The 71564-nt window shown below is 41.6% G+C and overlaps 6 protein-coding genes across 6 annotated transcripts; 3 read left to right on the plus strand and 3 right to left on the minus strand.

Annotated features, from left to right (window-relative positions):
• The first annotated feature begins 1297 nt into the window (after positions 1-1297).
• Positions 1298-8417, plus strand: LOC135465880 (probable nuclear transport factor 2). The gene is made up of 4 exons (XM_064743246.1): positions 1298-1587; positions 3731-3799; positions 5539-5637; positions 7581-8417. The coding sequence occupies exons 1-4, from the start codon at positions 1459-1461 to the stop codon at positions 7689-7691; spliced, it is 408 nt and encodes a 135-aa protein (XP_064599316.1). The 5' UTR covers positions 1298-1458; the 3' UTR covers positions 7692-8417.
• A 989-nt stretch (positions 8418-9406) lies between these two features.
• LOC135465632 (proteasome subunit alpha type-7-like) lies at positions 9407-19222 on the minus strand. Its single transcript, XM_064742913.1, has 6 exons — positions 19085-19222; positions 16889-17015; positions 14349-14473; positions 13884-14006; positions 12642-12824; positions 9407-9853 (listed from the first exon to the last, which is right to left on the minus strand). Exons 1-6 carry the CDS (start codon positions 19187-19189, stop codon positions 9764-9766), a joined length of 753 nt encoding a protein of 250 aa, XP_064598983.1. The 5' UTR covers positions 19190-19222; the 3' UTR covers positions 9407-9763.
• A 125-nt stretch (positions 19223-19347) lies between these two features.
• Positions 19348-23548, plus strand: LOC135465752 (nuclear envelope phosphatase-regulatory subunit 1-like). The gene is made up of 6 exons (XM_064743079.1): positions 19348-19521; positions 20258-20329; positions 20643-20716; positions 20995-21104; positions 21600-21654; positions 22046-23548. Exons 1-6 carry the CDS (start codon positions 19497-19499, stop codon positions 22082-22084), a joined length of 375 nt encoding a protein of 124 aa, XP_064599149.1. The 5' UTR covers positions 19348-19496; the 3' UTR covers positions 22085-23548.
• A 3461-nt stretch (positions 23549-27009) lies between these two features.
• Positions 27010-32441, minus strand: LOC135465886 (mediator of RNA polymerase II transcription subunit 10-like). Its single transcript, XM_064743254.1, has 4 exons — positions 32314-32441; positions 28658-28741; positions 28035-28137; positions 27010-27818 (listed from the first exon to the last, which is right to left on the minus strand). Exons 1-4 carry the CDS (start codon positions 32433-32435, stop codon positions 27723-27725), a joined length of 405 nt encoding a protein of 134 aa, XP_064599324.1. The 5' UTR covers positions 32436-32441; the 3' UTR covers positions 27010-27722.
• A 411-nt stretch (positions 32442-32852) lies between these two features.
• LOC135465539 (uncharacterized) lies at positions 32853-37715 on the plus strand. Its single transcript, XM_064742777.1, has 5 exons — positions 32853-32939; positions 34687-34892; positions 36175-36247; positions 36638-36767; positions 37088-37715. The coding sequence occupies exons 3-5, from the start codon at positions 36178-36180 to the stop codon at positions 37713-37715; spliced, it is 828 nt and encodes a 275-aa protein (XP_064598847.1). The 5' UTR covers positions 32853-32939; positions 34687-34892; positions 36175-36177.
• A 3665-nt stretch (positions 37716-41380) lies between these two features.
• LOC135465540 (atrial natriuretic peptide receptor 2-like) lies at positions 41381-50176 on the minus strand. Its single transcript, XM_064742778.1, has 3 exons — positions 49833-50176; positions 42034-44569; positions 41381-41428 (listed from the first exon to the last, which is right to left on the minus strand). Exons 1-3 carry the CDS (start codon positions 50174-50176, stop codon positions 41381-41383), a joined length of 2928 nt encoding a protein of 975 aa, XP_064598848.1.
• Positions 50177-71564: the final 21388 nt, after the last annotated feature.

The following is a 71564-nucleotide window of genomic DNA, read 5'->3' on the forward strand; positions in this document are numbered from 1 at the left end:
GGTCAAATTATCCACGAGCACAACTGTGCGTGACAAATCGTCCAAGACAGTTGGTCAACTCGACCAAGATATATAACATAGTAAAATGGAGTCCTCTTTCACGATAAGGTTGTATTTATTAGCATGCAGGTGTGTAATACAGCTCGATGAACTCAAAGATGTAGCGTATATATTCAATTGTTTTACAAAACAGGACGTCTCTCCAGAATGTAATATAGGTCATCATCCATGACATTGAGCCTCCCTATCTATTACAGGGTCAACCCTAACACAAACCTCTCCTGAGGTACGTGGGAAGCTCTTCAGCCTCCTGCGGATGGTCTTGGCTTTCCCCCGTGTTCTGCCCGGTTTCCTCCCACCATAATTCTGGCCGCCATCAAAAAGGTGAAATATTCTTGAGCACGGCGTAAAACACCAATCAAATAAATAAATAAATAAATTAACACGAACTTTTTCAGCAGGTATATATATTGAGAAGATCATAAACATTGTTATATATACATACGTAGCGCTTTTCCGAATGTATGTTTAATAACATATAACTGCCTCCGATGAAATAAAAATCTCTACATGGACGATGATAGTGTAAGGAAGACAAACACATATATACATGAGTCCTTGCGAATTCCATGCCTCAAAAGGCAATTGTGGGAAGGTCTAAGGGTATTTCTGATACTAGTAGTTTAAACGTTGAGTCGAATCACAACTTATCAAGTAAAGGTCTGGACAGTATATAGGCTTAATTCATTAAAAATATATAGGCCCTATATTTAATTTAAATAAATCCCTGTAACTTTATTTTTTAGAAGTTTGCTGACGCGATAACGGAAGGCCAGATATGCAAATTGAAAAACGCGTAAGTGCTTTCACATCGGCATTATTATGAATGCAGTTTTGCGCATCCTTTATATCTATTGCCTACAGGGACTGGATTTCATGTCTGCTTTTACAGTGGGCGACATGCCGTCCCACATTGACAACAAATCTTTGTATTTTTTTTTCTATTGGCAATGAAAGACTGCATGCGATATAAATTATATAGTGGTCGTATTTTATCTTGTCCCTATCCCTTTGTTTATACATATGATAGCTGAAGATAAGAGGAAGGTATATGTGTTTTTTATCTTCTTGAAACAAGCATATATGTATACACCTTACCCGTAAGACGTAGAAACCAAAGTATGCCTGTATGAAGCGCCTCACTAGTCCGTGTTCGTTTATAATGAAACCATTCGACACCTCACTGTTCCTTATTTTATATATTCGAGAATCTCGTGGAAGGCGAGTATTTTGTCCCGCCATATTGTCGGCGTTATTCAGACTCTGAAGCGCATTGAGAACTCATATAGATTTCTCTGTTGTTCTCAGCAGATTTTCTCAGTCGTTTTTATTCCGTATTTGTGTCCTTTTCTGTACATCTGTAGTTTGTCGTGAACGTGTCTCGGCGGTGCTGTCAGAATGAATGGCCTTAACCCCCAGTTCGCTGTGATCGGTACCACCTTCGTGGAGTCCTTCTACCCAATGTTCGACAGCCTAACTTTCAAAACAGACGAAAATGCTAAGAGACAGTTGCTCTCGTTCTATCATGTAAGTGAGGAATGCTGACTTCTGTAAATTCGCCATTTACCTTCATATTTGTTGTGAGTCATACACATCATAAGGCCTGTAGTTATCAGTGAATTGTTGTCATTATCATATTGGGCTGATAATCTTCTTTCTTTCTTTCTCTTTTTTTATTTTGCGATTTTTGATTGGAAAGTGGCATTGTGCATTGTCTGACACCATGTAATCTCGTGTAGGTGTGGTTGACAGTTACGCCAGCATGATGTCAGCCATCCCAGCATGATGTCAGAAGATGAACAAGCGATGTCACACTCCTCACAGTGCATGGGTTGCTCCCTACTTTCACTTACTTCACCGAGTCAGCGTTCCAGGAGTCCTGCATGTTCATGCAAATGTGGATGAAGCAGGGTGGGGGCATTGGCAAACTAACGCAGATTTTATGGTACTTTCTAGACTGAATACATATGGTGTATAGCCGGGCCTGTTGGCTCAACGGCACTGTGATCAGCTGCCATGAAATCACACTTTTAGCAGTGTTAGTTTGCAAGAGCCCCAACTCTGTGTCGTCTTAACATGTGTGAACTCAGTGAGATTCCTGAAATGCTGACTAGGCTTATAGACAAGCTTGACCTTTAGATTCTGTGCAATATTCAACATTTGTGAGGAAAATTGTTTCAGTTGTATGTTAAAATAATGTTGGGCATACTTCAGTTAAAGAGAATGAATATGTATCAAGTATAAAGGCAGACAGAAATTGAGAAAGTGCTCATGTCTTATGGAATCACTTTCTGCCTCATCACCCTAGTGACCTCTGCTTTGTTCTAGAGTTTGTCAGTTGTAAAGGCTAGGTTTGTATGTACATGTAGCTTTCCACGCCACTACTTACTTCACTCATTCAAACTTCCCTGAATGAGTCCGGCCAAATATGAAGGAGATGTAGTACACGTGACAAAATCATATGAAGCATGAACACATGCATTCAAGCCTTTCAATGTTCATCTGTCTTTAACACGTCTAAGTAACTTATTCTGTGACAACAACTCAAATGGTCTAGTGCTGTAAACTTCAGGCTATGGACCCAACATGCTGTCTGGCAAGTTCAAATCCAGAGCTTTCCAGAGCGACAAATGGGAACGGGTAATACAATGAAGCTTACATGTTAGCTGAACACTCATGGATTACAGTATCAGGTGACAGAGAAAAGTGTAAAAAAACATTGTACTTACGCTGTATTTTTGTTATTATTCAAGCATTTCCCCGTCTTGGGTTGAGTCTTGAATACTATCTTGATAATTCACAACCTTCATCTATAAAACTAATTAACATGCTGTATAGTGGTTACATTTACCACAAGAAATGCTCGCTGTTGACAGCCATTTTGAAAAGTTCTGTGACCTATTAGTATACGTGGTTTCTGAAATGTAACTGAACTTTTGAAAGTTTGCGTGATCTTAGCTCTGTAGAGCTGTGCACAGCTTACATACTGTCACAGCCCTGTCTTGTTCCATCTGATTGCCTTGAACACCTCAGTATTTCACGTGTTGCCCTCAATATAGTGTCTGCCCCAAATGTGGGTGCCGTACATGGGAAGGGCTGGTTTTATAAGTGAAATATTTTTGAGTACGGTGTAAAACACCAATCAAATAAATAAAGGAATAAATCTGGTTGTATTTCCGTGTAGTTCTTCTGGGTGGCGACATTTTGAGTCCTGTTGGATGGAGTTGGGTTGTCTTTGACCCCTTTGAATCCCTAGGCGTCCGCATCTCTCCAAGGGAAACAAATGGGGCCAAAGTGAACCGCATGTGATCTGACGAGACCCAAAATATTAGTTCCCAGAAGCCTTGTATGTGGTAGAGCTGAGCCATACCAAGGTGGATGGGAACTTTTTGAAACATCAGAATCATTTTGACACTATAGGAACAAGACGGGTATGAGTCTCACAATTACTGAATGGTAATGATTTGAGCTTTTCTTGGTAAATAGAGAAAGTTTGATTTGATCATTGAAAATTGATTTTTTGTCAAAAATCCAGCATTGAGAGGCATAGGCAAGATCATACATGTCCACAAAATTTCATAAATTGGACAGTTTCCCCATGTTAACGCCTCAGAATCATGGCTTACAACATCAACTGCACACATATTATTGTGTTGTATTTATCTTTCAGGAAAATGCTATGCTGTCTTTTGAGGGCTCACAAATACAAGGAAATGAAAATATTGTCGCCAAATTTATTGTAAGTAATTGTTACTTTTAGTCCATCTGTTAACAGAAGAGCAGAAAGCGAATGGCAGGGTTTTCTCTCTTTTACTGTGCTTGTGGAATTTTTGAGGTTATAAATTATGAATACAGTTTATGCACATTACAAAAGAGGTGTCCAATGAAATAATACTCGTGTAGATGTGGTTGGGCTTAAATCCCAGGCTAAGATAGGGAAATAGGTGCACCCACTGGCACTTACTGTGGGGCCTTCGTAGCTGCTCTCTAACATTCGTTTTTTCCACGAATGTCTATATCACACTGGGATAGCCCATCAGTAACATGCCCAGCGTCGGTGGGTTATCATGGCACTCCAGTTTCCTCTGTTTGTTCACACTGTGGGGTTTTTGTGACCGCTCTCTAGCATTCGTTTTTTCCACGAATGTCTATATCACACTGGGATAGCCCATCAGTAACATGCCCAGTGTCGGTGGGTTATCATGGCACTCCAGTTTCCTCTATTTGTTCTCACTGTGGGGTTTTTGTGACCGCTCTCTAACATTCGTTTTTTCCACGAATGTCTATATCACACTGGGATAGCCCATCAGTAACGTGCCCAGCGTCGGTGGGTTATCATGGCACTCCAGTTTCCTCTATTTGTTCACACTGTGGGGTTTTTGTGACCGCTCTCTAACATTCGTTTTTTCCACGAATGTCTATATCACACTGGGGGCCTCCGTGGCTCAGTCGGTTAAAGCGCTAGCGCAGCGTAATGACCCAGGAGTCTCTCACCAATGCGGTCGCTGTGAGTTCAAGTCCAGCTGCTGGCGGCCGTACGTGAGAAGGTCTCCCAGCAACCTGCGGATGGTCGTGGGTTTCCCCCAGGCTCTGCCCGGTTTCCACCCACCATAATGCTGGCTGCTGTCGTATAAGTGAAATATTCTTGAGTACGGCGTAAAACACCAATCAAAAAAAAAAAAAAAAATCTATATCACACTGGGATAGCCCATCAGTAACATGCCCAGCGTCGGTGGGTTATCATGGCACTCCAGTTTCCTCTATTTGTTCACACTGTGGGTTTTTTGTGGCCGCTCTCTAACATTCGTTTTTTCCACGAATGTCTATATCACACGGGGATAGCCCATCAGTAACATGCCCAGCGTCGGTGGGTTATCATGGCACTCCAGTTTCCTCTATTTGTTCTCACTGTGGGTTTTTTGTGACCGCTCTCTAACATTCGTTTTTTCCACGAATGTCTATATCACACTGGGATAGCCCATCAGTAACATGTCCAAGGTCGGTGGGTTATCATGGCACCCCAGTTTCCTCCATTCGTTCTCACTGTGGGTTTTTTGTGACCGCTCTCTAACATTTGTTTTTTTCACGAATGTCTATATCACACTGGGATAGCCCATCAGTAACATGCCCAGCGTCCGTGGGTTATCATGGCTTTCCAGTTTCCTCCATTCGTTCTCACTGTGGGTTTTTTGTGACCGCTCTCTAACATTCGTTTTTTCCACGAATGTCTATATCACACTGGGATAGCCCATCAGTAACATGCTCAGCATCGATGGGTTACCATGGCTCTCCAACATCCTCCATGTGTAAAACTGTCTTCATCATAAATGATAAGTTTTCTCAATCAGTCAACCCTCGATGATAGAGTTCATCTCATGTTGAGCCAGGTCATTGATGTACCATTAATAAAATTTCCCAAGTTTGATTGCAGTAATCTATTCAGTCTGTGATTTGCCTGTGCAATGCTTTGGTTTGCAGAGTTTACCATTCAAGTCATTAACAAGAGTAGTGACAACAGTCGACTCGCAGCCAATTGCAGATGGTGGAGTGGCAATCATGGTTGTTGGACAACTCAAGGTAAGATCGTGTACAAAAACATGTTGCTGTTTCCATTAAATGTTCTCATCACTGCCACTCACAATCCACTGGCCCAACTGCATGGATCTGCCTGTTGCAGATCCTCCATGCTATCACCCAGTCGCCATACTGTACATGCCATCACCCAGTCGCCATACTGTACGTGCCATCACCCAGTCCCTATACTGTACGTGCCATCACCCAGTCCCTATACTGTACGTGCCATCACCCAGTCGCCATACTGTACGTCCCATCACCCAGTCCCTATACTGTACGTGCCATCACCCAGTCCCTATACTGTACGTGCTATCACCCAGTCGCCATACTGTACGTGCCATCACCCAGTCGCCATACTGTACGTGCCATCACCCAGTCCCTATACTGTACCTGCCATCACCCAGTCGCCATACTGTACGTGCCATCACCCAGTCGCCATACTGTACGTGCCATCACCCAGTCGCTATACTGTACCTGCCATCACCCAGTCGCTATACTGTACGTGCCATCACCCAGTCGCTATACTGTACGTGCCATCACCCAGTCGCTATACTGTACATGCCATCACCAAGTCGCTATACTGTACATGCCATCACCAAGTTGCTATACTGTACATGCCATCACCCAGTCGCTATACTGTACATGCCGTCATCCAGTGTACATGCCATCATTCAGTGTACGTGCCATCACCCAGTCGCTATACTGTACGTGCCATCACCCAGTTGCTATACTGTACGTGCCATCACCCAGTCGCTATACTGTACGTGCCATCACCAAGTCGCTATACTGTACATGCCATCACCCAGTTGCTATACTGTACATGCCATCACCAAGTCGCAATACTGTACATGCCATCATCCAGTGTACATGCCATCATCCAGTGTACATGCCATCATCCAGTGTACATGCCATCATCCAGTTGCTATACTGTACATGCCATCACGCAGTCGCTATACTGTACATGCCATCACCCAGTCGCTATACTGTACATGCCATTATCCAGTCACTATACTGTACATGCCATCATCCAGTCGCTATACTGTACATGCCATCATCCAGTCGCTGTACTGTACATGCCATCACCCATTCGCTATACTGTACATGCCATCGTCCAGTGGCTATACTGTACATGCCTTTTAAGGTTCTAATGCAATTACATTATGCTTAAAAATATTTTTGCTGTTAAACTGTTTTACTTTATAGTACAAGTAAATGATTTTCAGGGTGCTGATTATTATATAAGGTGTACACGTCGGGTAATTATAGATTGGATCATTGATTTGCTGGGCGTGTCAAAGATACCTTTTCCTGGCCCAAAATTCAACATTTTCCACTTTGATTTAGATTGATTTTATACACCGTACTCAAGAATATTTCCCTTACATGACGGTGACCAACATTGTGGTGGGAGGAAACCGGGCAGAGTCCTAAAGAACCCCACAACCATCCCCGTACAGCCAGAGAGGAAGCCAGCCTGAGCTGGACTAGAACTCACATCAAATGCACTGGTGATGAGAGAATCTAGGATCGTTCTTCTTCACTGGCTAGCTAACCACCGTGATGAAATACAGGAAGTGAAAATTGGGTTGGTCATATCAAACACGTAAAAATGCTGCCTTGCTTCATGCTCAGCAATGAGAGGTTAGAGTATTTCACACCAGAACTGATTGGCCCGGTGTCAGTAGAGTGCGACTGGTTGGATTGTCATATCTGGTGTCTTTGGCATGATACTTCATTGGTGGCATGGACTCTGCCACAAGAAGACACAGCATGTGTACACACACTTAATGACTCATTGTCGTCACCACTGAAAAATTGTTAATTGTTTTGATAATGTAAAAAACCCAGGCATACATGGCAAGATACAGTGAGGAATTCTTGGACAGGGTGTGAAACCAAAAACCAACCCAAGTCAATGAGCTGAGAACTCTACTTTTGTGTTTCAGACTGATGATGACTCACCTCACCCGTTCAGCCACGTGTTCATTCTGCGACCCAATTCAGGATCATTTCACATTTGTCACGAGTTTTTCAGACTGGGCTTACACAACATCTAGGCTGACCAGCAGAGTAAAGAACTGTCATGAGCGTCACACACGGAGCTGATCAAATGAGGTGTGAAGTGGACTGTTTCTGCACAGTGCTAAAAATCGTGTAAGGCGGCGGACTACTTCAGTCATGTCTTTGTAGAGAGCTACTGTCTATTACGCCCCAGGAGAAATGTTTGTTGTTGACCACAGCTGCCCCACCGGGCTCAATTTGTTCAGTCACTAGTCTGATCAACATCCTGCTGCTGTGGGAACTCAGACATGATGCCAGAATTGTTTTGTCTTCATTTTTTTTTTTTTTTTTTTTTTTGCACTGCACCGAAATTGTTTAGCTGTTATTAAATATTACAAGATCAGCACGTTCTGTCAGGTGTAATTATGAATTTGTGATCTGTAGCCCTTCTTTCCTTAAATGTGTATGGTACATAAGTGTTTTGTATGGTTTTAAAAAAAAGATTCTATGAACAGCCGTGTCCTTTCCAGAGGCTTGTTAGCCCAGTATTACTGTAACTTGTAACAACTGTAGATGTTGGCCACATGCTTTGTGATACTCGACTGTTACGGCAGTCTTTAACCAATCGCCCAGTTTATTAGATTTTGATATGAGAATATGGGTAACTGGGGGCACTTCTCGCCGAAATCACCACGCTGAAGAAACTGATAAAATATCTGCTGCTTAAAATGGAAGCAGGTACTTGTATGGTCTTCTGTGAATAAAATGAGTTTTTAACGAAATAGCATTGTTTGAAGTCCAGCAAATTTTTTTGATCGTAAGTGTCTGGCTGTCAGTGAGAAAAACATGAAACTTCGCCAACCAAAATCCCACGGCTGATCACATTAGGCTTCCCTACTTACAACTGACACAAATATTGGGCACTTTATTGCCAATCCTGCATTTTTGAAGACACTGTGAATCACACAAGCTGAAGACCTGATCATGAAAGTAGTTCAAAGAGGAGTCAACTTATCCTATCAGGCCTTTGGCTATATGTTTGCGAGTTAAAATCCAGCTCTTGCTGCTGTTTTTCTTTCAGGTGTTCGTCGTCATATGGCTGAAAAATTGTTGAGTACGACGTTAAACCCCAAGCACTCGCTCTTTCAGGTGAATGAGCGCTGTGCTCTTAGCCCTCAGTGCTCCAACAACTGAATTACTCTGGATTAATCAAATCTTTCCGTGCTTTGCCTCGCTACTAAATACAGCACAATACAAGATCAGAACATGAACATGATCCCAAACAGGTGGCCGGAATGCAGGTCAATAGTCAAAGGCTTGAACACCAATGGTTGTCTGCCTTTTGAAGCTGGATGTGTGTGTGAACAACCTTTTCAATTTGTGATATTGAGCATTCTTAAGCATACCTCGTAAAACACCAATCAAATAAATTCAAACAGCAGCGGGTCATGAACTTACTTGTGGATGAAGTGTTGAATTGCCCTGTTCTATATGATAATCCTGGTAGCTGAATCTTTTACATTGTTATTTTGATGTCCTCTAACACAGCTACATGTATTATTCTGATGGCTCAAACTGGTAAAAGTCCACAAAAGAACAAAAATGACCATAATTTTGTTGAACATGGACGACACAGCCCAACGCTTGTACCCGTAACACAATGTGTTCAGGTGTATTTGACACAATAAACCATTCTGAAACAAAATCTACAAAACTCCTAGAACCGCCATAAATTTTGGACATAAGTGTCCAAACTCAAGATTTATCTATGATTTATTGTAGTCAAACCATTTACATGTACCATGTACTTATTCTATACACTGAAAAAGTCCAAAATGGCCATTATTTTGTCTAAACTGTTCATGTTTATTAAATACAGAATGTGAGAGGACAAACAAGGATGATGCTGTCTTTATAGTGATGATGGCTGACGTGATGGTCCGCTTCATGAGTGATAACAAAAGCATGAAAACCATCCATGAAAATCTGATGTACACAATCACTGGACCACGTCATCCTACGGCCTAGTCAGACCTGTACCAGTACTGATACAGGACAACTGACAGATCACTGCGCTGTACAGTACATAATCTAACCCTGTCCTTCATGGACTACCAATACAATGTTATCATTTCTTCTGCTTCTTCTTCTCAGCCTCCTCTTCCTTCTCTTTCTCAATAATGGCGATGAACTTCTCGATCTCATCAGGTTCCATCATCTACAAAAACACCAAAGATTATGTAACGGAAATATTTGGATACCAGTATTCAACAACTATCCCCAGAGCAGTCAATGAGTTCCTGACCAGTCCCATGCTCAAATTCAGGTTTGGTGTATAGTTAAGATGTGGTGGTGAATCAGGTGCTGAAGAGCTCAGGGTAGGGTTGTAGGGATCCTCCACCTATAACCCTTAACATTTTTGGAGAGTTCTTGACTATGGTGCTAACCACCAATCAAAAAATTTAACAGTAAAGATATGAGGCTACATGTATACCAAGAAACATGTACTTGTTTGTTGATAACCTGGCAATGTCTGCCAGAGACCAAACAATCATCGCCCAGTACTTCTCACACCATTCTGCTGCCAGAGACCAAACAATCATCCCCCCGTACTTCTCACACCAATCTACTGCCACAGACCAAACAATCATCCCCCAGTACTTCTCACACCATTCTACTGCCAGAGACCACACAATCATCCCCCAGTACTTCTCACACCATTCTACTGCCAGAGACCAAACAATCATCCCCCAGTACTTCTCACACCATTCTACTGCCACAGACCAAACAATCATCCCCCAGTACTTCTCACACCATTCTGCTGCCACAGACCAAACAATCATCGCCCAGTACTTCTCACACCATTCTGCTGCCACAGACCAAACAATCATCCCCCAGTACTTCTCACACCATTCTACTGCCAGAGACCAAACAATCATCCCCCAGTACTTCTCACACCATTCTACTGCCACAGACCAAACAATCATCGCCCAGTACTTCACACACCATTCTGCTGCCAGAGCAATCATCGCCCAGTACTTCACACACCATTCTGCTGCCAGAGACCAAACAATCGTCCCCCAGTACTTCTCACACCATTCTGCTGTCACAGACCAATCATCGCCCAGTACTTCACACACCATCCTACTGCCACAGACCAAACAATCATCCCCCAGTACTTCACACACCATTCTACTGCCAGAGACCAAACAATCATCCCCCAGTACTTCACACACCATTCTGCTGCCACAGACCAAACAATCGTCCCCCAGTACTTCTCACACCATTCTGCTGTCACAGACCAATCATCGCCCAGTACTTCACACACCATCCTACTGCCACAGACCAAACAATCATCCCCCAGTACTTCACACACCATTCTACTGCCAGAGACCAAACAATCATCCCCCAGTACTTCACACACCATTCTGCTGCCACAGACCACACAATCATCCCCCAGTACTTCTCACACCATTCTGCTGCCACAGACCAAACAATCATCGCCCAGTACTTCTCACACCATTCTGCTGCCAAAGACCAAACAATCATCCCCCAGTACTTCACAAACCATTCTACTGCCAGAGACCAAACAATCATCCCCCAGTACTTCTCACACCATTCTACTGCCAGAGACCAAACAATCATCCCCCAGTACTTCTCACACCATTCTACTGCCAGAGACCAAACAATCATCCCCCAGTACTTCTCACACCATTCTACTAGTACTGCCAGAGACCAAACAATCATCCCCCAGTACTTCACACACCATTCTGCTGCCAGAGACCAAACAATCATCCCCCAGTACTTCTCACACCATTCTACTGCCAGATACCAAACAATCATCCCCCAGTACTTCTCACACCATTCTACTGCCAGAGACCAAACAATCATCCCCCAGTACTTCTCACACCATTCTACTGCCACAGACCAAACAATCATCCCCCAGTACTTTTCACACCATTCTGCTGCCACAGACCAAACAATCATCCCCCAGTACTTCACACACCATTCTACTGCCAGAGACCAAACAATCATCCCCCAGTACTTCTCACACCATTCTACTAGTACTGCCAGAGACCAAACAATCATCCCCCAGTACTTCACACACCATTCTGCTGCCAGAGACCAAACAATCATCCCCCAGTACTTCTCACACCATTCTACTGCCAGAGACCAAACAATCATCCCCCAGTACTTCTCACACCATTCTACTGCCAGAGGCCAAACAATCATCCCCCAGTACTTCATACACCATTCTGCTGCCAGAGACCAAACAATCATCCCCTAGTACTTCTCACACCATTCTGCTGCCAGAGGCCAAACAATCATCCCCCAGTACTTCACACACCATTCTACTCTTTACATAATTCTGTACAATAATACAACCTGTATCTTCAGGAAACACCCGAGCACTGCCAATGTACTGTTATATTCACCATTCACTGTTAGATGCAAATAAAGAATTTTTATTTCTGTTCCCGGACCAATGCTGGATGAATGGCTTCACGGCTTTAGCGAAAAGCCGTTTTACTTCCCAAGGTTTGTTGGTGAGTGTGACAAGAGTAACCTCCCTTGATCAGCTCATGCCCTTTTACTGAAGACGAATAATTACCAAACTGTGACCAGTTGGTGTACATCAGTTCTGATTTTCGTCTCATGAAGCATATGATGACTAAAACACTGAGAGCTGGAGAAACTGCAAGACGTCTTTATACAGAAAGGTGACAAGATAAACTCAGAGGGCGTGGTTGAATCACTGTTCTCACGATCCCACAACAGAAAGAGATCTTGAGATGCTGAAATTTAACATATAACTGTTCCCAAACAAGATTTTTACGCCTCATTTTTGGGCTGTCAGAACAGGGTGCAACAAGAATGATATTGAAAAAAAGCACCCTCTGTACTCTTCTTGCACTTACACATATATGTCAGCTGACACAAGAATACTGCAATCTGGTTCCACACTAATGTGGATTCAAACAGAGAGCATCCTTGAGAAAGTTTACCTTGAGAGGTTCATTTCTCCTCATGATGGCTAACTCCATGTTCTTGCCGCCAGACTGGACTACCTCTAGCAGAGCCTTCAGGGCTAGTTTAATACACTCTTCTACATTGGTCTTGATTTCATCAGTGTAATGTTTCTCCAGGTACTCTCTGACCGTCTTAGCACTACGTCCAATAGCATTGGCCTGTCAAAAAGCAGAAATCAAAACTAAATTAAATTGAGATTTGTAATTTGAATTTTCATTTTTGTGGGAACTTTCATTATTTCAAAATAACACATTTATACGAAATAGCATTCCATTTAGACCAGCAGCTGATAAAATATACATCCATTTTAATAATTAAAATCAGATTGTACATGTATGTTGAATTCTGTATCTATAACAAAACTATTAGCAATTCCAAGCTAGTTCAGTCACTGTTGCCCACACACAAACATGTGAATTTCTTGTTAGTAATGAGGCAAGTGTCAGTCTTTTTCACCATTTATACAATAGCATTTTACACATGACATCATTATAATTGCTATGACTTATTTATTTATTTGATCGGTGTTTTACGCCGTTAAAGAATATTTCAATAATATGATAGCCAGCATTATGGTTGGAGGGAACTGGGCAAAGGCCGGGCCACACCCACGACCATCCGCAGGTTGCTGACAAATCTTCCCACCTATGTCCCGAGAGGAAGTCAGCATGAGCTGGACTGTAAGGGTGAGAGGTTTCTGAGTCATGATGTTGCACTAACAGCTATGAAATCACAGATATCTTCTGAAAAGATGTTTGCAACAATACATTAAACCTTGCATAAGAGATCTGAAAATTGTGTACTCACTTAATGTCTCATGCTAGAAATATGAATGATCATCAGGTCAAATTTGAATCAACACCAAAACTGGTAATTATAGATAAATGAAATCGGAGCTGTCCTGTATATAATGGACAACAAGTGTGTCTTTCTTATACTGAACAATGTAGTTTTCATTTTAAGTATTGTTCACACTGAAAACACAAAATTATCACATCCACGTGTTAAACGCTCTAAGATACTGATACTGAAAAGAAGCTCAGCTGTATGAATTCAGCATGCAATCCCTGAAACATTAAGGGGGCGTAACTCCACAAATTAGAAAACTCCTTTAACACACTCAGCACATCTTGTGTATGTGTACATCTAAATGATGGTGCGTTAATTCACTTTTGCTGTTTACTGTCATAAAACCTACACTCCATTTCAGTGCTTACCTTCCACTCATGATAGGTGCCTGAAGGATCTGTCTGGTAGAGGTGGGGAGTGCCGTCGTAGTCAAATCCTACCAACAACGCTGACAAGCCAAACGGGCGTCGACCATTACTCTGTGTGTATTTCTGTCAACACAACATCCCATTACCATGGCGACCACTCATATATACCTGGTCAACAAACTTCACAATACTCTTGTCTTTGACAAACAGATTTTGCTAACTGCAAAACTTTAAAACACAAATCCCAGACTGTTGAAGAATTCTTCAGCTAAAAATCTAAATCTCAAGCTGTGTTTATAGCATGGGAACTTTTCCACTGCAATTGTTAACAATGTCTTATTCCGATGATGAATAGTGTAGAAAAGTATCCTCTGAAAATGAAGAGAATTTCACTGAAATATCTCAAATTATAACTATTTTTCAGCATAAATATACACCTGTTAATAATAAAGTCAGCACATTTACCTGTTTTAATTGGGCAATATATCTTGTTATGTACTCCAGGGTAACAGGATCCTCCACTGTTAACTTATGACTTTGACATTCTATTCGCGCTCGATTTATTAGAATTCTAGCATCTGCTGTAAGACCTGGAAAACATAATAATTTCACATCTAAGAATCAAAGCACATTGAATATGCTGTGTTTCCACACACATAACATTGCTTTTGTAACTTGCTCATCATGTGGTAGTTTTCAGAGAATGGAAATTACATGTTCATAAATAGGCTGGAGTGTTTCCAAAGACTTGGAGCACTGGTTACAGCAGATCACCAGCACTGGGCCTTCTACACGGCAGATGGATAATTTGGTGTCCCCGAATCCATTCTGATTGTTTAAAATGGAAGAAAAACATCAGAAAAATGGTCATCGAACATCAGAAAATCTACTCCGCTATGATTGAGCCACCTCGGACCTTGTGACGTCACAGCAGTACATTCCCTGAAGACATGTGAGGCTTCTCTATGTGTACAGCCCAGACCACAGGAAACAATCACTATACTTCTACAGATAATTCTGAGAATATCCCATGCTCAGGTGTGGCTTGTGACTGCACTAACACAACACAGGACACTGTAAATATACATAGCCTGAAAATGGCACAAATTTACAAAATATGGACCAGATCTCGTCAGAAACACCCTCAGATTATGGGGAACTTGAATGTTGATGTATGAGACTTGCTAACTCAGCCATAACTTCTACGAGAAAAGGCCCAAGGACAAGCCTTATAATTCTTGAGAAGATTCGAGTATGGATAGGTTTCACAATGCTAGTGTTGAACAATACGCCAAAAATCATTTTGTACATAATGACTTATTCAGAAGTTTTTGGAAGAGACTTCTCCCATCATCAGGTGTAGTGGCAAAAATGTGTCATGGTATATACAAGGCTTGGAAGTGACAAAAAACACATAAAAGTATGCAACTGAGCTGTAGTCATGCGGATTCATAAAAATATGTGTTGATTTCTTTGCGTAAGCGTTGTCAAGCAAGCTGGAAAGTCAGTCAGTATGGCAAATGTTAGTGTTCTTTGATGTTTATTGTCGTGGTACGGGTTAGTGGCAAGTGAAAATGCAAAACTTTCCGGCCATGGTGATTTCCAAACATTTCAGCTACAATAGTATTTTAAGGATGACAGCAAGCCAGTCCAGCTTATGTAGTAATGATCATTAACATGATTAATGAGAGTTAATGAGAGTTAATGAGAGAATAAGGTATAAACAGAATACTGTGGGACATTAGTGAACTGGTGTTAGAATCCATCACTGCATCATCCATGTTTACTGCATTAACACACTGCTTTTAGGAACAGTTGCATGCGAATTGCAACTGAGATAGCTGTATAAAGGTTTCACTCAAGTGACCTAAGCTCAGTTGCAAGCTTTTATGTAATTTTTGTCATTTCCAACCTGTATACATGTAAATAAAATGTCACATTATTGCCACTTTGCAATTTGCCACTAAACCTAATGATGGGAGAAGTCTCTTCCGAAAGCTTATGAATAAGTCATTACGTACAAAGTGTTTTTCATTTTGTTCACTGCTAGCATTGAGCCTTATGATATCTCCCCAAAAAGCCAAGCAAAAAAAAAAGACGTCCAGATTTTCTTCCTTTCTTCCAGAAGTTGTTTAGCTTCTTGCTTGTTTGATGCAGCAGCCTGTGGCACGAGCTGTAGGGAGCACAAGTTAGACTTAGCCCTGCAATGGCCATGCGTCTACAAGGCGGCCCTCCAGCTCAGTTCACATCTCGCCTACAGGTCGCTGTCCATAGCATGCCGTACCCTGAAGCCCGCAACGGGAACCTAGACAAATTTTAAATTAGCATTTCTATATGTTAACAATCGTTGTTTCCATTCAATATAATTCAAGCCTTATTTTTGCATGAACTAACGCAAGCGCAACTGCATGAACAACTGCATGAACTAGTGCACATGCTATCGCATGTCCGTAGAAACACACTCACAGCTTTACACGAAAACATTACAAACCTCATAAAACTTCATAAATGGTCATAACAGACACAAGCATGATAAAACTACGTCAACAATGTCCCTACCTGCTTGGTAATTGGTACCAACTGTAATTCTTCAACCTCTTCGCAGGTTTGCACGGTGTTTATTCAAGTATATTCTGAAGGTATTATTCCGTGTAGACTGGTAAAATGACACTATTTGTAAAGCCATGAACTTGGTCTGTCCAGCCACTGAATGTGGTTTTGTCTCCAAAATCAACTTAAAAATGTACATAAATTACACTGAAAGCTGCTCTTTCAGATGTGAGAATGTTGAGGAATTGGGTATTATCTAATTTTCTTGAGTACAGCATAGAACTCCAATAAAAAAAAACAACAACAAAATAGCATCTGTGTAAATTTCATGAAAAAATTGTTACAGCACCCCTGAAGAAAGAACACCCGTCTGCAAACAAAAGCAAGGGAGACAACCGAACTGTACATGAGTGTATGAATGGTCATTACAGGTAAGCATGCTACGCGTACAGTACCTGCAAAAGCCATGGCGACATGGTCATCTAGGAGGGCAATTTTCCTCACAGTTCTGTCTTCCTGTAGTTTAGCAACAGCTTTCTTCTCCACACCTAGGACAACAATATCCTGTCCTCGAACACCCACCTAAAAATGGAAGGGCTTAGGTACATGTAATGATACATGTGAAGGAATGAAATTGGCAAACAATACATGTGATTTTGGCAATTGATCGGATGAATTCACTCGGATGAATTCATACTTAGTTTCATCCTTCATTTCTTTTGCTTTTCAATTTTCACACACACTGTACTAGCCCAACAAAATTCGTTCTAAAGATGGCTTATATTTACTGACAAAGTCTATGCGGAGACCTCTGCCATCCTTGACGTTTGCACCTGATTAACACATTGTATGTACCCCATCGACAAAGCCTGCTGCTAATGTGATATTAAATTTACACATAATACATAGTCTATCTGCAACCACTGACACTGAACATCATCGAATATTCCCACAGAAAATCTCAGTCAAAGTTGAACATAAGGTCTGTTCTCAGCTACTCACTGTGTGATAGTCTATCCGATGACCTTAATTGGTATGTCAGTCATGTTGACCTCTGCTGAGAATCTGACATCATGTAAAAATATTCACCAAGCCATTCAAGTATTCCAATCTATAGTGCCTTGTTATCCAGTTTTGTGTGTTGAGCTTTTCTTTAGGGCGCTCGTGCATATACCATAAGTTGTAGTTTGAGCTCTGGAGGTACACCGAGAAACCAAGCAAGTCAGCGGAAGGCTCTGTTCTCATATCCACATTTTACTATGGATAGCTTCTCGCCTTGAACTAGACCTTACCAAATATGAAAAGTTCACTGCCGATTTCTTGGCTAACACTGCCCAATTCGTCAGTTATGTTCTCTGAGTCAATCAAATAATTGACACCATTTTGCAGTATAATCTTGCCAAATGAAATATGATGACACCTTTTTTCTTTTCTTTAAATACCATGAGAATAAAAGACAAGAGAAGGATTCTGAAAACAATCCTACTGTTCTACATGGGTGATTCACATCAGCATAACATCAGTGCTGATCATAGCCCAGAGGTCATCCAGGTTAAAACAGTGGTATCTAAGAACAGCTTAGCACACAGAAATTCTATGCCACAAAAACCTGTGCAAAATGAACCATTACATGCATTTACCAGGCAAAACTCCAATAAATTATGTTCACCAAGACATTCTCTGTTCCTCTGCCAATCTTTGCCACATTCTGTAGCCTTTAAGGCTGGTAAATCCAAGATAATTTACAGTTGTGACTTGTGCTCACATGCCATGTCAACACTGTGACCTAATAAATTGGGTCGATGCTGGACGCACATGCGTGGTTGACCTTTCACCACGTCGCTATGCTTTGATCAGCTGGTTGTCACTTCTGACAAACAGAAACCCACGTTACTACAGAGGTGCGAATTTGCAATTGTCTAAAGGTAGTAGAGCAGAATGACAGACCCCACAATTTGTGCAAAATGTCAAATTAAGTTTGAGGGGGGTTTTCTTTTCCAATGGTTCCAATCCAAATTTCATGGAAAGGTCAACCACTGCTGCACATGTGCCCCCCAGCTGTACCAGATTTTAAAAACATGGCAGCGCGCAGCAAACCTGCTAAATACGAGCCTATTTTCGACCTTAGCTAAGATTTACAGGAGAATGGTGATGTAAAGGCAAGTAGCGATCGAGACAAAATGTGAGTAAATATTTTAGCTTTCAGAATGGCAGTGCTATATGTGTATTCAGGACGAATCTAACAGAATTGAAAGAGAGGGTAGCACTTCATAAGCATTATACCAGAAAGGGGTCCACACAACTCTCGCACTAAGCGATCCCCGCGTTTCAGTATATTATAGAAGCCACCCTTAGATCGAGGTCTCGGGCTAAGTTGACCAAACACTTTGTCTAGTCATACACGACAGGTAAAGATGACAGTTACAGGTATTACTCATTTTACTGGTTTGGATTGTGAACGCAGCAAATGCTACAAAAACTGTTCTTGTCTCAGTGTCAAAGGCAGAAATGTTAAAGGTGGTCAAATGGCAAAGACATAGTAGTTTTTCACAGGAACATCTGTTGTTGTTGTTGTTAAGTGACAAAGCAATTTCTTCTCTCTTTTCAAATTTATCCTAAGGTAATGTTTGTAGTTTATAAAATTGTCATACCGCAGTGGATCCTTTCTTGACGGCTTCTTGTGCATATTCCACCTGGAACAAATGTCCATCAGGTGAAAAAACGGTAATAGCGCGATCGTATCTTGAGGTACCCATGCTTCTCTTGCGATGCAGAATTTGCTAACTTCACGACTGACAAGCGGCAGTGATACAAAGTCGCTGATTGGATATCACTTCATTGCCCTCCAATGAAAATTGAGGATACATCAAAAAGACTGTTTCTACCTTTTCGTACAGAAGAGCATATTATCTAAGGAAGAGCCGAAAGAGAAACAGACGATCGGGGAAGAAAATGTTTATTGCTCTACATGAGTGAAAATCAGTCACTTATTCAGCGTTCACAGTGAAGTACGATATCCTCCTCAAACACTGATAACATCACGTTGACAAGAAAGGCCGAGGGATGACATTTGAACAGACATCTGAAGGTCGGGTTATCATAAATATCAATTTATTATATTATGCTACACCTGTACAGCAGCTAATGTCAGTCACCGTCATGTTATCAGCTGGTATTAACATGCCTACCTGTGCCACCGCTTGCTAATTCTTAGAAGTTATTAAATGTTGCCAATTCAAAGCATGAGGAGTTCGCCCAAGTATTAAGATGTCCCCAAGTGATTGGGTCTTTTTGGGTGAGATGCCCTTAAGAATATGAGCAGAACAAAAATTCCCCCCTCCCAAAATTTGGGAATTGATCTGGAACGTACATATTGGTTGACGGCTGATATAAAGATATCTGTTTCAACGCATGGCCATCTTATTTCAACTGTGAGTAGTTTGGTAATCTAGTTGGATGGATAGTGTGATATTGCAGGAGTCTGATATTCAGTGTTTTAATGATTTTAACAACAAATGTCAGTAATGTCGCAATGAGCGAGTCCAAGAATAGTAGTAGATCATAAGGCCATAACATAAGGTCTGTTCTCACTGTGTGATGCAGTCTAACCAATGACCTTAATTGGTACATTAATCATGTTGACCTCTGTTGAGAATCTGAATTGAGAATTTTAACAACAAATGTCAGTAATGCCGCAATGAGCGAGTCCAAGAATAGTAGTAGATCCTTTGATATGGTGAACTAAGGAAAGGGGGGTGGGGGGGCAGCTACACTAATGACGAGAGGAAAATTTCCTATTCTAGCATTTATGCTTCTTTCATCAGATCTGAAGGCCTTTGAGAGGCGATTGACAGAGGTGATTGACAAGCTACAACCAGCTGCTCGTCTGTGGAGAAGTATGAGCATTTATTGTGTCAAACTCCTGAGTTTAGCCAGTTTCTGTGTACTGGAAGGGCTAATAACAATAAAATGACAGTTTTATCAGAGTATGTATGAAAATATTGAATCCGTAATATTAATTGTTTGTGAATACTGTAGTGAGTGAAAATGCTAGAAGACAGTTCTTCAATCATGTAAGTTTGAACTAAAAATGGTCTTTCCGTTCAGCCCCTGTTAAGGAAATTGGCCTGAATCTTGGAATGTCATGTCTGAATCAGCCTTGTATGGTTTGTGATGTCTGCTGATTAGACCCCCTTTGTTTTCTGACAGTTACCCTGATCTTCATCTCCGTGTGTACAGCTGCGGGAGCATGGAACTGGCTGAGGGACCCAGATACGTCACAGGTGAGAGATCCCATGGCGTATAAAGGCTGATGAATATGTAATTATGAAGGACATAACTGCAAGTATCTAAGTCTAAAGCCTGTGGCACTTTTTAAATGTACCTGTAAGTATTTAAGTAGAATGTCATGCATCCATGATTGTGTCAGAAAAAAATGGTGTAGGTTGGAGGGAATTTTTTTTTTTTTTTTCTTGCTAACGAAAAAAAATATTGGGGTGCTTAACTTCTAGTGGAACATTTATTTTGGCTGATACCTGTTCTCTACATGTTGTTTTTACAGGTAACATTCTTCCAGTCCTTGATGAACCATCCTTTCTTTGCCATCAGCTGTTTGATCCTGCTCATATTATTTTTGTGTGGGATACACAAACGAGTTGTTGCCTCATCAATGTATCCTTTGCTTCGATCATTTTCACTAATCTGTAGATGTTTCTTTACACTTGATTATGAATATGACAGTTTTGTTAATTATACCTGCATGATGAGGTGTGCTACAAATCTTTGTAAAATATTTGAGGTTATACTTTGTATTAATAAGGAGGTTATGCTTTTGCTGAACTATGCAGAAAATATTCTGGACAAATTTGGATGCACAAAAGCATAGCTAGGCCTTAGGCCTTGTGCAGAAAATATTCTGGATAAATTTAGATCTTTATCCAGATTCAGGCTGGTTTAAAATGGTTCTTTACCATTTAGAGATAAGTGCCAATGCAGTGTTGTCTCCCTTTGTGTTTGGTGGGGATGGTCGTTGGTTTCCCCTGATTCCTCCCACCATGATGCTGGTCGCTGTTGTATAAGTGAAATATTCTTGAGTATGGCATAAAACACCAATCAAATAAATAAATTGTCATCAGTTAATTGTGACAGTCCTTAATCACGTATCAGAATTGCTTCCAGGTGTCGCCAGGTTTTGGCAGATTATAACATGTCATGTGATGAGGTAGGTATCAAATAACTCAGTGTTAAGTATCAGGTGCATGTTTTGCCCATTAGAAAGATACTACATTAAATCTTCTGACTGTGTGTTACTGGAGATGTCTGCTCCCTGGGGACATAGCAGGCTTACATATAGTTGGAATTTGATGGTATTCTCTCTTTTCAAAGAAAAGACAACAGATGGCATAATCTTAGTTAGTAGGAATAGTGGTGAAAGGAAACCTAAATTGTCAGACATTTATTTTTGATGGTCTGTCGGCAACCTGTGGATGGTTGTGGGATTCCATCAGGCTCACAACTATACCGACCACTTTTGTGTAAGTGAAATATTCTTGAGTACAGCGTAAAACACCAATGAAATAAGTAAATCTTTTTGGTGGTTTTATGTATTTCAGACGGGAAAGTTGATATTAAAGCCGAGACCAACCACATGACACACATCCCCTGAAGCCAGTGGTGCCCATACTACCAGTCACAGCACCTTACCGGTGGACTTCACTTACCAGAGAATTGAAGTCTATCGGGCTTCAGTGATCAAAAAGAACATAAATGAAGTCTAATATGGTACTGGGTACATGTCCGGTCTTAACTGGCATTCTGTAGTAGGTGTTAATAATGAGGTTGAATAGGGCAACTTTGTTGGTAATTTATATTTAACATACAGAAGGAGAGCAAAGAGGTGTAAAGAGAAAAGAAGCCAATTCCTTGCACACGTGCACATAATATGGTCAACAGAAAAAACGGAAGTACGTGTGCATGTGTTTTTCATCCTAAGGATGAGCCTCTTTATTGAAGTCTTCAGCATCAGTAGGGATAATAGAATTTGACTGATTTGATGTGTATTTGGTAAAAAAGATAAATGTCCATATGCTGTGGGGTATAACTGTTGGCTGAACAAGGTTGCAATGCGTAATGGTGTGTGCTGTGTCCATGTATATATCAGTGAGTTGAAGATTGGGTGAGTCCATGTACAATGCTGTAAGTTGGGTGAGTCCATGTACAGTGCTGTAATTTGGAGATTGGGTGTGTCCATGTACAGTGCTGTAAATTGGAGATTGGGTGAGTCCATGCACAATGCTGTAAGTTGGAGATTGGGTGAGTCCATGTACAATGCTGTAAGTTTGGAGATTGGGTGAGTCCATGTACAATGCTGTAAGTTGGAGATTGGGTGAGTCCATGTACAATGCTGTAAGTTGGAGATTGGGTGAATCCATGTACAATGCTGTAAGTTGGAGATTGGGTGAGTCCATGCACAGTGCTTTAAGCCTTCATATAAGTTAAGCATACATTTTAATATGGTGTCATATGTAAGTTCTACAACGAAAACATCATCAGTACATGTATTTGTGTTAGATGTCAAGTCAGTGTAAAAAGAGAGGGTGAAAGTCATGTTGTGTTAACACTAAAAATACCGTTGTCACGATTTTCTCTATGTCCTGAGTATTTGATATCTACATTTAGGGCTATACCATAGTGATAAAATGAAATTGCTTGTAAGAAGCCAAAGCCCTGGACATTTTTTGTGTAATTAGGGTTATTAAAATGTTTGTACATGTATGTAAAACGAGTATGAATGACACTTCCGACCTGTATCTTTTGTGCCTCGCTCCCTCCTTAGTGAATTATTTAACAGGGAGTCCCATAAATTAATCACTTTTTCTCACCAGTCAAAGGTGGACTGCTGCATTTGTTTCAAACAGCTGTTTTGATTCTGAACTCTAGCACCACCTGGCAGTTTGAGAGGTGAAACAACACTAATGACTTAGTTGTATGCTTGTTGTTTGATATCCTCCAGTGACAGCCATTCATCTCTTATTCACCAAGTATGCACCATATCGAGTATAAAGCTATGGACATTTACATTTTAATTTCATTTAAAACAACAGGCAAGTTGAATAAAGGGAAAAAAACAAAATGTATATATATTTACATATGGTTGCTGTTCCTATTTTGTGTTGTACATTTAAGAGTATGCAACTGGAAAGAAAGGCCATCGCTGAAAGGAAATATTATTTTTGTCAGCAAAATGTGTTGTGATCAGTAGAAACAAGAAAACTTCCTTGAAAAACAATGTTGTAAAACAGAGTTACTGCCGACAACCGTCGGTCTTCTCAAGATTCCCTGAAGACACTCTCAAAACTGGTGTTCTCAACTCAATTCTGTGTTACATGCTCAACTGTAGAAGCCTAGAATTTGTTGTATGTGGGACAAGTCCCTTCACTGATTCATTCAACTGACTGATACTTAATGCTATTCTCAAGAATACGTTGGGGCCACTGTGGCATAGTTGCTAGTGTGCTAGCGCAGCCAATGATTCAGGAGTCTCTCGTCTGTGGCATAGTTGCAAGTGTGTCAGCACAGCACAATGATTCAGGAGTCTCTCGTCTGTGGCATAGTTGCTAGTGTGCCAGCGCAGCACAATGATTCAGGAGTCTCTCGTCTGTGGCATAGTTGTTGACATGCCAGCGTAGCACAATGATTCAGGAGCCTCTCGCCTGTGGCATAGTTGTTGGCATGCCAGCGTAGCACAATGATTCAGGAGTCTCTCGTCTGTGGCATAGTTGTTGGCGTGCCAGCGTAGCACAATGATTCAGGAGTCTCTCGTCTGTGGCATAGTTGTTGGCGTGCCAGCGTAGCACAATGATTCAGGAGTCTCTCGTCTGTGGCATAGCTGTTGGCGTGCCAGCGTAGCACAATGATTCAGGAGCCTCTCGTTTGTGGCACAGTTGTTGGCATGCCAGCGTAGCACAATGATTCAGGAATCTCTCGTCTGTGGCATAGTTGTTGGCATGCCACCGTAGCACAATGATTCAGGAGTCTCTCGTCTGTGGCATAGTTGTTGGCATGCCAGCACAGCACAATGATTCATTAGCCTCTTGTCTGTGGCATAGTTGTTGGCAGCACACTGATTCAGGAGCCTCTCGCCTGTGGCATAGTTGCTAGTGTGCTAACGCATCACAATGATTCAGGAGTCTCTCGCCTGTGGCATAGTTGTTTGCATGCCAGCATAGCACAATGATTCAGGAGCCTCTCGCCTGTGGCATAATTGTTTGCATGCCAGCGTAGCACAATGATTCAGGAGCCTCTCGCCTATGGGATAGCTGTGGGCATGCCAGCGCAGCACAATGATTCAGGAGTCTCTCTTCTGTGGCATAGTTGTTGGCATGCCAGTGCAGCACAATGATTCAGGAGCCTCTCGCCTATGGCATAGTTGTTGGCGTGCCAGTGCAGCACAATGATTCAGGAGCCTCGCGCCTGTGGCATAGTTGTTGGCATGCCAGCACAGCACAATGATTCATTAGCCTCTTGTCTGTGGCATAGTTGTTGGCAGCACACTGATTCAGGAGCCTCTCGCCTGTGGCATAGTTGTTGACGTGCCAGCGCAGCACAATGATTCAGGAGTCTCTCTTCTGTGGCATAGTTGTTGGCATGCCAGTGCAGCACAATGATTCAGGAGCCTCTCGCCTGTGGCATAGTTGTTGGCGTGCCAGTGCAGCACAATGATTCAGGAGCCTCGCGCCTGTGGCATAGTTGTTGGCATGCCAGCACAGCACAATGATTCATTAGCCTCTCACCTGTGGCATAGTTGTTGGCGTGCCAGCACAGCACAATTATTCAGGAGCCTCTCGCCTGTGGCATAGTTGTTGACATGTCAGCACAGCACAATGATTCAGGAGTCTCTCATCTGTGGCATAGTTGTTGGCGTGCCAGCGCAGCACAATGATTCAGGACCCTCTCTCCTGTGGCATAGTTGTTGGCGTGCCAGCGTAGCACAATGATTCAGGAGTCTTTCGTCTGTGGCATAGTTGTTGGCATGCCACCGTAGCACAATGATTCAGGAGCCTCTCGTCTGTGGCATAGTTGTTGGGTTGCCAGCACAGCACAATGATTCAGGAGCCTCTCACCTGTGGCATAGTTGTTGACGTGCCAGCGGAGCACAATTTAGGAGCCTTTCGTCTGTGGCATAGTTGTTGGGATGCCAGCGCAGCACAATGATTCAGGAGCCTCTCGCCTGTGGCATAGTTGTTGACGTGCCAGGGCAGCACAATTCAGAGCCTCTCGTCTGTGGCATAGTTGTTGGCATGCCAGCGCAGCACAATGATTCAGGAGCCTCTCGCCTGTGGCATAGTTGTTGACGTGCCAGCGGAGCACAATTCAGGAGCCTCATGCTGGTTTCTTCTCCAGTCATACGTGGGGAAGGTCTGTCAGGAACCTACGGATGGCCATGGGTTCCCCAGACTCTGCCTGGTTTCCTCCCACCATAGCGAAAAATTCCAGTGCAAGGTAAAATGCCACTCAAATCAGCAAATACATCACTGTTGCCACACCATTTCACCTTCAAGGAACGCAATACTGGTTGAACAGGATATTGGTTGAACTGGATATTGGTTGAACACCATGAAGAAAGCCCCATGTAGGTAGTGAAGGCCGAGAATCTTGATTACTGAATTAGGACTGCAGGTGAATTGGGATTTTCAAGTCATTAGTCTATTGTTGTGGGATGTAAAACGTGTAGAATACCTCTATTGTTGTGGGATGTAAAACGTGTAGAATACCTCTATTGTTGTGGGATGTAAAACGTCTAGAATACCTCTATTGTTGTGGGATGTAAAACGTGTAGAATACCTCTATTGTTGTGGGATGTAAAACGTGTAGAATACCTCTATTGTTGTGGGATGTAAAACGTGTAGGTAACCCACTGAGACATCACTCTGTTGATGTAAGATGTTCACTGTGACTAAAACGTATTACGTGTACGTAGACTTCAGATGTCACCTTGTGTGTCAAACTCTTAGTAGCACCCAACAAATCTCATTATATCAGCCTTTTAACACTGCAGCTGCCTTGAAATGCAGAGCGCACTTTTAACTGATACATGGATTGTGGTTGTGATCCCACATCTGACCAAATATGGGCACAAGCAGTCTAAACTATACAATTATATGTAATATATATATAATTAGATGTTCATTACTGTCAAGTCACTACACAGGCATACTGCTAGATACAGTACTTCACTGGACTGGTATTCATTGCCAGTATCAAGAATCCTACACTTACAGAGTTTTACAGATGAAGGAAATCAGAATAAACCACAAACTCTGAGCAAGGAACTGGTGAATTTTTGAATGGTACATTATCTCCAATGTCATAAACTTCAAAAACCAAATAAACTTGAACTTACATGAAATTCATAATGCTAAGGCATCATGTAGCATTAAAGCATAATGCTACATGATGCTATGTAATATTAAGCAGATACAAGTCGGCATATACACCCTTCAACCTCTAATAAAACAACAATGAACACATTCTACCTGTCTGTCCAATACAACTTTATTAGAATTGATTTCTGATATCAGGCCAGAGACAAATTTCAATGCAGGTCCAATCTGATGACAAACCAGACACATTCTAATGACATGTTAGACACATTCTTATGATACGTCAGACACACATTCTGATGACATCTCAAGACACATTCTAATGATAGGTCAGACACACATTCTGATGACAAGCCAAACACCTTCTTCTGATAGGTCAGACACACATTCTGATGACAAGCCAAACACCTTCTAATGATAGGTCAGACACATTCTGATGACATCTCAGACACATTCTGATGACAAATAAGGCACACATTCTGATAATAGGTCAGACAGGCCTAAAGATAGGTCCGGCCCCCATTCTGATGACAGGTCAGGACCCCATTCTGATGACAGGTCAGGCACACATTCTGATAACAGGTCACACACCCATTCTGATGACTGGTCAGGCACACATTCTGATGACAGGTCAGGCACACATTCTGATGACAGGTCACACACGCATTCTGATAACAGGTCACACACCCATTCTGATGACAGGCCAGGCACACATTCTGATGACAGGCCAGGCATATTCCGATGACAGGTCAGGCACACCTTCCAATGACGGGTCAGGCACACCTTCCAATGACAGGTCCGACTTGCTGTCTTTCACCTCATATCTTCTATTTGAGAAGAATAGCGCTCTTTCCGCATCAAAACTCAAAATGAGCATTAAGTAACTAAGTCCACAAGTTGCTGCAGGTCACGTAGGCCTGTCATCCCCTCGCAAAGCTCTGTACTTGGCCATTTCATTTGGGAAACTTTTGCTTAATTCTACAATCAACATGTTCTTGAATCTCTGAAAACAGAAACAAATCTCTCAGTTCTTACAATACAGAGGAATGACTTGAAATGGTGGAAGAGACACTATCATTTTAGTCATATCATGTTCACTTCAAGATATGAAGTATAGATTGAAAATTGCAACATTCCAAATTGTTCCGTGAATTAGTATTTTCTTCACCTACAACATAAAAGAAGGTAATGAAAGTGTTTGCTGTAATACACAACCTACCTTTACTGCATCAATCTTTCCCTTGACTTGTTCATTTTTCACCAAAGCCTTTTCCAGACAATCCTTTGTGTACAGATTTGGGTTCTTACCCTGATCAATATACCTGGAAAAATACAAAAACAGCCAAAATCATGAAGAGATGTAAAATATTATATGACTGCCAAACAGTGAGCATAGAGTATGGCATATACACTGATAACCAGATGTTACCTACAAATTCTCAACCACACACGGAGCTGAACGTGTCTGCATTGGAACTGGAGGGCCATGAATCTCCTGCCAAGACTACCTAATTGGCCCTCAACTGTCACCACAATCAGAGGTTGGGGAGGCAGGAAAATCCCATCTCAAAATGGGATTCAGTCACCAGTCCATGATGTTCCTGTTTAAAAATTCAAGATCAGATACTAACATATAACTTATCTGACACATATCTGATATAATAACTCTGGTTATGTGCAAATTTTCCACAACTTCATACTGTGCCAAAATCATGCTCATAAAACCATGTCTTGACAAGGAAGTATAGAGAAGTTAACTAAATGGGTCAAAAGGTGCAGTTTGACTTATAAGAATAAGAATAAGGAACAGTATGGGCTAAAACTGTGCACAATCAAACATACTCAAAAACTTCCAATGGAACTTGAACATCTTGGACTTGAGCTTTTAGCTTGTCAATCTCCTGCATATCTGTTATCATTTTATGTCTGCAAAGAAAAAAAATAATTTCAAATTAAACTGAATATTTCATATATACATTCTGGGATTAAGATAAATGGACATCTATCACATATCAGCAGCATATTATTATGTAAGTAATGGTGTTCTTATATCAGCAGCATATCATTATGTAAGTAATGGTGTTCTTATGTCAGTAGCATATCATTATGTAAGTAATGTTGTTCTTATATCAGTAGCATATCATTATGTAAGTAATGGTGTATAACTATACCTTGAAAGGCAGTGGAAGATACGGCTTTTATTGAAAACAGACAGGGTTAATTAAAGGTAGGCCCTTACTTTTTCTATGTAACGTTTAGCCAAGGATACGTGTCTAAACAGCTAAGTTACCTGCCCTATTTTGGTAGCTTTCACTCTTCTTTCAGAGGCATTTAGGAGCTGGGGTAGTATAGATTGACAGACGCATTACTTATGGATAACAACTCCTGGATTATTGTATTGGTGACATTTCGATGTAGGTTCTTACATCGTTATCAAACCATATGAACATACAGAGATACATGTCAACATATATACAGTAAAAGAGTGAGTATTGTCAAAAACAGGCAACAATGAAACTACAGATAATGGCTTCAGGGTTTAAGGCGGTCACTGTCTAATTGGATGAGGTCATTGTAGGCGCTCGGTAGGTGGTAACCGCTGTCTCAGTTAAGCTGTGGATTGTGTCATCGGATCATGATGGCTTCCAGCAGTTTCCTTCTTTTGTAGTCTGACTGGTTGTTCTGTAGGGTATGAACTGTGTTCCATTGGATTTGGTGTACTGGATGGGCTCTGATGTGATCACTGAGGGCTGATTTTCCATCTAATTTTTCAAGTGAGGCCTTGTGCTCTGCAATTCTGATACTGAGTGGTCTACCGGTTTCTCCAGTGTATTGCTGTTGACAGTCACAATGAATGCTGTACACAGAGCCTTTGGGGTTCTTCCCTATGGGTTGGCTGTTTCTTTCCATTGGCTTTGAGTCTGGTTTTGAGGTTAGAGGCGGAGGTAAACATGGATTGTATGTCCAGTTTTGTCATGCAGGAGTCTTCTTATCTGGTAGCTTGGGGTGCCTATATACGGAATAGGTATATATATATTGGGGTGGTCGGGTCTCGTTGCTCTGGTCCTGTTAGCTGGATTGAGAGTTTTACTGATAGTTCTCTCCACTAATTGTGGGGGGTATCGGTTTTGGGTGGTAAAGGTTGTTTTGAGGTGATTTATTTCTTCTTGCAGGTTGATGCTGGATATCTGTATAGCTTGTTTTGTCAGGGTAGATATTATTCCTCTCTTGATCTGATTAAGTTGGTTAGATAGGTAATTCACGTATTGGTCTGAGAGTGTGGGTTTGCAGTACACTGAAGTGTGGAGTTGTTATCCGTAAGTAATGCCTCTGTCAATCTATATCTTTCACTCCGTCAATCTGTGGTTCTCGATTCATCAACATACCATAGGAAAGCTAAAGTACCTATATCTAGTTGCAAATATGACATAGCCACAAGAGTTGAAGTGCGAAACACTTTCTAATGTGTCTCTGTTGCTAAAAAAGCCTATTTTTCACACCATGCATGCTATTCAACCAAAAGCAATGTCTGTGTCCATAAATGCCACTTACAGTTGTACACAGCATTCAATCACTTCACACTATGAGAAATCAAACCAACATTTTCCAGTTATCTCCTTTTTCTAAAAATTTACAAGCTATTTTTTTATACAATGTTCTGCACAGCTACATGTACCCCAAACGAGTTTATTTTAAGCCCACAAATGGCAGTGCGGCATTTGACTTCGTAAATTAATCTTAAGCAAGATACATGTTGCAGACTAAAACTACAACTCAGAGACGGAGCAATATATCCTATGACACATGATCTTGTGTAACATAACTCTTGTGGCTGTGTGATTCGGATCTCTCAGCAAGAGTTGTTTGGTTGTAACTTTGATGTATCTATACCGTCACCCTAGTTCACAGTTCAATATTGATCGGACGTTAGGTTTGAGAAAAATTTTGTTTGGCAAGGATGGCTCAAAACCAATGTCAAGAGTGCTTCACTTAAAAATCTGATGCTTATAAGTGTACCCTTGTCAAACGTGTTGAGGCTGTCAGTACAGTAGGCTGCTTTGAACATCATCGCTGAATCTCAGACTCACGCAGCGTCAGAAATAATCGATCAACGTTGTTCTTGTCATAAACAAAAGGATAACGACCACGAGTGTCCATATGTATGCTTCAAACGTTGTCACAAAACTACCACGGTAACATCATCAGCTTTTTAAATGGGGTGCGCTTTGACATTAGTTTGGATCTATCCTTGGTTAAAATTTTTTCTTGCCAAACCTAACATCAGAGCAAATCTTGTACTAACTAATTCAATTAAATGACACGTTGTGGTGTCAACTCAACTGAACTGCTTTCAGGCTTCGCGCTAGCCATATCTGCTCCAACGGTTATTGAACCAATGCACATAACATTGTCGCGAATGCTACCCAGTTCAAAGCGGAAAGTTTGTCCCTGCAACAATCAATTTAGGCCAGGGGTTGTTATAACTGCACTCCATGTGAAGCAGATACACCTGGGAAGCTCGCCACCTAATCATATTTTCACCTCTTCGCTGCTGTATCTCAATAAAAATTAAATACCTCTCACAAATCAACTTCTGTTCAAGGTACAGCGTGCACCAACTGCAAAAGCGACAATGTATGCCTCTACTATCACACGGAATTTGGCAATTCGTGAATTGTGATGATGACAACATGGTGGCCGGTGACCTGTTCAAGTGAGCAAGTGGGAGAAATTTTGTTTTTAATGAGATTCTGGCAAGTGTCCGACCCGTCGTGTTGGGGTTCACGTGGCCAACTTTTCATGTCTAAAACACAATGGCTTTCCAATGTTGGCAAAAAGGTCACTTGTTGCCACTTCGCTAGCGACAATTAAGGTCTTGTTGTACATGATAACGCCACGAAAGCTCTACAGAAATACTCAGGCTATCTGGAAGCTGAAAATTATACATATCCAATGGATACAAGATCGCTGAGAGCGATTCAAAAATGGGCATTTTCCTATGTAATGACGTTGGAACGACCGTTTTCTTTACCTACGCCGTTTGTTTACTAAGGAGTTCACATGGTCTCTAATTTCAGTTCGTCTTACAGAATACAGCGGCGATGTGAAGAAAATATGATAAGGTGGCGGGCTTCACTGTTGTTTCTGCTTCACGCAGTTGTGGCGACACCTGGCCTGACTTGAACGGTGTGGGGACGAACTTTCCGCTTTAAACCATTTAGCATTTGCGACGATAGCACGAACGTTAGTTTAGTAACCCTCGGATCACTCAGGGCTAGCTTTAGCCAAAGATCTCGGCTGTGATATTTTAGTATGGGGTTACATTCATGACGGTCATATTACTGTAACACTATACACGAACAGCTGTACTCTATCAGTGTACTAGAATCCTGGAAAATATTTCATGGTGACGAATGTTGGACCTGTTCTAAACCATTCCGTAAATGGCAACATACACAGAGTCTCCTCCAGGCAGTATTTCAGTTAAGCTAACTTACATTTTTTGATTAAGTACATTTTGTCCTTGTGGCTTGAAATCGCTCGCTATTATACCCAGCTGGCGAGTATTTTCGATGAAAAGCTCTAAATGGGATTCGATCGCTTCGAACTTGTCCGCCATCTTGAATTTGTCAGTACCATCTAAAAGTGCTTATAATGTCAACATGCGGAACGGACTAGCGTTTGGACAAGGGCAATAACTGTCCAAGTTAATCAGCCTCGCATCTGTGTCAGGTTGTCATTTTAATTTAGTGAGTTAATTGTCGCAACTCCTGGTGAATCTACCCAATAGAATCCTCAAAGAGATTTATTTAGGATTTGTTAGATATTAACTGATATACAAAATCATACCAGCTCAGTTTCACTGCAAAAGGCTCACCGACCATGGTTATGATAGTACCGGCATCATATGGATCTGTTATCAAGTAAAAAGCTGGGCACGTTAAATTTGACACTAGATTCCCAGCCCATCAGATAAGAAAGTGTGAAGACAACAGCAGAACTGACGTCAGCAGGAACCCCTGGGCGACAAGCCCTCTGACCATCAGGTGGCATATACGTGTACAGGCTCGCCAACTACATATACCTAGAGTGAATCGGGATTGGCTCTACCCACATTACTGGGGTATATTTATTTTACGTGGCTTTTTATGTGAAACATGTCAGTATATCATACAAAGACAAAAATACCAGAGCCTCACGCAAAAGGTTGTTTTGAATGCAATTTAACACTTCAAAGGCAATAATAGACTGGGAATACATGTGTATTGGTCAGGATTTTATTACGGTTAAAAAGGCACGTGTAAATTGTGAGTGCTAACATGTTAAGATGTTACAGAGCGCATAGGCCTAAAGTTACATAACAAAACGATTAATGCAGAGCGTAAGACTTAAAAAAAGTGCAGATCTGACACAATACAGTGCTAGATTACATCCTTTCCTAGAAGCATGTAAAGTTTAATATTGTAACCCTTCAGAAAGTGTTAACCTAACATTGCAAATGTTTGCCATCCCCTACACCATTAACTAAATGTTGAATTTAAATTTTAGGTATTGAAGTTATGTAACATTTTATTTTTAATGGAGTCAGTTCTAACAGCTTCCTATAGCTTATGTAGGCCTATATAAGCATATATATGTTATATATTCAATTGCAAGGGAGGCCGTACTTTAAATATTGGTGTGAGTTGTTGCATATAGGCCTATATATAAATAGCAATGGTGAGTAAAACATACATATGGGGGACTGCATTTACGTATAAGCCAATATAATGCAGAAGTAGTGTTTTACGATGCCGATCAAACCCGCAATCACTGCCTATGACTCATTCTGTCAAACAGGGCAATACACAATGTATGTTTTGTTTCATTACATGTATATGATTGATTTGTGCGTCCATGCATAATCCACGAGGATATGCTTCGAAGAGCAACGTATCGATCATGACAAAACAAGATCATGACAAAACAAGCACTTAAGTACTGACTGCACATGCAGCTATAAAGTAGATACGATCCGAGACAGAAACAACAAAGGCAATTAAGAAACCTTGAAAGTTCATAAACAGCTATCGAATTGTTTTCAAGTTATTTTTGTATAGATTGCATCCCCTTTTATTAAAAATGTAGGACTTTTCAAGTTTTGTTAAGGGTTTCAGATGTGCTTTGTCTTCAGGGTTCCAGATGTGTTTTTCTTTAGGGTTCCAGGTGTGCTTTGTCTTTAGGGTTCCAGGTGTGGTTTTCTTTAAGCTGAACAATAAACGATGACATCCTAATTATATACGCTATTTTTTTTATTGATATATATTCACAGAAACATGTCTGCTTTAATCTGTTGTCATCAACCTAACAAAAAACACACAGTAAGAACTTATTCTTCTGGCATCATATACATGCACTCAATAAATACAGGAACTTTAAAGCAAATGTTGTTTTTTGGCCAGAAATCTCCAATGGCCTCTTCGGAATAAAATATGTTGAACAGGTCCTTATCACTTAGTCACTTCAGCCCAAATAGCCCGGATGTCATCACAGCACTCCACTAGCCGGTGTATGATTGGGGGCTTTCTCGTTTTGATGCAATATTTACCATAATCCAATAATCTAGGGAATGCATCTGACTTCTATTGTGTTCGAATTAATGAATTAATGATATCTTGGCCTATAAATCAAACTGAGCTCATGATTCTCATGAGCTCAAATAAACACATATTCTTTTATATTCAGTCTGTCTTTCAAGAGACATTGAGTATATCATTTTCACACACCAAACGGTACAGCACAATAGGTGAATTACTGCATGAATTAAAGATGATTTAAGTGGAGATGATCCGATCAAATATGTCAACTCGCAGTATGTTATCTATTAACAGCTGGTACCTGGTTTGTGACAGGTGAGCAGTGGTTATAAAAACTTAGCCCGCTTAAAAAGACACAATCCAAGCTCAACGCTGTTCACGGACCGAGCCGCCACGCCCACCAAGTTCATGCCTCCTTTGATGTCTAGATCAGAATCAACCACACGCCCAGAGCTGATAGGATTAGAAGGTTCATAATACCTGCTACTAATAAGCCCCTGGTAAGGTAAATTTAAACTAATTTGTTCTATTGTAGCTTACATTAATGGAATTAGGTAAGATTTCTGATAACGATAAATATATATATATATATATATATATATATATATATATATATATATATATATATATATATATATATATATATATATATTAGAACTGACTCCATTAAAAATAAAATGTTACATAACTTTATATATATATATATAGTATTTCGGGCCGAAATATCTTAAAGGAGAAATGCTTTATGGGAGACAGATACTCTATCAACAATGTTCTATATAAGAGAATGGCATAACGAATTATATGTATGTACTAGCGAAATTCTTACTACATGTACATTCACTCAGACCTACTAGAATGTTATCTATTATAGTGTTACCTTTTATAGTAAAACTCATTTATATCATTTCTGGATACAGACATATTTACGAGATTCCAACAACAGCGACTCTCACGAATCGAATCTGACTGAACAGATTTATTTTTCAGTCAGGTGTATAATTGAATAACATCCTATAATAGGAATAATATCGGATAAAATCATGATGGACGTAACGTAAGAATCGTTGACTCCCGAGTACATATTCATTCATGTCGAATGAACTTCCAATAGAATGAATGAAACGAGACTGTTTATACTGTAATTATTCGACTATTCCATACAATAAATATTCAAGTATGAACGTTGTTTTAAGGTTGATGGCCTTCTAATATGTTTCCATATTTCACGTGAGATAATTATGACCAACTTTCACCTGAATACCTTGCTCTGGTGAGAAACCCTTCGCTCTCATCATGGCAATCAGCTGACAAAGCATAGCGCCACGCTGGGTGTAGGCGGGACACGTCTTGACCAAGTAACAAACTGGCTTACGTCTCATCTCTTGTCGCTGCATGACGTATTGATGGGCGTCGCTCATGACCCAGCTCAAGTGTTATGTGACGTCATGTGGATCTTTTCAAATATGTTTTGAGCTGGCCTCAGTGGGATGAGTGATATAAGGCACTCAATCACAGTTCTGGTAGATCAGGACGAGATCAGACAAGGTAACACTGATTATATTCGCTCCGATACTCACCTGTACGCCTGGTTAGTCAAGCCGACTTTCTTCGCATTCATGGGATTTCTTGCGCTCTTTAAATTTTTCTGTACAAATAACACGTTATCTAGCCCTATCCATAGACAATACACTGCGGTAAATATTCTTATAGGCCTATCTGATATGCTTTTTCTGTTGTAGTAAATTGTATGTAATGCAACACGAACCTTCATGTTTTCAGATCATGTTAAAGTGGAGGTATTCAAGTGAAGAAAATGACAGGCAGGTCAAACTTGTACGAGTTCGCCGAGCAGGTAGGTGACATCATTTGTTTTCACGTAATAAATTATTCCCCGATGCATGCACGTAAACGTATTGGTTATTGCTGTTAGATCAACACGCTATGGCAGTGTTTAACATTTCGGTTGTTGTGGGACGATGTATTCGCTCGTGCTGTGAGATCTTGCTACGGCAGAGTTTCTGTTGTCAGAAAACTTATTGCTGTAGATCTATATTTGAATACATCACATTTGTTTTACACATTTTCTTGTTTATTGTTTTTATTTTATTCGAATATCTTAAAATAATATGAAACATTTGACTGGATTTCACTGATCAACTTTTCGCCAAATATCTGCCGTATAGCCTGTCTAAGCTTTCACATATAATTAACAAAATACAGTACTCTCCTTTCTTGTTTTAAGGAATTGAGTTGCAGCGGAGATCCATCGCCAAGGCTGTGTGTTTACAAAAGTTTAAAGAGCTGAAAGAAACCGCTGATTTCCAGGCGAAGTTCATCGACAGGTTGATGTTGGACAAGGAGAACTCTCTCAGGTGTGTGAAGCAGTTAGCTACATATAGATGGTTTTACACATGAGTGGTGAAAGTATCGGCTGAAGGCTCACGTTGTTCACTATTCTGTTAATGGCCTGTGAAGAACCACCGCAAATATACATGTGTTGAGGTCTGATTTGACGGTGGGCATGGGGCATGAAAAATGGATAGAGGAAAGAAATACGAATTATACTGTTATATAATCCATCAGCTTTCAGTCCGAAGGTGCTTGGATTTCTGCACTGTACTGAGATTAATGCACGTCTGCGCATTCTGGGCCTACAAATGTATAATATCAGTTTTTGTGCTATTTATTACAGATTACTGGACAGCGTCATGGCGGAATTTTCAGCGTTAGAAAAACAAATCAAAATTGCTGAAGACGAGATTGTATTTGAAAAGGATACGAACCGCAAACTTCGCACCGAGCTGAGTCACTGGAAAACGGAATGTGCTAACCTCACACTTTGTGCCAGGCTTCTGCAAGGGGAGCTAGACCGTGTGAAGCACACCTCGAGATCCCGCAACACACGTGACGAACTCCAAGAGACTCGACCAATGAGAACCACGGATACCATCACGAAAAATTCCTCCGCAGAAGAACGGCGTCTTAGTCTAGACGAGACATTCCAAAACTTGGAGAACGAAAGTCGACTGGAGTTTCAGGGAGGTTTGAATGTAAACCCTGGTTTGAATGAAACTGTCTTTTCTCGATCTGACATGTTTGTGGCATCCGACTTCGAGCATGGTAAATCACAAACAAACTCAAGAAAGAAAACCATCATTCCTCCATCCACCCTCTCGAGCAGAAGTCACCAGCAGAGATCGCCAGCGTCACCGAAAACCATTGGATGTTTCCGGCGCTTTCGTTTTCGGATAGGGAAGAGAAAAGTGTATTCGTTACCACAACCCACGGTGATACATTCCCACCATGTTATTCAAAACTGATTTGAATTGGTGCTAGAAATCTGTGTCGTTTCAGATATATAGATGTCGTCTTTGTGCTATACACGTTTATGTCTTTGATAGAGTTTTCTTTACATATATACCTGAGCTAAGTCTGCACGTGCTCTATTCGCTGATGCTAATAAAACTGATGTTCACTTTGTGACGAGTGACTTGATTGTTTTGCGGCCCACATGTATTGAGACCTTGGCTTATGCAATGTCACATTTCCACAGCCACTCAACTCTGCTTGATTCATCTGATACCCCAATGCTTACTTCGTTATGACCAAATGTGGACTTTAACAAAATCCTAATAATTGCATAATCTCCCGTTTATCTGGCATAAGTACACATATTTTTATACACATACACATAGTTTTATAAACTAAACTCATTAAATTCTTTATATTTTGATAAAGAGGCATGTTCGAATCATATTTAAGTAATACTTACGACACATCTTACCTGTTTTCGTCAACCTCGGGTTTTACGTTTGCCAAGCGCTCACTGATATATATCAGGCATTGGTGGATCTATGTTGACACCACATTCATGGATCTATGCGTCAAAACAGACATTCGTCTACCAGTCGTCAACCAATAATTCCCAAAACGATGAATAACACAAACCACAAGAGAACTCAGGAAGGAAAGCAGTCAACAGTTATGTTACTCATCTCAAATGCGCTTTGATTGCAACTGTTCATATATCCACCGTGGCGATCTAATTAGCCCCTGGTTATGCGGAATTTGACACAGTCGTGAAGCAGAGCACCAAAGATTCTGTACGCCCTGGCCATACATACTACTTGCAAGAGAATTATACTCATTGTAAAACTTAAGAAACCTGTGGTGAAGGCGTTTGATGGAATAACCTTTATACACTACGCACGATCTAACAAATGCTACGAGGCGCGCTATGTACAAGCCATATGCAGGACCCTTCGGTATATTGCTGACCACGTGGGGATAATTTACAGTGTCATGAAGTCAGGGAGAGAGGAAAATGTTTTTGTATTTCTACAAATGTAGGTCCAGATAAAATGTACCGTTTGCAGAGTCTGTAGTTTCCTTTAAATCCAGCGAAGGTGGGTAAATATCTTTCACACCTTTTGCTATATACAAATTGTCGGAGCATCGGTATAACGTTTAGTGAATAATAAAGGTCGGTTCTGGTGAGGATTTGATTGCAACTTGTCGGACATGACGCTTATATTTACACCTTAATGGTTTCCGCATATAGTCGTGTACCTACCATAAAGCGGCGGGAGGCGTAATTGGTGAGCTATATTGACATACTCATAAATACTTACCATAAGGCGACGATGGGTGTAATTGGTGGATCTGTACTCAGGGATACGTACCACAAGACGACGGAGACGGTAATTTGTGGATCTATGTGGACGCAATACTCATGAATACTTACCATAAGGCCACGAGGGGTGTAACTGGTGGATGTATGTGGACGCCATACTCATGAATACTTATCATAAGGCCACGAGGAGTGTAATTTGTGGATCTATGTGGACGCCATACGTATGAATATTTACCATAAGGCCACGAGGGTGTAATTGGTGGATCTATGTGAACGCCATACGTATGAATATTTACCATAAGGCCACGAGGGTGTAATTGGTGGATCTATGTGAACGCCATATTCATGAATACTTACCTTAAGCCGACCAGGAGTCACATGAGTAGAGCAAACCACCAGCTTGTGGTTGGCCACTGCCAAACCTTCAGTACGACTTCACTTTGCACTTTCTTTGTCTTCACTTATATACTTGGCATGAATGAAGTCGATCTGGCGAACGGTTTTGGAGAAAAGCCAAGGTGAGACATACAAACGGACAGGTAATTGTAGCTAGATTAATAAGGCTAGAAATGAATCATATATCCCTTGTATATTCCATAAACCTAAGGACTGAACCTCCTTCAGTGCTGATATTTATTTGCTTGGATTGTGGTTTCACAATGAAGAACTTCTTCATTGCATGATGGTGGCGATCAGGTTTACTGTCAGGGGAAACTGCATTGAGGAAACTCAGGGGAAACTGCTCTCTGTTCGAATTTAACAGCTACCAGACCGATGTATTGGGATTAACACGAATCAGCGATAGTTAGATTCGAACACCTAACCTAAAGAGATCTTAACTATCACCCAAAAACACGCAATAGGTCAAACATTATCGGTACTTTTGCAATTGCTTTCATGGAGACTTGCAAGAAAAGTAACATTCCCAAGAAAATGGCTGGCGGGATATCGTGTGTGTGATATCCATCCACAGATTCAGGCGTCTCCACAGGAAGCCGTGCTTTGGTATGAGAGAACCCCTCCAATGCTGACCCATAAACATTAACCTCCCAGAACTTAATGGACATTAATGGACATTAACACATCATTGTCATCTTTGAAGTACAAATGCAGACAAAAATTCCGGTAATCTCAATTAATCTCAGCTGTTGTGGTTGGTCGGGAAATGCACTTAGCACGTGCTATTTGCGGTTTGTGGATGTTTTTCATTATTTTGCACCGTTTGCACCACGTTCTCAAGAGCCTTTCTCCAGGTTATTGATTACACGTGTACTGAGTGCTCGGATACACATTATACGCCAAAGGCTGTCGAGCATCTTGTCCTAATCTGGTTTTGCGCTCTTCACAAGAGCTACTTCAATGAGAAAAAACTTGCTGTTGTCTGTTTTTCTTCAGAGCGGCGTTGTACAATGTAGACCGTGTACCGCACATGTCGCTAGTTTGGTTGAACAATTTTGTCGTCCACTCTAATTTATTATTTTATTTGACTGATTGAGGTGTAAAGTCGGACTGAAGAATATTACACTTACATCTTCAGGTTTGTAGATGTGAACTGGACAGGAACTGGGTAGAACAGCTTTTTACCACAGTTTTACAGTTTTACGGCAAAGTAAGACTAAGCCTGACTTAAGTATGAGAAAAATTCCTGATCTGGAACCTGACCTAAAAGAGTAGAAACAATGAATGTTTTTCTCGATCTTGTATATGGGCGAGATAAACCGGACAGAGCCTGAACAAAACCCATTACACGAATAGCGACGTGCACAACAAAGCCACTCATGTGCACCGAAAGTGGAACCAGGGATCGAGAGTTGCACTTAGGCGCGGTATACTGACTTTTCTTAGAATGGAATTTTTCATTCCACCGTGGAAGACCACTGCTTTGGTCGAGTGTTCTTTAGTGATAATTAACCACGTAAAACATCACATCATTAGCAATGAAACCATTACAGTTTCCTGAAGCAAAACACTCGAATTTTATTGTGAGAGAAACGATATCATATATCAATTCCGTTGAAACAAGTTCTTTTCATTTAAATATAAAAGGTAGTCATAATGGGTGGATAGATCTGTGAGTCGGTATGTGTGTAAAAATAGTGGAAATGAACATCCAATAGTGATGGTCAGGGGATAAAACAGTTTAGAAGCAGTGACCTTTCACTGTAACAGATGTCGCATGTGATAGCAGTTGACCTCAGAATGCCTGACATATATTTGGCGCGCTTTAGGGGATCTTGTCCTTGTTGACCTCAAAACCAAACGCCTATGAGTGTCCTTGGTAGAAGCTTCTGAAGAGTCTCTTGTGTTGATGGCATGGCCACAGTTGTGGGTGGGAACAGGTAGGCACGTCTCCTAAAACGTCTTTTCTTCCAGCCAGTACGTACGGAGTGTTCGCGATCCCTACAAAACGTGAAAAGCAAAACACAATCGGCAGGTAAAATCGATTCGCATCAGGCTGTGTGCACTTCATATCAGCTGATGGATTTTCTTGTATAATGCCAAAATACCTGTAGGGAAAATATATACTATTATAGCGAGGACATTGTGATAGCTGACAGGTGGTCACACCTAACCGTTGAATTGCGGTATTTGGACCATTTACCGTTGGAGTTTTATTTTACCTGTTCATGTAAATACTTAAAAGTACCAACTTAATTCAACTTATTTCACATCTAACGATAGCTACAAAGATAGCTTTGAGTATGCTTTACCTTTATTTTTTGTGCACATTTCTTTCTAAGTGAAATGCTTTAATTTTCAGTACGAAATGATTGTATTCGCAAGAAACGCCGCATCCCCTAACCCTTTGGCAATAAGGTCGTCACTTATAAAACACATAACGAAAACATTGCATTTACATCCATTTCAAACTTCACATTCGAACGTTTTTTTTCTTTTTGCTTTTTTTGCAGTTCGAAGTCATACTCCTGATCTGTGATAAAACCTTAGAGGTACAGGTATTATTGGTACATCATTTCGAAATGAACTTTACGTATGTTACTCACCTCTTTCAGGGAGCCCGCCGCAGTTCGTGAGTATTTATTCACGTTTACAAGCTGATTGCACACTTCCTCAGACACTAGCACCTTCCAAAGTTTACATAAGTAGGACAACTTCCATGCCAGATTTACTGTCTCTCCAAGGACACAATATTTCGGGGAGAATTTCCCTATAACAGTCGCGACGGTGGCCCCAGAATGTATTCCTATTCGGAGTCCGACCCCTTCAAATGAAGTCAGTTGACTTTGCACACGTTTGACGGCTCTCTGAAACTCAAACGCCACAGAGGCGACAATCACGGCGTGTTCACGTGGTTGGTCGGGTAAGCCAGACACCACTATGTGAACATCAGGTAGAGACTCCAGCTTCAACATGCCGGAGTAGCTTTCGGCGACATTGTCCAGTTCGTGGCAGACTTTGCTGACGTGATTCGCGGCTTGAGCGGCCGGAAGTTTGCTGACCATTCTGCAGATCCCGGACACGGTGAGCACGAGGACGGAGACGCTGTTCATGTCCGCTGGACTCAGAGCGTGACCGTTTAGCAAACTGGAAACCACGGACGAAGGCATGGCCTTCCTCAGCATGGATTCTGTGCGCTTCATCGAGGCTTCTAGTTCAGAGGTTTTGTCCTCGAGGCGCTGCTCCACCTCCGCCAGACACTTTTCCAGATTTGTAAGCATGCTATCTACTACTGTCTCACGGTGAGGGTTCGCCTCGTTTATCATTTTTTCAAGCTGAAGGAAGGAGGGTCTTTCCTTGATGTCCATAGACCATGCTTTGTTCATGATATCCCTGACGGGAGCGGGGGTATCAGGGGTAAACACAGGCCTCAGAGCCGAGGTCATGATTGCTTCTACCACACCCTCCGGCGTCATATCATCTTTCAGCTCAACATATGGGTCGTTACAGGTAAAAATCTCTTGAAGAACAACACTAAAACTGTACACGTCTGTAGCTTTAGTCAGTTTCCCACCTGACTGCGTCGCCAAAAGCTCGGGGGCATGCCAGTACGCCGCACGGGTCCAGGCATTTTCCTCCTTCACGTCAAGCCAACTGCCTTGTATCATGCTGGTTAAAGTCTGCTTTTCCCAAACTGAAATTTTCAATGTCCATTTTTCGTCAATGTAACAGTTCGCAGCTTTCAAATAACCATGTAAGATCCCAATGCTGTGGAGGTAGCTCATGCCTCGAGCCACTTTCAGTGCCATGGAGTATTTAAAATTTTCATCCAAGTTAAATCTACTGTCACCTAAAAAGTCTCTTAAACTTCCTTTGGGACACATTTCTATCACCAAATAAGAGGTAAATTCCAGAGACGTCATTCCGTAAAACTTTGTGACATTTTCATGCTTTACCACATCTCGTATCCATAATAGGTATCTACGGAGTTTGACGTTACTCACCGATTCTATAGAGGGTATACAGCTATGCTTTAAGACAACACGATGACCATTCCACTTGCCGTACAGCCCAGAGGTAATATTGTTTACTGAAGAGTTCATACTGAATGACAGGGAGGCCGACTGCGACCGTCTGCGTCGTGAGCTTGCAGAACCAAATCTCGACCCATCCGAATGGAGGGCAATGCTTTCTGAGTCAATTTTCCACTCGTTTCGAATCAGAGCCAGACGCCGCCTCAAGTAGGGTCGCAAAAAGTTAAGTAGCCAGATAAAAAGACCCACGCCTAAGGCAACACTGACAATTATAATGGGTGTTGTCAACAGATCTGGTTCCGATGATTCTTCTCTGCGCTGTTCTAACATCATATTATACACATTCTTTCCATCACATGTCATTTTCCTTAATGCGCGTTCTTCAATCATACCTACCATTTCTTCTGGAAGAGGAACCATTCCCAACGATTCACACAGATTTCTAGCCATTTTGTCACGGAGAAACCACTCAATGTAGCGCATCAACTCCGCTGCTACTCTACAGTCCTTCATACTCTGCAAGTATATTATGAAGTACGTAGTCGCTGCGATTGGATAGGAGAACTTCCCAGGGGCATTGATCAAAGGAACAGTCAAGCGAGCGTCTATGGTTTTGGCAAAGTCATTCATGGCGTTCTGCACAGTTTCAATGCTCGCAACAACAGCGTTTCCAGCGGAGTTCACCAGGGCTGCAAACGGTAATTTGGCATCAGTTGCGCTGGCAATTGACATATAGCCGACTGAGAACTTCTGAGAGAGTAACATCCCGGCCATCCCTCTGTTTGTCCGCGCGAATGACGTTACGACAGATGCGTTCCATCGGACGGGGATGTCGTTTTTGTCGAGTCCGCTGCTAAAGCTGCCGTAGTTTTCTTTCCATGAACGAGACACCGCGGAGAGTGCTGCTGTGAAAGTCTCCGTGGTTCCGGACTTATCCGAACGGGCAATCACGACGATGTGTTCTGCGGGGAGAACTACTTCCGGGTTAAGGTGTTGTAAAACACTATCATTCCACCTGGTTATTTCTCCGCTGTAGATGGCAGCTAAATGAATGGTGTCCAGAACAAGGGATTTCAGACCAGGAACATTGAAGGCCACAACGATAGGCCTGTAAAGAAAAGTAAATCATGCTCCGCATTTACTTGGGGAGAGAGTTTCATGATCTGCATATGGTTATTTTGAAGCGAACCCTTAAGCCGCAATACTATGGCTAACGATAAATTCACAAGGAAAGAAGCTTCATAAAGTCAGGTCTACCGGAGCAGTTGAGAACAATCCTTACAAATCGACAATTCCGACATATGAGACAGTCCGGTCTTCATTATACATAACAAATATTATCACAAATAATATGTATTTTTTACTTATTTTATTGGGGATTTTCTTTCAGAACATATTTCACACATAACAGCTATTAGGCTTATGAAATACCGCCATTTACAAAGTCTGCTGACTGCAGAATCACCAGGAGAAGCTTTCCAGCGCACGGCCACATGCAGCATAGTCCAAAGCGGTACATAAATGTTACTCTGGGTGAAATGACGACGTCATATACATAACCATACGTTTACATACACACAGAGATCAATGATGCATATAAACTCAACACTTTCACGGCGAATTTAAATCACTCCAGCATTGAGACGACAGTGTGACAGTTAACAAATGATCAAATGTAAATGGTGAATTTCAGCCTCTTGTCAATTTACCTCGCATACCAAATACCAACGCATTTTCATCACAAAATACACCATCCTCAAGATCCTTATAACACAAGATTGACAAATAATTTATTAATGCCGCCTCAAGAATAGGCATTAATGTGCGTATGTATTATTTGCGTCAAAATACGCCCTGGAAAAGCAGTCAACTTCATCGGGAAATGTTGTTCTGGGCAGGTGAGATCCCACTTCAGTTTGCCTTGGTCGTTAACTTACGCTTTTTCATATCTGTGCTATTGACGTAATAATAACCTTCAGATGGCATCAAACGACGTCTTTAAAAGACAGTGTAAAGATAGGTTATCTCTTAAGCGCCAGCATTTCAAGAGCTTTTCTATGTGGAACTTTCGGCGCAAGTCTTGATGTTGTCTCCAACACGTCTACCACGTTTCATACAATTCTGCTGAGAGCTTAAGGTTGAGTTGCCTTGATAAGGTTTCATTCGCTTGTATGTCCACACTGTAATGGTGAAAGTTCTGAAAAACTCACGAAATGAAACGGACCTCTTGTACATCTACATACTGATCCCAAAAAATCGGCCATGAAATTATGCCATTCAAAAAATGTTACCTCTAAATGACGATAGCTGGGAAAACAATTCATACAATGGAAGTAAAACCCATGCACAGATATCCTCCTTATTGTCCCTAACGAACCTGCCAAGTTTTATGAATGTCTGTTGTTCAAATGCTATCTTGAAACGGCCATAACTAAAAAAAAAAAATTCATGAAATGGATAAAACAACATACCCTTGCTCACTTAGGCTACTTAATGTGCCTAGCTCACGTGCCCAGTTTCATGAAAGTCCGTTGAAATTTAGAGCATTTGCTTCGATAAGATAAAACGGACAGACAGACAGACAGACAGACAGACAGACAGACATAGAGATTATGTAGGTAATATAATAATAATAATAATAATAATAATAATAATAATAATAATAATAATAATACCTTTTTTATTTAAGATAACTCAATTTGTACGAAACTGTTCTTGCGTGAGGTCTTCACAAGCGAAAACAATACACAGAAACAGTTATACACTGACAAATATGACGGCTGCCCCCGCTATTGTCATAACCAGCAGCTGAGACGTTACAGGTCCCTTGACGGTTGCTGTGAGTTCAAGTCCACCTAATGCCGGCTTCCTCTCCAGCCGTACGTGGAAAGACCTTGCAGTAACCTGCGCATGGTCGTGGTACCCCCCCCCCCCACCCGGGAATGCCCGGTTTCCTCCGACCGTAATGCTGGCCGCCTTCATATAAGTGAAATATTCTTGAGTATGGCGTAAAACAGCAATCAAATAAATAAATAAATAAATCTTTAAAGACTTTCAAGACAAATTATAGAAATAGTGAATTTTGAATTCACTTTACATCTACATGTGCATTCAATGCTGCATATTTCCTGTTAGCATACATTTGGAATTTTTTAATTTGATTATTAGTTTTCATTGCACCAGGATTTAATTTTCGTTAGTTCATGATTGAGGTGATCACAGATTGCAGGTAGCTTATCAGAACAGCTATATAAAGTTGAGTCATCAGCAAAGCCTTCAAGAGACATCCGATGTCACTCGATGTGTGGAGGTAGGTCATTTATGTAAATAATAAACACCACGCTGTGAATTCTAGTCCAGCTCATGCTGGCTTCTTCTCCTGTCTCCCAGCAACCTGCGGATAGCCGTGTGTTTTTTTCCGGGGTCTGCCCGGTTTCCTCCCACTATAATGCTGACTGCCGTCGAATAAGTGAAATACTTTTGAGTGCGGCGTGAATCACCAATCAAATAAATAACTAAAAACTAAACAATAAAGGCGGCAGAATTCAACATTGCGAAACGCCTGAGCACAAAGCACTGGGGTCGGATATCTCTCCTCCCGCATAGACTCTCTCAATACGTTGGGATAGATACGAGCAGAAGAATTTAGTTTCAGTTTGGTTAGAATTATACGGTTGTATCTTTATCATGGAGGTGCGGTTAACAGTGTCGAATGCTTTCTTGAAGTGAATGAAGACAGATCTGACTAGCTCTGCTGTCAATGTCAATGATTCTACCATTTTAATGAGGGCAGTTTCACCGGAATGTTGGTCCCGAAATCCTGAATGAAAAGCATTAGTTTATTTAGGAAATGGTAAAGTTGATCATAAAGATGGCTTTCGGGGATTTTAGACGGACAGAACTTTTAGACGGACAGAACTTGGGATACATGTATATAAAATAAACTGCTGTTAATACTGTTCTATAGAAAGGGGGATTTATCAAGAACAGCCCATCCCTCACATATATAATTGTAAAATGGCAAGTAGAAGCCGGGTATACATGTATTTATGTCACAGTCATTCCACAATCAGTCATTTTCAGACAATAACCATACACTATTGACGGATGTTATACTTGCTCTGTTTTGACATCAAGTTTGCAGAGTCAATAGCACTGGGTTTGTGATTGGGCCTGTGTGATTGATTACATGTCAGTGATTGATTCGTTTGCCTCAGAGAAATTATATTTTTATGTCTACATTTCCAGCAATGTTTAGTGAACAAATATTTGTTTTCATGTGACAGTATCATTCAATATTTATCTTAAACAAGTCAATTATTTATTTGACTTAACTGGTTCTCGCAGATCAATCATACTTGAGGTTCCACAGCTGATCTGAGCACAAGGCACACCGACATGAGTCCACCTGAACTCTCGTTATTCATTCTCCTGGCTTTCACAGCCCATAGAGTAGAGTATCGACTTCGATGATGGTAATCTCTCTCACTTGAATAAAGTAATTATAACTGAATACCTCTGCCTGATTAGTTTTGCCCAGCTCTAATACTACAATCAGCGTGATGACAGCACAGGACTGTCCGGGTGGTTACACGCCTGAACAACAGCCCACGCGGAATGAATGAATGAATGAATGATTATGGCTTAACGCTACATCGGCAATTTTGCAGCCATATCGTGGCGACACGCGGAAGGATACAGGGGACTATATACGTCATACATCACAGTGAATCAGTGGTGCTAAGGACGCCATGGTAAAATGCTTACAGAAACATCTGACCTGATTTGAATGCACTAGGCGTATATGTGGTACTGTTATTTTAGACAGTATGCTCTGGGAATAGCATAAAATGCTGAAAACATCAATTGATAATATAGGGCAACCATTTGTGTCACGGCGGGACACTGGGTTGTCAGAAGTCCATGTCAACCGTCTAGAATGTAGTCAGCAAGAATGCAGACCTATAGTGTGTTCCGTACTTATGCATTTCCCTTTGGAACCGGCTACCCCATATTCATGCAACTAATAAAAAAAATTAAAATGCTGAGATTTGCTTCGGGGAAGGGAGCGTTGGCTGCAAAAATGTCAAAAACCTAGGTATGGAACCATCTCAACAAGACATGGCTTCAGTAATATAATTACATGTACTAGACAAAAATCAAAGATTGCTTGAAAAAAGTAGATTCTATCTATTGATTTCTGGCCATTGAATCTCTCCGGCGCTGCTGCACATGGTTCGTCTGTTAACACCTGCCTTTTCTTTTCCGCAGACTTACGACAGGAGGGACAGTTTCATTATTGACATAATTTTGCTAAATTATCCTTATTTGGACATCAATTTACCTAAGGGTCTTGCAGATGTCGTGTACATATATTGCCTTGTGGCATTTGTTAGATCATGTGTTGTCACGATTTCAATGAAGGTCACAAGTTCTTCGGGTAAAAACTAGTGAGTCAAGGTTATTCCACCAAACGCCTTTGAAAGTTTCTTAGGATCTCTTCCCTCAGTCGCCTGGAACATACCTTACGTCTTTCCAACATCTTTGAAAACTGTTGACTGCTTGTGTTTGCAGATTCCGCCCTATTTTCGTACTTTGTTACTTCTTTGGTGGTTTGTGTTATACGTCATTTCTGGGAGTTGGTCTTGCGATTATTGACCTGGAATGTCAACGTCCTTACTGGTTGACGCCTGGTATACGAATGTCTGTTCATCTTTAATTTATTGTTTCGACGCACAGCTTGCATGGGTAACAATTCATCCTCATCTGTCTATTCTAGGATTCTTTCCTTATGTTTTTGATACCGCCTAGACCTATACTCTGTTTTAATTCGTGAAGACAAACATCATACACGGATTTGAAAAATCTTTCGTTCATCCCAATTGAGCCAGTGTGAATGTCTCCGGTGACATTGGGTTCTCAGTATTGCCCATCAAATTTATTCAGGACCAATGTCGCGTTTAAACCGGTGTTAGCCGTGTCGAAGAAAGCAGACTTAATTTTCTATTTCAGTATTCATCGATTTCAGGATTTCCAGAGAAGTTCAATCACAGTACTTTTTTGATCTTGAACCTACACTCAGATTTCAAATAAATAATAGGTAGAACTTTATACATTCAGATTTGAATACCATAAACATTGTTCTCGTTAGAGATGGATGGGATAACAACAATCGAAAATAGGACCTATTCGATGCCTCAATCCTGATCAACTGTTCGCTCCTCGTGGCCTGTCCTTCACCTATCACTCGATAAATATTTATGACATTAGGATATGACATTTATCCTATATTCTCTACAGATTTCTTAACTCCCACGGACGTAAGAATTACTGTTACCTGTGTCAGATGATACTAATTGTGTAGCACTTACCCTGCCATGACGGGGAACATTTGAAGGTCAGGGTACTGATGATAGTCTTGCTCCGATAGCACAGAATCCGATCCGGCGTAGTCCACAGGTTCCCCTGAGACGGACACTCCCTTGATGCGTGCCTTACCCTCTCCACTGCCGGTGCTCACGTACGTCATGTTGAGCTTAACGTGCGTTTGTCTGTGCGCCACGTAAGCAGAGATCCAAGAGGAGTAAACGTCATAAGGGAAGGATGCGCCGGCACCACGAATATGGACAGTGTCAGCGAGGAGCCCGATCACGCTAAAATTCAATGAGACCATCACAACTAGCACTCGGCACACAACACGTCCTTGATCCGGCATCTTCCACAGAAGCCTCCTGCGTGATGAGATACCGGATTAAAGGCATTGACAATGATTCAGTCACACAGCACCGTAGGCGTGTATCCTGAAAAGGCAAAAAAGTTGTTTCATGAAAACTTGTTAGCCGGATTCATTGTAAATGTACATGAAGAGCAGCAAGTACAGAGTGTCGACAGGTTTTATACTGGGACAGTCGAGAGGTTAAGGGAGTGAAGACAATTCATCTTGCTGTTATAATTTCGCTGTCTGAAGGGTGGTCAATTAGAGTGATCGTCCTCCTCAAGTCCACAACATCCATTGGCCATCTCCATGAGAAATCCGATATCAGCAAAGGTCATCCAAGAGTCTATATCATGACTTGATGCCACTTTGCCTTTGCCTTTCGCGCAGTCTTTTGTTCCGCCCTAAACCATCAATAACTAACTACCAAGTCGGGGTCCCCAGGTATACGGTCCTCTGACCAACTCATCGCCTTTGATCCTCTTCCGCTTACAGCCGCCATCCTTAATCATTTTATTTAGTTGCAAAATGCATATGGGTCTCTTCTGGTAAATAATGGATGTACAAACAACTAGAACACGACTTCAGCAACATGCACTTAATGAATTATAGACGATGGGAATGGGACTACTTTCGTGCGTTCTTATATGAGCAATATGCCAATTACCACCTAGCATGCGTATTATCAAATCAGAAAATGTCATGCTGCTTTGAACATTATTAAAGCCGTTGGAAAATTACCAGGGTGCTTCCAACAAAAAATAAGATAAAATACAGTGATGCATTATGCCTGTCACTAAAGAACAATAAAAGAAAAGTTGACCACTGTATTTTTATAATTCAGCAATGTTACTTGTTTGATACTTCCTGCCCGAACATCTGATATCCGATCTCTGAGCTCATGCGAAAAATTAAGCCCGCCATTAGTACTTTTCTATAGTTGGTCGTTATCAGCCTACAGTTGTGCCAGCCGTTTAGAGACTTGTTCAGTGACCGCATGAATGAGGGAAGGTAGACAACAGGGAGAAGTCTGTCGGTATATGTGTATTGAAAAGTAACATAATTAGTTTCTGACGAAACCTTTGAGAAAATGTTCCTTATTACTCAGATCAGCCAACAACTGACGAAAGGACACATATAACGAGTACTATTCGGTCGCTCCGGATGTAAAACCCTCAAGCCTAAGTTTGTATTTCTCTTAGGCACCACGCGCGGGTGAACATCGTCATTTAGCTAATGAGGTGTAAAGGATTTTATTGTGTTATTGTAGATAAGGCCTTTTATCCACCGTCAGCATTATCCAGAGTGAAAAGCCCTGCATGACACGGAATGTTAATCAATAATAGATGTGCTTTGTATATGTTCAAATAAAATCACACACGGATGAATGTATATGGTATCACAAGTGTGACGCGCAGTGTCCACCCAAGGCAGTGTCCATCCAAGGCAGTGTCCACCCAAGGCAGTGTCCACCCAAGACACCTAAAGATGTATAAGAATTCACAATATTGAAGACGAACTTAAGCTTTTATGACGGAAGCTTATATAACTGGTCGAGAATTCTAGAACAAATATTTCTGTAAGTTGTTTCCCGTGTTTCCTCTGCTTCTTCAATTTATCTTTGAACATAATTAAGACGTACAGCATAGAGAGAAAAACCAGAGCAGCAACGACAGTGTATTAGCTGGCAAATGATCACACGTTGCCCATGAAATACGGTCTCTTGTCCATTTACATCAGTTAGGGTTTTATTCTAACTGTTTATGTAAATACATAAACAAGAGCAAATTACACACTCCCCCTCAACATGGCCTCGGCACAATTAGGTAAAATTATAAAAAATGCAGTGATGTTAATTGTAATTTATCAGACGTCACTTAAATTAGAATTACTCAAAATGCTGCGGTGTCATCACATTTAAAATAAAACCAGATTGAAACAATATGTAGGGACCAGGTCTCGTGGAGGCTTAGTCCGCCATTAGAATCCTGGTTTATGCAGGAATACAATATAATTAAGACGTACAGCACAGAGAAAAAACCAGAGCAGCGACGACAGAGTGACGACAAATGGTCACACGTAACCTGTGAAACACAGCCTATTGTCTATTTAGTGTATTACTCTAACCGTTCATGTATATGCATACACAGTAGGAAATTACACGTTCCCTAGCACCATGGTTTAAGCAGAATTATGTAAAAAAAAATGCAGTGATGTTAATTGCAATATATTAGATGTCAATTGTCTAGAATTACCCAAGTGCTGTGTTGTTACAAGATTGAAGACAGACATTTTGATGGAGTATGGCAACATGGTAGCAGTCGTACATATATAGTCAGATTATTACCTGTGCGGATGTGTGAGTCCCAGCAAATGTACTTGTATATATGCACCAAGTGGATGCTTATGAAAAACTATATTAAAATCACCAACACGAAAACCGCTATCATTTGAAGACTCGTAAGAGTCAGCCATACAAAATCATAGATACGCACAGAGTGGCATGATAATCAATTTACCCACTTTAATAATGTCCATGTACCTTGTAATCCAAGTCTTGAAAATTTAGTTCCAAATGGAAATATTAGTTCACTATGCAACAAGCAACCACGCCCTATAGTTACGGATGGGATTTAAGCGGGCAAAGTCCACAAAGATATAATTCTCGCTGGAATATGATGTTGATTTATTTATTTATTTATTTGATTGGTTTTTTACGCCGTAATCAAGAATATTTCTCTTATACGACGGCGGCCAGCATTATGGTGGTGGAAACCGGGCAGAGCCTTGGGAAACCCACGACCATCTGCAGGAAGCCAGCATTGGTGTGAGGCTCCTGGGTCATTACGCTACACTAGCGGGCTAACCAAATGAGCCACAAACGCCTACGTGGCCTCTTGCTTGTTATTGTTATCAAGATCCTAGAGACATTTGTTTTAAAGCACATGGGAACTTATTAGAATCAGCCCAATATCTTGTGTGTGATAGAGAAACCTAGATGATGAAGGGATGACAAGTGAATTGTTAAGGGTGGAAGCACTGACTTAAGATGAGACAATTTAGAAACCAACATATTTCTTATAATCCATACAGAAATCTTCTGAGTGTGCTGTATGAAAAACACTCAATCTAATTAAGGCGTACAGAACAGGACAGCGACGACAATTTGATAGTTGGCAAATGGTCACTCGTAACCGGTGAAATACGACCTCTTGTAAATTTATCTAAGTTAGGGTTTTATTATAACTCTCCATGTAAATGCATAAATAGTAGCAAATTACGCGCCACTTGTACCATGGGTTAATCAGAAATAGTTTTTAAAAAATGCAGCAATTTACTAGAAATCACTGGTTTAGAATTACTAAAAATGCTGTGTTGTCATCACATCAAGACATTCTTGAATCTGGACACTTTCACCTCTTTGCTGTTACAGATACGAATGATGAAGGGAACAGAAAAAGATAAATTTTACCTTAATCCATGGGTATATGCAGGTTTAGATGAAGTGTAGACTTAAAACGCATTGTAAATTGTATCTAGTCACAACAACATGAAGCCATAACTGTTCAGAAATCTGGGAGTAGAAGTTCCACCATGCCACAACATGCAAAATATTATACCTGTAACAGCTGCACTGTTTATAGCAGTCACAGGGGCTCACTACAATACTGAACTGCATCTATGCTTCCTTACTCTGGGTACTGTACTCGTTATAGGACTTTGCCCGCTATCTTCTTTGTGTTATTTGTCCTCTTCACAGAGTTGCTTTGGGCCTTCGAAGGCGTCTGCAGCGTATAGACGCAGTTGGCTATTCCCATTTTATCAATGCTGTCTGCTTGGGCTACTGTATCATGTCAGCAAGTTTTGATGACTTAGGGAATATGTTACAGCTTGAAAGCTTGCATCCATTCCACAAATCCCCTGTAGTTCCTTTTCCGATGGACAGGAGAGAAGCGGACGACCAACGTTTCCATCTATATGAATCAAACTCTCCTTCTCCAAGCTCCACTGTCAAGGCTGTGAAAGGATGCCTTCATTTCCGTGGGAAACTTCCGTACCAACGGATTCCGCACCGAGCAGCTAGTGTCGCGCGTGCCTAGATTCTAGCGAAGCGCTCTTCAAGTACACAAATAGGCGAATAAATTTGTTCAGGTAAGCCTTGACAGGTGTCTAAATTAGCAGAACAGCGGGCGGCTGAAACTGGGCCTCAAACGCAGATCGCTAATTATGGCGAGTGATAATTATACTAAGATGTATAAAGGTATGTTCCTGGCTGTGTATCAGGCAATGAATGTCAGGCAGGTACCAGCTCAAACTCTGTCCAGTTCTCCATCTACTGATTCACATCATTTATTTATACAGTCTCGAAAGGCCCTGAACAAATGTACTATCTTAGGACACATCTGATAAATTAACAGCCATATATTATTGCAAGATTATTAACTTGGAACGTCCATATTAGTTGGCGGCTGGTAAACCAATGTCTGCTTCGACGCATGGAATTAAACACCTTCACTTTCAAGTGTCGCAAGTTCCTCAAGCTTTACAATGAGTACACTGCTTCATACTCGTGTCTCATTCTGCTTAACCTGACTCTAGAGGACAAACATTCATCGTGTTGGATTGGATCGCCACGTTGGACATGTGAACTGTCTAAATCAAAATGCAAAATGAGACAGATATTTTGATCGTCATATACTAGTATGGTACACGATTTAAATGCTGATTTCATTCATTCGCCTAGAACATACCTTGCGTCTTCCTAACATCATTGAAAGCTGTTGAATGCTTATCTTTGCATGATTCTGTCCTATTTTCGTGTTTTATATACTTTTATAGAAAGGGATATGTTTCCATTAATGTCCAAGTCATATGTGACCATGGGGGAAAGTGGATAAACCTTGCTGCAAGGTGGCCAGGTTCAGCCCATGATAGCGGAGCCCTTAGTAACGTTTGGGGTGTGATGGGAAATGGTGGTGTCCGTGTGCACGTCTTCGGAGAGAATGGCTATCCATGCAGCAGGGGGTTGATGACGCAACTGCTGCTCTCCAACACTGATGCAGAATGGCTGTACAACAGAGCCCATAAAAGTATCCGTGTTTTGACGGAGCAAGCCATGCTCCCGACACCCGACGCTGTTTGCAGGGTTATTGTAGCAACGGCCGTGCAACATAACATTGCTCTACAAAGGGAGTCAGCTACGGGAAAGGTAGATCCAGGATCAATCCTGGGTCGAGTCACACCTAAGACCTTAAAAGAGGAAGTTGTAACTTCCCCGCTTGGAATTCGGCATGAAGGGAATAGTGCAAAGACTGGTTGACCCGTATCAGTATAATGGCTCGGGCGGGGCGCCGTACTTGCCTTCGGTAAGGTGTCTCAGTGAAGCAGCACTAGATGAAAGAGCGGTGGAAATCCGTCCTGCAACATGAGGGTACATTACATGCACTCTAAGGATTCCTTCGTCGTCAAATGACTGAAAAATTGTTAAGTACAACGTTAAACCCCAAGCACTCATTCACTCACTCTTTAAAGGCACGAGGCTGAAGTAGATGACATTGTAGATAGACAACCGCCACCCCAGCGACAAAACTAGGAGGGACATCTTAATGAACCAAGAACAAGAGCCGCTTTAATTGAAAACATATTTTAATAATAACATTTAAACTACTGTTTAAAGAGCACGTTATCACCGCTTTGAGCCGTATCAACATTTCCCAGCTGACGCTTGAAGAGTGTAATTTGGAGATTTAGCTTTTCTTTTTCCAGTAACAAGTCCTGCCTCAATATGTTCAATAAGGTCATCAAACTTGCGCGGAACTTAAGCAGGCGGATATTGTTGAACAACATTATTTTCAACGCAAAGACGCAGAAACTGTTGTTATTTTGACATAATTATCAAACTTAATTCTTCATTGTAATCAATGTTGTACTTTTTATTTATCGATTGTGTATCAGTTTAGACATTTATTTTACTTGAATTAAAGTAAGTCAATTGCTCACCATCAGTTCTTCCAAATTTCGTCTTCGGCTTACCCGCATGTTGGCTCTACTCCTGATTTATTGGGCTGCAGGTGTACCAGGTTCTGGTTAACCTCCCCCTGTTTTTTATATGACTTTTAAATTGTTGACCGCGATCCTTAGATTCAGATATTAATGTTGAAAATCTATTTCTAAGATCTTCCAATGTTCTGTTAGTATACAGGAATGAACCTCGCCCTATGTTGTGTTAGTGTATAGCAGGGAACCTGGCCTTATGTTGTGTTAGAGTACGGGAGGGAACCTGGCCCTATGTTCTGTTAGTATACAAGAATGAACCTGGCCCTATGTTCTGTTAGTATACAGGAGGGAACCTGGCCTTATGTTTTGTTAGTATACAGGAGAGAACCTGACCCTATGTTGTGTTAGTATACAGGAGGAAGCCTGGCCCCATGTTGCGTTAGTGCATAGGAGGGAACCTGGCCCCATGTTGTGTTGGTGTACAGGAGGGAACCTGGCCCTATGTTCTGTTAGTATACAGGAGGGAACCTGGCCCTATGTTCTGTTAGTATACAGGAGGGAACCTGGCCCTATGTTGTGTTAGTGTACGGGAGGGAACCTGGCCCTATGTTCTATTAGTATACAGGAGAGAACCTGGCCTTATGTTGTGTTAGTATACAAGAATGAACCTCGCCCTATGTTCTGTTAGTATACAGGAGGGAACCTGGCCTAATGTTGTGTTAGTATACAGGAGGAAAACTGGCCCTATGTTGTGTTAGTGTACGGGAGGGAACCTGGCCCTATGTTCTGTTAGTATACAGGAATGAACCTGGCCCTATGTTCTGTTAGTATACAGGAGGGAAACGGGCCTTATGTTTTGTTAGTATACAGGAGAGAACCTGGCCCTATGTTGTGTTAGTATACAGGAGGGAACCTGGCCCCATGTTGTGTTGGTGTACAGGAGGGAACCTGGCCTTATGTTTTGTTAGTATACAGGAGAGAACCTGGCCCTATGTTCTGTTAGTGTACAGGAGGGAACCTGGCCCTATGTTGTGTTAGTGCATAGGAGGGAACCTGGCCCTATGTTCTGTTAGTATACAGGAGGGAACCTGGCCCTATGTTCTGTTAGTGTACAGGAGGGAACCTGGCCCTATGTTCTGTTAGTGTACAGGAGGGAACCTGGCCGTATGTTCTATTAGTATACAGGAGAGAACCTGGCCTTATGTTCTGTTAGTGTACAGGAATGAACCTGGCCCTATGTTGTGTTAGTGTACGGGAGGGATCCTGGCCCTATGTTCTGTTAGTATACAGGAGAGAACCTGACCCTATGTTGTGTTAATATACAAGAGGGAACCGGGCCCCATGTTGTGTTGGTGTACAGGAGGGAACCTGGCCTTATGTTTTGTTAGTATACAGGAGAGAACCTGGCCCTATGTTGTATTAGTGTACAGGAGGGAACCTGGCCCCATGTTGTGTTAGTGTACAGGAGGGAACCTGGCCCTATGTTCTGTTAGTATACAGGAGGGAACCGGGCCTTATGTTTTGTTAGTATACAGGAGAGAACCTGGCCCTATGTTGTGTTAGTATACAGGAGGGAACCTGGCCCCATGTTGTGTTGGTGTACAAGAGGGAACCTGGCCTTATGTTTTGTTAGTATACAGGAGAGAACCTGGCCCTATGTTCTGTTAGTGTACAGAAGGGAACCTGGCCCTATGTTGTGTTAGTGCATAGGAGGGAAACTGGCCCTATGTTGTGTTAGTATACAGGAGGGATCCTGGCCCTATGTTCTGTTAGTGTACAGGAGGGAACCTGGCCCTATGTTCTGTTAGTGTACAGGAGGGAACCTGGCCCTATGTTGTGTTAGTATACAGGAGAGAACCTGGCCTTATGTTCTGTTAGTGTACAGGAGGGAACCTGGCCCTATGTTGTGTTAGTGTACGGGAGGGATCCTGGCCCTATGTTCTGTTAGTATACAGGAGAGAACCTGACCCTATGTTGTGTTAGTATACAAGAGGGAACCGGGCCCCATGTTGTGTTGGTGTACAGGAGGGAACCTGGCCTTATGTTTTGTTAGTATACAGGAGAGAACCTGGCCCTATGTTGTATTAGTGTACAGGAGGGAACCTGGCCCCATGTTGTGTTAGTGTATAGGAGGGAACCTGGTCCTATGTTCTGTTAGTATACAGGAGGGAACCGGGCCTTATGTTTTGTTAGTATACAGGAGAGAACCTGGCCCTATGTTGTGTTAGTATACAGGAGGGAACCTGGCCCCATGTTGTGTTGGTGTACAGGAGGGAACCTGGCCTTATGTTTTGTTAGTATACAGGAGAGAACCTGGCCCTATGTTCTGTTAGTGTACAGGAGGGAACCTGGCCCTATGTTGTGTTAGTGCATAGGAGGGAACCTGGCCCTATGTTCTGTTAGTATACAGGAGGGAACCTGGCCCTATGTTCTGTTAGTGTACAGGAGGGAACCTGGCCCTATGTTCTATTAGTATACAGGAGAGAACCTGGCCTTATGTTCTGTTAGTGTACAGGAGGGAACCTGGCCCTATGTTGTGTTAGTGTACAGGAGGGATCCTGGCCCTATGTTCTGTTAGTATACAGGAGAGAACCTGACCCTATGTTGTGTTAGTATACAGGAGGGAACCTGGCCCTATGTTGTGTTAGTGTACGGGAGGGAACCTGGCCCTATGTTCTATTAGTATACAGGAGAGAACCTGGCCTTATGTTGTGTTAGTATACAAGAATGGACCTCGCCCTATGTTCTGTTAGTATACAGGAGGGAACCTGGCCTAATGTTGTGTTAGTATACAGGAGGAAAACTGGCCCTATGTTGTGTTAGTGTACGGGAGGGAACCTGGCCCTATGTTCTGTTAGTATACAGGAATGAACCTGGCCCTATGTTCTGTTAGTATACAGGAGGGAACCGGGCCTTATGTTTTGTTAGTATACAGGAGAGAACCTGGCCCTATGTTGTGTTAGTATACAGGAGGGAACCTGGCCCCATGTTGTGTTGGTGTACAGGAGGGAGCCTGGCCTTATGTTTTGTTAGTATACAGGAGAGAACCTGGCCCTATGTTCTGTTAGTGTACAGGAGGGAACCTGGCCCTATGTTGTGTTAGTGCATAGGAGGGAACCTGGCCCTATGTTGTGTTAGTATACAGGAGGGAACCTGGCCCTATGTTCTGTTAGTGTACAGGAGGGAACCTGGCCCTATGTTCTGTTAGTGTACAGGAGGGAACCTGGCCCTATGTTCTATTAGTATACAGGAGAGAACCTGGCCTTATGTTCTGTTAGTGTACAGGAGGGAACCTGGCCCTATGTTGTGTTAGTGTACGGGAGGGATCCTGGCCCTATGTTCTGTTAGTATACAGGAGAGAACCTGACCCTATGTTGTGTTAGTATACAAGAGGGAACCGGGCCCCATGTTGTGTTGGTGTACAGGAGGGAACCTGGCCTTATGTTTTGTTAGTATACAGGAGGGAACCTGGCCCTATGTTGTATTAGTGTACAGGAGGGAACCTGGCCCCATGTTGTGTTAGTGTATAGGAGGGAACCTGGCCCTATGTTCTGTTAGTATACAGGAGGGAACCGGGCCTTATGTTTTGTTAGTATACAGGAGAGAACCTGGCCCTATGTTGTGTTAGTATACAGGAGGGAACCTGGCCCCATGTTGTGTTGGTGTACAGGAGGGAACCTGGCCTTATGTTTTGTTAGTATACAGGAGAGAACCTGGCCCTATGTTCTGTTAGTGTACAGGAGGGAACCTGGCCCTATGTTGTGTTAGTGCATAGGAGGGAACCTGGCCCTATGTTCTGTTAGTATACAGGAGGAAACCTGGCCCTATGTTCTCTTAGTGTACAGGAGGGAACCTGGCCTTATGTTCTATTAGTATACAGGAGGGAACCTGGCCCCATGTTGTGTTAGTGTATAGGAGGGAACCTGGCCCTATGTTCTGTTAGTATACAGGAGGGAACCGGGCCTTATGTTTTGTTAGTATACAGGAGAGAAGCTGGCCCTATGTTGTGTTAGTATACAGGAGGGAACCTGGCCCCATGTTGTGTTGGTGTACAGGAGGGAACCTGGCCCTATGTTTTGTTAGTATACAGGAGAGAACCTGGCCCTATGTTCTGTTAGTGTACAGGAGGGAACCTGGCCCTATGTTGTGTTAGTGCATAGGAGGGAACCTGGCCCTATGTTCTGTTAGTATACAGGAGGGAACCTGGCCCTATGTTCTGTTAGTGTACAGGAGGGAACCTGGCCCTATGTTCTATTAGTATACAGGAGAGAACCTGGCCTTATGTTCTGTTAGTGTACAGGAGGGAACCTGGCCCTATGTTGTGTTAGTGTACGGGAGGGATCCTGGCCCTATGTTCTGTTAGTATACAGGAGAGAACCTGACCCTATGTTGTGTTAGTATACAAGAGGGAACCGGGCCCCATGTTGTGTTGGTGTACAGAAGGGAACCTGGCCTTATGTTTTGTTAGTATACAGGAGAGAACCTGGCCCTATGTTGTATTAGTGTACAGGAGGGAACCTGGCCCCATGTTGTGTTAGTGTATAGGAGGGAACCTGGCCCTATGTTCTGTTAATATACAGGAGGGAACCTGGCCCAATGTTGTGTTAGTATACAGGGGGGAACCTGGCCCTATGTTGTGTTACTGTACGGGAGGGATCCTGGCCCTATGTTCTATTAGTATACAGGAGAGAACCTGGCCCTATGTTGTGTTAGTATACCAGAGGGAACCTGGCCCCATGTTGTGTTGGTGTATAGGAGGAAACCTGGCCTTATGTTTTGTTAGTATACAGGAGAGAACCTGGCCCTATGTTGTGTTAGTATACAAGAGGGAACCTGGCCCCATGTTTTGTGTGTGTATAGGAGGGAACCTGGCCTTATGTTTTGTTAGTGTACAGGAGGGAACCTGGCCCTATGTTGTGTTAGTGCATAGGAGGGAACCTGGCCCTATGTTCTGTTAGTATACAGGAGGAAACCTGGCCCTATGTTGTGTTAGTGTACGGGAGGGATTCTGGCCCTATGTTCTATTAGTATACTGGAGAGAACCTGGCCCTATGTTGTGTTAGTGTACAAGAGGGAACCTGGCCCCATGTTGTGTTGGTGTATAGGAGGGAACCTGGCCTTATGTTTTGTTTGTATACAGGAGAGAACCTGGCCCTATGTTGTGTTAGTATACAAGAGGGAACCTGGCCCCATGTTGTGTTGGTGTATAGGAGGGAACCTGGCCTTATGTTTTGTTAGTGTACAGGAGGGAACCTGGCCCTATGTTGTGTTAGTGCATAGGAGGGAACCTGGCCCTATGTTCTGTTAGTATACAGGAGGAAACCTGGCCCTATGTTGTGTTAGTGTACGGGAGGGATTCTGGCCCTATGTTCTATTAGTATACAGGAGAGAACCTGACCCTATCTTGTGTTAGTGTTCGGGAGGGAACCTGGCCCTACGTTGTGTTGGTGTACAGGAGGGAACCTGGCTCTATGTTCTGTTAGGGTACAGGAGAGAACCTGGCCCTATGTTCTGTTAGTGTACAGGAGGGAACCTGGCCTCATGTTGTGTTAGTATACAGGAGGAAACCTGGCCCCATGTTGTGTTGGTGTACAGGAGGGAACCTGGCCCCATGTTGTGTTGGTGTACAGAAGGGAACCTGGCCCTTTTGTTCTGTTAGTGTACAAGAGTGAACCTGGCCCCATGTTGTGTTGGTATACAGGAGGGAACATGGCCCCATGTTGTGTTGGTATACAGGAGAGAACCTGGCCCAATGTTGTGTTAGTATACAAGAATGAACCTCGCCCTATGTTCCGTTAGTATACAGGAGGGAACCTGGCCTAATGTTGTGTTAGTATGCAGGAGAGAACCTGACCCTATGTTGTGTTAGTGTTCGGGATGGAACCTGGCCCTATGTTCTGTTAGTATACAGGAATGAACCTGGCCCTATGTTCTGTTAGTATAGAGGAGGGAACCTGGGCCTATGTTTTGTTAGTATACAGGAGAGAACCTGGCCCTATGTTGTGTTAGTATACAAGAGGGAACCTGGCCCCATGTTGTGTTGGTGTATAGGAGGGAACCTGGCCTTATGTTTCTTTAGTATACAGGAGAGAACCTGGCCTTATGTTGTGTTAGTATACAAGAATGAACCTCGGCCTATGTTGTGTTAGTGTACGGGAGGGATCCTGGCTCTATGTTGTGTTAGTATACAGGAGAGAACCTGACCCTATGTTGTGTTAGTGTTCGGGAGGGAACCTGGCCCTACGTTGTGTCGGTGTACATGAGGGAACCTGGCCCTATGTTCTGTTAGTGTACAGGAGGGAACCTGGCCCTATGTTGTTTTAGTATACAAGAGGGAACCTGGCTCCATGTTGTGTTGGTGTACAATAATGAACCTGGCCCTATGTTGTGTTAGTGTACAGGAGGGAATCTGGCCCCATGTTTGTGTTGGTGTACAGGAGGGAACCTAGCCCTATGTTGTGTTAGTGTACAGGAGGGAACCTGGCCCCATGTTCTGTTGGTGTACAGGAGGGAACCTGGCCCTATGTTGTGTTAGTGTACAGGAGGGAACCTGGCCCCATGTTGTGTTAGTATACAAGAGGGAACCTGGCCCTGTGTTGTGTTGGTGTACAGGAGGGAACCTGGCCCTATGTTCTGTTATTGTACAGGAGGGAACCTGGCCCTATGTTGTGTTGGTGTACAGGAGGGAACCTGGCCCCATGCTGTGTTAGTGCATAGGAGGGAACCTGGCCCAATGTTCTGTTAGTGTACAGGAGGAAACCTGGCCCCATGTTGTGTTGGTGTACAGGAATGAACCTGGCCCTATGTTCTGTTAGTGTTCAGGAGGGAACCTGGCCCCATGTTGTGTTGGTGTACAGGAGGGAACCTAGCCCCATGTTGTGTTAGTGTACAGGAGGGAACCTGGCCCCATGCTGTGTTGGTATACAGGAGGGAACCTGGCCCCATGTTGTGTTGGTATACAGGAGGGAACCTGGCCCCATGTTGTGTTGGTATACAGGAGGGAACCTGGCCCCATGTTGTGTTGGTATACAGGAGGGAACCTGGCCCCATGTTGTGTTGGTGTACAGGAGGGAACCTGGCCCCATGTTGTGTTGGTGTACAGGAGGGAACCTGGCCCCATGTTGTGTTGGTATACAGGAGGGAAAATGGCCCTGTGTTGTTTTAGGATTAATTCCCATGCATCTTCTTTCTTACGGCTTGTGTTGTCTTTATGTTTATTTCCGAGAAAGTCTTTCATTTCGTGTAACTTCCCCGACCAAAAACAGATTTTCATCCTTAGTGTAATTAAATTTACCTTTCCGTCCTATTAGTTGTGTATCATTTACATCTTCGCGGTTGACTTGGTTCATGATTTTTGGAATTTCACATGTAAACGTCCCTTACAAATATAATAGAAATTGTGCAAGCCTTAGCTATAGCACGTTGCTTTATATTTTATAATTTTATTGTTTTATTACACCTCACCACTTAGCTACTAAAAGTTTTGACTGCTAACCATCTGGTAAGGTGCGTAACGTGGCTTTATAAGTACAAACTTAGCTGCTTACTACAGTACTGACAACTAGGAATTTAGTACCTTGTCAAGGCTTAACTGCTTGCCTGTATAGGGATACATGGATGTAACTGCATGACTGCAGTTAACACTGTTCTATAGGAGGGGCCTGTCAAGATCAGCCCGTCCCTCATGTATATCGCTGTGAGGACATTCCTTCTCCGTCTTTCTGTCATGGACTCAATGATTCCTTTTCTTTGTATGGAGTATACAAGTACGTACACGGGGCATCTTATACAGCGGAAAATTTTTTTTGGGGGGAGAATCATTGACCCTGGTGATACGGGAAAATCCCTAGGGTCATGAAGATCAATTACCGTAATCATGTACCGGTGTTGACGAGAGACTTTCCACACTATAATTGTGGACTGCAATTACTGGCGAGTAAATTTCAGATACCTGGATGAAGGCCACTGATGTCGATTCTTTGATCTGTAAACATATCACGTGAGGATACCTTAACACGGAGATGGAAGGCTCTTTATCAAAGACGGACATGTCTGATACAGCTCATTTAAACGATGTTTGGAATTTTACCAGAAAATTAAAATACATATAGGAATCATTGCCAAACCTTTGTGCTTTTATTCAAACAAACGTAAATATAATTTTTTAAATGTATTATGACTCCCTTACTTTTCTTTACCCGCGTGCTTTAATTGTTCCAGTTATTTTTTTTATATTATTACAACAGAATAATTATTCACAATCAAATGATTCTTAAACAACTGATACAAATTATCCTTTTAAGTTGGTCCTTTCCAAGTCATAAGTACTCGTATGAATGAACATTGTCTTTGGTTAATACTGTGTGTGCTTTTGGATATGCATTTTGTTCTTTAGCGATTTAATTTGTTGTGTACTATCTAGCTACTGCCTGTAAGGATTTAGATAGCATTGTGTTCTATATGTGTGGATTTATTTCGTCCTAAATGTCACTGTAACCAAGGTATAAAACAATGTGCGCTGATTTTATCCCATAAGCGGATCGCTTCGGTGGCATTAACCTATAATCAATCATTCATTCATTCGAAGTAAGGAGACACCGGGATCAATCCCGGCTCGGGTCATACCAAAGACTTTAAAAATGGCCCTTGCAGTTGCCTCGCTTGGCACTCAGCACCAAGAGGTTAGAGCAAGGAAACATGGCTGGTTGGTCCGATGTCAGTATGATGTGACTTAGAGGGGTGTCATGTCTGGTGTCTTCAGCATGATACTTCAGTGGCGGCAGTTCTTTGGCAGCATGAACTCGGACTGCCATAAGAAGACACAATATATGTACACACACCTAATGACTCGTCGTCATATGACTGAAAAATTGTTATGTACATACATACATCGCATAAACGTGATCTAGCCAGCCGGACAGTAAATCCTCAAAAGTTCCGGTCTGTGTGATTTATGTGTGTTTCGAGAAGATTCGAACTTTGTAACTGAAAGTGACAGGATCACAATACGTCAGGCTCGTGCAGCTGTCGTGCATTTCTTTTGTGGGATGACACGGCCTATGTGATATCCGACCTTGGATATGTGAATGTTTGTCAGAGGTGAATTCATCCGGTATGTACGTATTGTGAATTCATCCGGTATATACGTATTGTGAATTCATCCGGTATATACGTATTGTGAATTCATCCGGTATATACGTATTGTGAATTCATCCGGTATATACGTATTGTGAATTCATCCGGTATATACGTATTGTGAATTCATCCAGTATATACGTATTGTGAATTCATCCGGTATATACGTATTGTGAATTCATCCAGTATATACGTATTGTGAATTCATCCAGTATATACGTATTGTGAATTCATCCAGTATATACGTATTGTGGATTTATCCGGTATATACGTATTGTGAATTCATCCGGTATATACGTATTGTGAATTCATCCGGTATATACGTATTGTGAATTCATCCGGTATATACGTATTGTGAATTCATCCAGTATATACGTATTGTGAATTCATCCGGTATATACGTATTGTGAATTCATCCAGTATATACGTATTGTGGATTTATCCGGTATATACGTATTGTGAATTCATCCAGTATATACGTATTGTGGATTTATCCGGTATATAAGTATTGTGAATTCATCCGGTATATATGTATTGGTTACATATTCAAGAGACTGAAAATAAATTTACCTTGGGGGCACAACACCCAGAAAGACTGATTCGTCTAAGTGACAGTCTAAATGACGCTAGACCGTCAGTACATTGTGTTTTAGTAACACTGGGTACATATGTACGCGTATATAATTGAGTAACCAATGTACTGTGTATTGCCGTATCTTCTTCCTATATTTTTGTAGCGATAGACATTGTAACTGGATATGAGTTATTTCACTACACTACTTCAAACAGAACCTTGTATTGTTACTTCACCAGTCACTAAAACATGATATATTTCAAGGGCTACAATAGAGTACATTTCACTTTGCCCATCAATCGTCAAAAATGTATTCCCTAATTTGACTTAACTATATTTGTACGCAAAAATGTTTCTTTCTGCATTACGAGAAGGATAAATTCAATTTTTTACATTGTTAATTTTCCTTAGTGTACTTGGATCACAATATACCAGAATGTGTTGCAAATGAATGCTGTGTACGTATCTTTGTAGCATTTGTCAGCTCCTGTGTATTTCAATCAACGCCACAAGTTCTTACTACTAAAGCTAGTATATGTTATGTCAAGATTATTCCATAAACGCCTTTACTCCAAGTTCCGTAAATTGTAGAATGAGTGGAGTCCTGTTGTAAGTAAGCAATGCTGGAGTGCACAGGGCCTCTGGCACCTGGCTTCGTATGTGTGTCTAGGTTCGCTTAAGTAGTCAGATATGCATGCTCGTATTGAATAAAATAACCGCTTTGGATATCTAAACAACTTCAGTCAAAGCGCACCTAACATATTTCCATTATAGATAACAAACATGGTGCTTGATCTGGATGCTTATTAAATATATGTGCCTAGCACATTGTGTCTTTCCGATATCATTGCTGCTGACGGCTTCTTTTTACACTCATGCATCCTATTTCCTTGCTTTTGTTTACTGGCTAAGAACGCCCATTATGATCGATGATATCCGTTTCCACGCCTAGAAGCATTATCTAAAATCTATCCCCGACACTCTCAACATATCTCTGCCTTTTGTATTAAAGCTCTAGTTCTTCTAAAAAAATTTTTTTCAAAATAACTGAAATGTTTTTTTTGATCTAAATGATCAGTTCAAACCTCTATAGGAATTACGGAACACAATGTTGGTTATCTCCCTTCACTCAGCATCTTTAGAGGATATCCAGGCTTTTTCATTGGATTACATTTCTATCGACCCTTTAACAATGAAATAAACAAATCTGTCTGTGTAATCGAGTAAATCTGTTTGTGAATAACGACGTCAAGACTAAATAATAAGGACTTCTTTTAACAAGAATAGGAATAACCACAACAGGTGGGGGGCCTCCGTGGCTCAGTCGGTTAGCGTGCTAGCGCAGCGTAATGGCCCAGAAGCCTCTCACCAACGAGAGTGAGTTCGCTGTGAGCTCAAGACCAGCTCATGCTGCCTTCCTCTCCGGCCGTACGTGGGAAGGTCTGTCAGCAACCTGCGGATGGTCGTGGGTTTCCCCCGGGCTCTGCCCGGTTTCCACCCACCATAATGCGGGCCGCCGTCGTATAAGTGAAATATTCTTGAGTACGGCGTAAAACACCAATCAAAAAAAAAAAAACACAACAGGTGGATTCACAAAATCAAAAAGTATTTAATTGGTATTGTCTATTGCGAAAAATTATTATTATTATTGTTGTTGTTGTATTGCAGATTCAATTCCACAAAAGAAAGACATACATTATAATAAATATATATTGAAATTATATGTAATGACAGATTATAGCCAGACAATACAGAGTCTGTATTAATACAGAGTATGACTCCACTGAGCACGTATTACTGTTATGAACACGGACATCTGAGCGTGATACAGTAACCGCCCTCTTAAAACTTTAGCGTTACATTTAACATTGTGAAGCTCACGAGGAGTGACTGCGCTTATAGAGTTACTTGTATCTGAACAGCTTTAATTAAGTGTAAAGGTTTCAACAGTCTTCATAGGTGTTCATATTATAACTCCATTAAAAGTGTTAATGTTTTTTTTTGGCTGTTTCAAGTGTTGGTTTAAGACGTTAATTCACTAACTTTCAATGGAGTTGAACAGTTTGAAAGGTGTTCAAACATTAACGCTTAATAAAAGAGGTAAGGTAACTCTCATAAGTGCAGTCTCTTCTCGTGATCTTTACGGTGTTAAATGTAGGACTTTAGTTTTAACAGTGTACCACATTAAATGTCTGAAATGATCAAACGGTCTGTGAACTGCAACTTGTTCCACAAGATTGAAATTGTAACATATTTGGTGACTTTAATATTGACTTATTTACATTGACACTAATGTATGCACAGTCAAAGGAATTCGTTAAATTCATTTGCATGTGTTTCTGACCACAGAGCCACTACTAGTGCAAGCGCCATTCTGTTCGAAGGGAGGACGTATACTCAATGCGCAAATCGTCATCTGTACATGATTCAACCCTCCACAGTTCGAGTTACTCACTTGTGACATCACCTATATGACTAACCGACAAACAATGAACAACCGAGTGACTGATGAAAGTCCTATACCAATATATACGTTGTACCGCAAAGGCAGCAAATGAAGTCCTTAATTCAGTCATATCACTTATACAATTGACTGCTTACTGTAGGTAAATCTTGAAAAGTACAAACATACAAATGCGCATTTTTTCAGAAAATTTCAAAGGAATTTATCCCCTGGTGTACAATCTTATCAGGAATATTAGAGTCTTTTAATACATTATCTTTGGAACTAACTCAGCGATTATGGAATTAACTGAACGAATAACGATGGAATTAATTGAAACCAACGAACGTCAAAGTGAAGACAGTCTCTGAAGCCACTCCCTTCCATCGTTAATGACACTGGTATTTATAAGGTCTGTGTTAGATTACTAGTACATCTCTGTGCCCTTGGTTCATATTTTAACCTCCTCTGTGGTGTCTGCTTCTCTTTACATGTTTTATATGAGTTTCTGTTTACACGCCTAGATTTTTGAAGAGGCTATACCGGAGATTTCTGGCAAAAAATAGACCATCGCGCATTCAGTCGGTTTTGGTTATTATTTAAGAATAACCCAAATAATTAACCTTCAAAAATACCAGTTTCATCTGTTCATGCACGTGAATGTTATCTTTTCAAAATCGGCACTAAAGTTCTTACAATTTTTAAAGCCGGTCACTTTAAAATCCCTTTACAGTGCAGGTATTGATGGGCAATAGTTTGAGATCATACAAAAAATTTGATGTGATTAGTGAATATGGCTTTTGTGACCATTTTAAATAACTGAATTAAATACGCTAAAAGTGCTTCTTTTATTTATCTAAGTTTCTTTTTCAGAAAGTTTGGATAAATTAGAAAAAATATATGAAAATATCTGCAGTATACCATTCCTCAGCAAAACCTGAGAACCCTTATCATGCACGGCAAATCATTCCACTCTTCATGCATGCCACTCGGTCATTCGATATTCGAATGTTTTGTCCAAGCAAAGGGAAGAAAAATTTTAATTCGGCGGTGTTAGGTTTCTAGACCTATCTTAGTCTTTGTCACTCTGGTGGAGCACAATACATTTGTCTGGTTCTAGCTTTAACGTTATTTCAAGTCACAAACGAAGCGCAAGGTGTCGTATATTCATCGTGTTCAATTAGAACGCCACGTCGGACATATCATCAGTTGCAATCAAAGCGCAGCTAAGATACATATTTTGTTATCGACAACGGACATTCGAGCATGGTACACGTATTGAATACTGATTTCATCCAGTCTTCTGGAACATACCTTGCCTCTTTCCAACTTCACTGAAAACTGTTGATTACTTCTATTTGCATGATTCTGTCATATTTTCGTACTTTATATACTTTCGTAGTTCTTTGGTAGTTTGTGTTATACATCATTTAGGGAACTGACATTGCCATTATTGACCTTGAACGTCCTTATTAGTTGACGGCTGGTGTATGAATGCCTGCTTCGATGCATAGATTTCCATTGTTTTTAATCAAGCATTTGGCGTGCCTCAAGGATTGATCCATAATAGGCCCACGACTTCTCCCTTTTTTTATTATTGACATAACATGCTTCTCTGAGCTTCTTAATTTTATATCATTTGTCAACGAAAGAAGTATTTCACTTACTTCATATGATATCTTTGCATCAATAAACCAATAGATTTACTAATTTAAAAGTATGAGAGGTCACAACAACATGGACACCAGTTTCTTCCAATCTTTCATCTGACTTTAAACAACTGATCTCATCGGTGAATACATATTCCTTGGTATTATACTGAATGGCAAACTCCCCTAGACTTCACACATTGCAGAAGCCAAATGTACCGGAAATCCATTGTCATGTCAATACACATGTAGGCCTACGTGCAATTGTACACAAAATGCCGTGTATATATAACCAAGCATATCGAACTCCTTGTTCGTATGTTTGTCTTTCTTTGTCTACAATCTCAATTCATCCTCAGCCTGCTCATTTGTTTGATTGGGGTTGCTAAAATAGCAGTGATCAGATATCGGTTTCATAACACATACGAACTTCATATGTAGGTAAAGACTTACTTAGTTAAGCAGAACACATTGAATGAAACCGGACATAGGATCTCTCGAGAACCGGCGCATCAGAAATTTGTGTACAGAACTGAAATGCTCAAGACTTTCAATGTATAAACACTTTATTCTCCGTCGCCTAACGAGCCCATAAGTTCGCACAACAACTCAGAATATCGACTCTTCTGCTGTCGATTTCCACAGCCGTATCAGAAGACAAACTGAAATACACGATTAACAAACATGATTTTTGGCGAAGCTTTCTTCCATGCCTATATATATGATATCTATAATTTTAAATTAAAACAAATTAATACATTGACTACCAGGTACAATTTCAGGCATGAATTTGTTAACGCATTTTCTGTTCCTCGAGTGAATTTTTTATATATACTACCAGGCAAAAGAAAGGTTTCACCGTATTTTTTGTCATAAAAAAAGTAAAAGCGCGGTTCCGGTTTTGATTCTAAGCAGGACTTAGTGTATGACTGCATCGTTTCCTCTACCAGAACGCATCGTCACGAACGCAGCAATTTGAATTGTGAAATTGCGACCACATGCAAAACGTCCTTTTGAGGCATGGCTCGTGATGCACGTGCGGTTGCATAAATACTCTTGCTCGAAAGAGTAGACATTCAGTGACCGAAAAAACACCAACAGTATGCCAAGACTTACGCAAGCGCATCGAGACCAGGCCATCAGTATGTCCACCATGGGAGTCTCGCAACGTCACATTGCAAGAACGTTCAACTGCAGCCAAACCACCATCAGGAGGTTGTTGATACGCTATCAGCAGACAGGCCAGACCCAAGACAGACCAAGATCGGGAAGACCGAGGGTAACAACTGCGGCTGAAGATCGCTACATCCGGCAGATCCACCTTCGAAACCGATTCGTCACGGCGACGTCAACAGCGTCGACGGCACTAGGCCATGTCATCAGCCCCAGAACAACACTGCGTCGTCTTCGTTCAGCTGGTTTACGACCTTACAGCCCCTTCCGTGGGATGGCCTTGACCCTTTTACACCGTCAACGCAGATTGCGATGGGCACGTATTGTACGTCGGTGGCAGCGACGTGACTGGGCAAGAGTGCTGTTTACAGACGAGAGCAGGTTCTGTCTATTCAGGAACGATGGCAGAGTTCGAGT

The sequence above is a fragment of the Liolophura sinensis genome, chromosome 5, assembly GCF_032854445.1.
Source record: "Liolophura sinensis isolate JHLJ2023 chromosome 5, CUHK_Ljap_v2, whole genome shotgun sequence".
NCBI classification, from domain to species: Eukaryota; Metazoa; Mollusca; class Polyplacophora; order Chitonida; family Chitonidae; genus Liolophura; species Liolophura sinensis.

Bases quoted from the DNA above. Each gene is read 5' to 3' on its own strand.
- LOC135465880 (XM_064743246.1), top strand. From the start codon at position 1,459: ATGAATGGCCTTAACCCCCAGTTCGCTGTGATCGGTACCACCTTCGTG. The intron at 3,800-5,538 runs GTAAGTAATTGT...TTTGGTTTGCAG, and splicing joins ATATTGTCGCCAAATTTATT to AGTTTACCATTCAAGTCATT. The intron at 5,638-7,580 runs GTAAGATCGTGT...TTTGTGTTTCAG, and splicing joins TGGTTGTTGGACAACTCAAG to ACTGATGATGACTCACCTCA.
- LOC135465632 (XM_064742913.1), bottom strand. From the start codon at position 19,189: ATGGGTACCTCAAGATACGATCGCGCTATTACCGTTTTTTCACCTGAT. The intron at 14,474-16,888 runs GTACTGTACGCG...TATGTTTTCCAG, and splicing joins TGTCGCCATGGCTTTTGCAG to GTCTTACAGCAGATGCTAGA. The intron at 9,854-12,641 runs GTAAACTTTCTC...GTGTTTTTGTAG, and splicing joins GGAGAAATGAACCTCTCAAG to ATGATGGAACCTGATGAGAT.
- LOC135465752 (XM_064743079.1), top strand. From the start codon at position 19,497: ATGACATTTGAACAGACATCTGAAG. The intron at 20,717-20,994 runs GTGAGAGATCCC...TTGTTTTTACAG, and splicing joins GGGACCCAGATACGTCACAG to GTAACATTCTTCCAGTCCTT. The intron at 21,105-21,599 runs GTATCCTTTGCT...ATCACGTATCAG, and splicing joins CGAGTTGTTGCCTCATCAAT to AATTGCTTCCAGGTGTCGCC.
- LOC135465886 (XM_064743254.1), bottom strand. From the start codon at position 32,435: ATGGCGGACAAGTTCGAAGCGATCGAATCCCATTTAGAGCTTTTCATC. The intron at 28,742-32,313 runs GTAAGTTAGCTT...TTTTCTTTGCAG, and splicing joins AATGTACTTAATCAAAAAAT to ACATAAAATGATAACAGATA. The intron at 27,819-28,034 runs GTAGGTTGTGTA...TTCTGTTTTCAG, and splicing joins GAAAGATTGATGCAGTAAAG to AGATTCAAGAACATGTTGAT.
- LOC135465539 (XM_064742777.1), top strand. From the start codon at position 36,178: ATGTTAAAGTGGAGGTATTCAAGTGAAGAAAATGACAGGCAGGTCAAA. The intron at 36,248-36,637 runs GTAGGTGACATC...TCTTGTTTTAAG, and splicing joins TGTACGAGTTCGCCGAGCAG to GAATTGAGTTGCAGCGGAGA. The intron at 36,768-37,087 runs GTGTGTGAAGCA...TATTTATTACAG, and splicing joins GACAAGGAGAACTCTCTCAG to ATTACTGGACAGCGTCATGG.
- LOC135465540 (XM_064742778.1), bottom strand. From the start codon at position 50,176: ATGCCGGATCAAGGACGTGTTGTGTGCCGAGTGCTAGTTGTGATGGTC. The intron at 44,570-49,832 runs GTAAGTGCTACA...TTTTCTTTACAG, and splicing joins ATGTTCCCCGTCATGGCAGG to GCCTATCGTTGTGGCCTTCA. The intron at 41,429-42,033 runs GTGAGTAACATA...CACGTTTTGTAG, and splicing joins CGGCGGGCTCCCTGAAAGAG to GGATCGCGAACACTCCGTAC.